The 72089-nt window shown below is 40.6% G+C and overlaps 1 protein-coding gene across 4 annotated transcripts; it reads left to right on the top strand.

Moving 5' to 3' along the window:
- Positions 1 to 22042: 22042 nt before the first annotated feature.
- LOC148038014 (putative tRNA 2'-phosphotransferase) lies at positions 22043 to 58685 on the top strand. Of its 4 annotated transcripts, none has more exons than XM_087667923.1 (8): positions 22043 to 22807; positions 49682 to 49829; positions 50120 to 50209; positions 50317 to 50371; positions 57809 to 57931; positions 58017 to 58073; positions 58192 to 58323; positions 58494 to 58685. In XM_087667923.1, the coding sequence occupies exons 1-7, from the start codon at positions 22137 to 22139 to the stop codon at positions 58320 to 58322; spliced, it is 1275 nt and encodes a 424-aa protein (XP_087524049.1). In that variant the 5' UTR covers positions 22043 to 22136; the 3' UTR covers position 58323; positions 58494 to 58685. The 4 variants fall into 4 exon arrangements, with proteins under 4 accessions (XP_087524049.1, XP_087524048.1, XP_087524046.1 ...); XM_087667922.1 differs by having other exon boundaries at positions 58192 to 58333; XM_087667920.1 differs by having other exon boundaries at positions 58192 to 58685.
- The last annotated feature ends 13404 nt before the right edge of the window (positions 58686 to 72089 follow it).

The raw sequence follows: 72089 nt of genomic DNA, 5'->3' as shown, positions 1-72089 counted from the left end.
AGTGTCAGAGAGTAGATTGGAGAGAGAGAAAGAAGAGAGATAAGACTGCATAAGAGAGAAGAGAGTAGAGAAGAGAGAGAAATAGAGTGACAAGGAGAGAGAAAGAAAGGAAAGAGAAAGAAGTCATTGAAGCTGTGAACAAGGAGAGAGGAGAAGGACAGTAATTGTATTAATGTGTGAAAAGATAATAGGAAAAATTACATGTCCTCTCCCTTTATACCAATGTCAGACTGACATGGCAATACACACTAAATCACTATCCTTTCCAGCTTCTTACAATCCATCCCATCTCGAAGGTTTTTGCCCTAAAAAATAAACTATAAAGATTGGAAAAGGATGGATAGAACAAAGTACTACTTTGGTACAAGGGCTACAAAAATAGGAAGAACACTAATTTGTACTAAGTAATGGATGGGATCGGAAGTGAAAAAGTGAATAGACCATATGGAAATCCATTTGAAATGAGAAAACTGAAAACTAAACCACCATAACTCCAAGAAAAGACACCTACAAACAATAGGCAGCTTGCTATCTACTACAGAACCTGCTGTAGTAAAATTGAGATACCTTATGATGGGCACGTCCAAATCAAGTATGCTATGAGTCAAAAGAAATCTCATCGGACATACTTGCAGCCCATATAGGTATTCCTCTTCTGTAATCAAATAAGAATTGAAACTGAGCCAAAACAGTAAGCTATCTAGAAACTGTCTGCAGTAGAACAAGAGATAAAATGACTAGTTTTGAGCCAAATAAACATCTAAAATATGAAGATTTTGAACCCCAATATGGATGTTGGCCTAATAAAAGTGAAAAATTATGCTCAAAACTTCTCAGATCAAAAGGTATACCATCATAATAATGATCAAGAGGAGAAGATTTGTCATCAAACTCATAATCTTGACCACCCAGGTCGAATGGGTAGGAAGAAAGATCCCCATAATCATCACCATAAACATATCCATCATCTAGCATATTATCACCATCATGAATCTCATGTACATCCTCATTATCAGCATACCAATCATCAAAGTCATTATCCAAGTTTTCATAACCATGATCATATGCATCTAACTCCTCTTCTAGTTGATGTAGTCCCTGATTGAGTGTGAACTGATGCATATCCTCAACTAATCCATCATAAGCATGATCAAGAACTGTAAAATATTGATTTTCAACATGCACATATTCCTCCTAGAATGATCCAAAAGGCTAATCACTTATCAAGTAATCTTCATATACATTGGCTTCAACTACACCATCAACTTGCTGATCAACTTGGTCATCTTCATATGGTTGACCTTCATAATCTTCATCTTGGTCATTAACCTCTTCATGTTCTTCCTCTTTCCCATCATAAAACCCATTATCCACTTTAGCATCATCATTACCTTCAAGAGACAAAGAATTCAGCATTGCAGTTGGTTGATTCCCATTGATTTGTTGTCCAAGATCTATGGAATAATCCTCTTCATCCTGGCTTTGTACAAAGTATACTTGCTGTCCAGGTGTAGGAGCCTTCGCTTAACTGCCAAGACCCACAGACCGCTTATTGTTTCAAGTGTTCCAAGCGAGCTCTAATGGCTATCTCTCACCTAGCCGACGCGCCATCGATCCTATGAGTGTAGTGAGCTTACCTTGATGCCGATACGAGTTGCCTCCTCTCTCACACACCCCAGTAGCTCCACGATCCTAGATGCGAGCTCAAGCATCCTCAAGCCTCCTCTATATCCAAGCTCCATCCTCCATAGCCACACGCGCAAGAAAAGAGAAGAGAAGAGAAGAAGAGAAGAGGAGATGGTGAAGAGCTTTACCCTCTTGATCCCTCACTCTCACACACTCACCCCCTCACACTCTCACACTCCCTCTCTCAAGAGAACACACAAGCAAGAAGATGAGGAGAAGAGAAGAAGAAGAAGACTCTTGTTGCCACACACCAAAAGAATGAGCTCTCATTCACTTTTTGAACTTTATATATACAAACCCTAAAATCCCATGGGCATCCATCCCTTTTTTACATCACCGGCCCTTGTGGCAATGTCTTTTTTCCATTTCCCTCCTCTAGCCTTATGCCTCTAGCCTACACCCGTCTAGTGTTTTACAATTGGCACAGAGGGAGCCTGGCGCTCTTTTACAAGAGTTTTATGAGTTTTTTGAGGTGCCCTTCATTTAAAATTGCACTTTTTGCCCCAGCTCAGCTTTGGAGGTCGCGTGTCTTTGCTCTTTTTCCATGTTTTTTCTGCTTTTTCCTTCCTTTTTCCTCCATCTCAACTTGGGGTTAACATTACCCCCTCCTAGACGAGTGCCAGTCCCATGGCACTTCTGTGTTGTTGTAGGTTGGCAGTCAATTCGCCAAGCGATGCAATGGTGAGGGCCACTTGGAGACTTAGGTGCTTGTAGGAGCTGTAAAATTTTTGTCGGAGGAGCCAAATGGGTATTGCATGGTTGACGGGGCCTCCGAAGTTGGTGGTTTGTTGCTTTTTCTGATGTTTGAAAGGAGAAGGTGTGGTGTTGTTCCTAAGGGGAGTGCCTATCTCATCGTGTTAGTGCATTCTGCTCGTGCTAGTGGAATGGGGAGGTGGGTCTAACCGCAAGCGAGCCTAGGTGATGTCCCACACTTGAGGACCCCATTTGTGCCAAGGGAGGTGCAGTGCAAGTGGCTTAGGGTGAGAGGTCTAGGCGAGTGTTACCTCCCTAGGTATGTCCTGCCCTTGATGTGCCCTAAGCGTGAAGTGGAGGAGCAAAAAGGGCTAGGGGGTTGGGAGTGGAGCCGGCCGACCGAAGCCACCGGATACGCCTAACTTAAGAATCCCTAGGTGCAGTGATCGTGCTTTATGTGGTGGTAAGTGCTTCTACAAGTGGGTGATGTTGTCTAGTTAGTGTTTTTATTGCTATTGTCTTCTCCACTTTTTTTTTTTGTTACAGTAGTGGAATGAATGACAGCCATGCCTAATCCTCTTCATCTGAATGAGGGGGGGAAGGAGGGTGGATGGATTTGTGCAAAAATTGGTGGCTTTGCATGTACCCTTTCAGGTTCTTGCGGAAGTGGAGAGCAATGTAATGAAACTCTTTTCTAAACATTTGTATTGCCTACACCTTGTTTGTCACTGCATGAGCTAAAGGCCTTGCAAGCATTCAAGAGGGCACATACATCCTTAAGTGCACTTTTCTAGAGGGAGAGATAGCACCAAGGAGGGGTGTTAAATTTATGGTGCTAGAGGCTATGCTACAAATGCATGTAAGGCGCCATATCCCATAAACGAAGAGGAAAGAGTATGTTCAAGTTAGAAAGCTATAAAACAATGTACTTGCAACCTTCAAATCAATCGATTTTGTTTCATGCCAATATGATTTCCTATTTGTTCCTCTTCTTTCTCCCATAATATATTCTTCTCTTCTTGCTCAACCATGTTTTCCAACATAGCAAACAATTATACCATATAAGGATGGGATCCTACCACTGTTTTTCCACATAAATGCAAGTACTAATCGAGTGATGATGGTTTGACTCCATCTCAGATCTATATTATTACATACATTCTACATACAATTATTAAAAGACATAGTGTCTTGGGGGTTAAAGGCCACATGTGCCTAGCTACCTATATTTACCTTATACTTAATGCATGTACACCTATATATTATAGGTGGTGACCACCCATCACTGTCATCTTTATTCCTTATCCTTTACTATGATAGAATAATAAAGGGAAGGTAGGTTAGACATTATGATTGTTGGAGTTCCCACATACCGGTCTTGCTCTCTTGAGTTCAAACCTCCATAGCTCTTGCCCTTTGCTTCTACTTGTGCTCTTCTCTCTCACTCCTACTCACCCTTTCAACTGGTATAAGAGCAACCATTGAGGAGCTTCAACTATTCCACTTCAACCCAAGAAAGAGAACTTTAGCCTAGCTTCCATGGTAATCATATCTTCAATCATCTGAGATAAACATCTGCTCCCCACCTTCTCCATCTTATTTCTCAACTCTTTGAGGACATTTTATCAATGCCAAGTGACCAAGAGGGTTAGGAGTAGTAGGAAAATCCCTCAATAAGTACCCCATAATTTTCTTTACATTTTTAGAGGGGTTATCTTGATTTCCCTTAGGCATTTGGTTCTAGCACTTCTGCTCCTTGCTCAGCAATTGGGTACTTCTCCTGGTACTTTTGGCTCTATCTTGGGCATTATTCAAGGAAGAGATCATCAACCATTAACTTGCTTGGTGTTAGCTTGTCAACAAGGGAAATATTCAAGATGTGAACTTGACAATTGGAAATCCAAGACATAATTCATCAACATAAAACATGAGAACTTGCCAACTCATCAACAAATAGCTTGTCTACTTGTCACATGTCTCTTGACAAATTGTCAAGTATCAACTTACCAACCCATACCAACCCATTAGTTCTCAACTTGAGACCCACTGAACTTGTAAATATGGCAAACCATTGATACATAAACCTATCACATGTCAATACTCAAGCTCATCAATCCATCTACATAAGACTATCTATCCATCAAAATAAGAAATTGCCAAACCTTCATTTGCAAGAACTCATTGATACCCAAACACATCTTGTCAATCCATCAATTGGTCAAGCCTTGAAACGTGTGATTATTTAAACACATAGCCTCGTTTGTCTACTCATTGGCCACATATATCTACTCATTGACATATGAGCCACTATCCAATTTTTACTTGATAGTTTGTCAACTTGCCAATATATCAACCTACCGATTGAGGCATAGCTTGGCCATTGTTGACTTGTAGCTAAACTTGTCAATGAAGAAACTCATCAACTAATCAAACTTAGAGATGCAAATTTTTAACTTATCAAAATTTGTCAATATATCGACTCTTTACTTGTTCCACTTGTCAATATATAGAGGAAAGACTCATTTTGATTTGGAAATTGCATTGTCAACCTTACTTGTGACATATTACAAAAATTTGTGTGAAAATCTTGTTAGAAAACATTGTGTATGTAGATTAAAGACGAATAGTGAGTTGATTGCTCCTTTTAAAATGATAAATTGTTTTAAAAATAAAGCATGCAATTTGTTTGAGCACAAGTGTATTATTGAGAAAACTAGAATTGCACTGTTCACATTGCTTGGAAAAGTGCCAAAGCCTATTTGAACACAAGACATGGTTAGGGTCAAATGATCAATTAGTAAATAGAAATCCTGTAATAGGGCAAAAAAAATGAGAAAAAGCCTCAACAAAACCAAAACTTGGGGACTCTAAGATCAACAACCACCTAGGCTCAAGAGATATGCTACCAAGAATGTAAATAACTAGCATCTTAGGGGAACAAAACGATGGACAAGAAAGCATTATTGAGAGATATGCCTAAGGAATTGAGGATAGCACTAGAAAACTTTTGAGCTATTGCCAACAATAAGGATGGTAGCAAAGTGTTGTGATGATAGGTTTAGAAGACCAATATAGTAGCTTGGTCAGACAAAGCAAAGACACACTAGATAATTTTTTGGGTTTGATGTTAGCTTCTTAGCGTGAGAAAGAAAGCATGCAACAAGAGATGGACGATACATGAACTAGTTGCCAAGAAGATACAAAAATATAGAGCAAGGGATGACCCTTATAGCTTCATAGAGTAATTTGAGTAGGTGAGTGAGGCTCACAACCTCATTTTTCCAAATGATAAGAAGGCTCGATTCTTCGGACTTTGCTAAGGGACAAAGGAAGAATGTTGTTTATAGAGCTAGATGTAAACCAGAAGACACACTTTTCCAACCTCAAGAACTTGTTCATCATGTGATTTATAGAAGACAGGAATGGGGAAAACCTCAATGTATGGCTCATGAACTTGTAGCAACAAGAGGAGGTGAGTATACATAAATACATTTGCAAAGTGCGAAGCTTGTACAAATGAATCCAAATTGTTGAGAAGCTAAATTGTAAGGATGTCTCAAAATCAGTCAAGGGAATCAAGGATAAACACATTTATGAAACCATTGCTAGTAATTTGACAATAGATAGGTTTGCCCTTAATGCTGTCTTGGATGAGGCCATGTGCATTGATGACCCACATCAAGAAAGAAATCAATACAAAAAGGATAGGTTCAAAAAAGATGTTTTTGTGTCAAGAGATAGCATGGATCTTAGTGTAGCACAAGATCTCCTCAGGCATTCAAGCAACACCAAGCCAAACTAGCGAGGCTCACCGATTCTCTAAAACAACAACTATCATATCAACAAAACATTCAATGCATGCATTTTGGAGGTGACCATGTTTTGTTTGATTATTCTAGGCCTCCTCGAGTCTGTACAAATTGTGGATATGTTGGGCATGTTGCAGTCTATTTGCACCCCTAGAGCCTTATGCAAACTTTTTTCAATAATAGCCCATACCCATAGTAGAATAGGATGGAATACTATCTTAGGCCTCCATAGCTAGCCTTGCCAGCTTCCATCAAACAAAAACTAGCCCCACAAAGAGTTAAAATTAATCCCTCATGCATATCTTGACCCCTAGCTCCTAGAGTTGCTTATACTTCAAGCGATGCTCCCGGCCACTACATAGAGGAGCTGATTGAAGAAGATGAATATTTGAACCCATATGTAACGTACGATAAGGATGGCAACGCAATCCTTATGGACTGCCTACACATACTAGTCATGGTGCTAGAGGAAGAGCTCCAACTCAATTCAAAAACCCCATTAAATGTTGGAACTACAAATAGGCAAGACACCTATTATGGAGATGTCCACAAAAAACCAAACCTCCAAAGATGGTCAAATTGATCAATGATGCCTTGAATGCGGGATAACACACATGTACCCTGACTTTCCTAGGAGGAAAGACAACACAAGTAAGGCAACTATCCCATCAGTACCCACGCTCATTGAAGTTGAGATGATCCATGATGAGGACACCATACTGATACCTATTAGTGCCATCATGTTTCAGCCCCAAATCTATGCTGAATGCATAATAGGACTAAACTGCCTCATACATGAATAGAGTAAAATGTATCAACAGTGTAGAAAATACCTAATACCTCATTCAACAATTGGTAGGAAACACAAAAATAATGACATAGAGACATAGAGTAAAGTGTATTAGGTAGTGTAGAAAATACCCAATACCTCATTTAGCAAATAGTAGGAAACTCAGAAATAATGACATAGAGACATAGAACTACACTCTACAACACTCATAATGGCAAATCAGAGATAGAAATCAGAGTATATGTTGGAAATAAGATAGAACTAGGGATATGAATCATGGTGCCCATTGTCATATTGTACTGCTTGAGAAAGAAACTCTGTCAAGTGCATGGAGAAATCAATGCACTTAACAATATCATGTGTGAACATGAAAATAGGCATGCCCAACGTCATATGGAGCTATTATCAAGAGTGGAGCAAATGGTATTATCTACTAGTCAAATGAAGTCTTCCATTGAGAAGTTAGTGGATTCAACTACCCAAAAAAAGGCTTCCATTGACAAGTTAGTAGAATCTAATGCTCAAATAATGGCTCAATTCTCCCAATGGATGAAAATGCAAATGGGATCCAAAGAAGCAAAGGAGAAAGCTTATTCAAACAACGAACCCTCAGTCCCACTTTAGCCACCTAACCAAAATGGTCAAGGTCAACGAAGGGTATCCAAAATAACAAATATGAAGTAGGTGAGACTTCACAAAGACATGATGACTGTTTGGGCAGTTTGAATGGTGCCAATTCCCAAGCTGTTGGGCTAAATACCCAACTTCCTAGAGGTCCTCTACCAACAACGGTCATATTGGTTCTCAGCCGCCTATTGGGAGAGTTCCATCTCATTTTGGCGGTTCAATGCTTAATACTCATGATTAGTCTATTTTGAACAACAATCCTTTCATGAAAGAGAGCTAAAAGATAAGATCATCTTGGCCAAGTTCAATGGTCAATCATCTTCACCATTTGATCTAGAGGAATGGATTCTTCAAGGCTCTCTTGGGGTATATTATCCAGCACAGAATCTCTGATTTGCTGTGCATACTCATCATGGGCCTTATTTTTGCCTTTATGCCTTGCCATAGTAGTGTAGTCCTACAGTACCCCCTATCAGAAAATTGGCTATAACTTGAGCTAGGAAGCTCTGATTCCCAAAATTTTTAATTCAAATCGAAGGAAAAAAATTATCTCTTTAAGATGAGCTATAGCACATCATAACAGATTTAAGAAAGAAAATTTTGCAATTTAATCTCCGAGTCTAAATTGTCCAGGCTTGCACCCTGTTTCAACCTATAAATACCATGTTTCCACTTGTAAGGGTAAATTTGTGGTTCTAAATGGCTACCAAACCTTCTAGGAGGCTGAATAGGATATGTGGGCATCCTATAGTACTTGCCCCTATACTTTAGTAATGAAGTTGGTACTTGTAAGGACATGTAAATACCCTGCAGTGTCCTATAAAGTCCCCGTTTTACCTTGTTTTTCTCTTGAAGATACTTGAGTTTTTGAAGGCACTTCAATCTTCAATTCTCCACTCGTTGTACATGTGTAAGGGATAAAATGCCAGGATAGGCTACCTACACAGGCTCAAAATCATCGGGAGGTGGGCAAAGTTTCCCTCGGGTTGGTTGGTTGCACCCCTTCGGGATCTTCAACAGTGAGGGAGGGTCACCTCTCTTTTGTCCCACTATCTCCCTCCGCATCCACCTTTTTCCTCAGTGGGTATATCAACATGGCAATAGCATACTACTCTAATCAATCAGCATGAGATGCATTTCTGAAATATCCATTCAGCCCTTTTTCATGAAATGCAATAGGATGGAAATTTAGAAAAATTGGATAGGAAGAGGGTCTTACCAATGCAATTCAGTGACTCACTGATTAGTACTTACCCTTTTACAATATTTCAAGCTTGGGTAAAAGAAATCAGCAAATCAATGGATTAGAGTGATCAATCTTATCAATCAGTAGGCTTAATCAATCAGATTATATGTAATGTTGGAAATTTAAGCTTGAAGCCTCTAATTCACTAATTAGAATCAATATGTATCAACCAAACATTGCACTACATAAATGGATTAATTCAAGAAATGGTTGACTGAGATTTGATGAAAATTCTTCAATTCTTTAATCTCTCAATCAAGTGGATTAAGCTCAGCAACTGGATGAATAAGAGAGATTAAGAATTGAAGAAGAGTACCTTTGACATTGTTGATGATGACTTGATTAATCCCCAAATGCTTAATGAAGCCTCTGGTGGTCCAATGTTGCTAAAATAATCTTCAAGGCTTGTGTATTTAATGCTTGGGAGCAACCTTGAAGCTTCATGTACTTAAGATTGAAGCATTAAACCCGTTTCTCCCAAATTTTGACTCCATGGAAGCTCTTGAGCTTCAATCTTTGACCATTTGTGCTCAATCCTTGCAATTTCTTCAAGAATCCTTACTAAAATGATCCCACAAGCTGAAATGATGAAGAATCTTCAAGAAATTGAAGAGAAATTGAAGCTTGAGCTAAAGCTTTCATGGCTACCCATTGACTACATAGTTAGGGTCTACAAGAAGGCTGAATATTGAAAAGTGGAGTACAATCTTTGAAGTTTGCTGAAGGATTTCACTTGTCAATGGTCTAAAGAAGCGCTAGAGGTTGAAGAATCAGCATGAGCTGTAGGAGGTAGGCTAGAATGCACTACATTTTTTGGGACTGTTTCTGGCTCCATGATTGAATTCTCATGTGGCAAATAGATTGTCATCATGAAGAAGCAAGGAAGTCAGGGCAGGTGTTGCTTGGTCAAGAGGAGCATGGATTTGAGAGTTAGGAAGAGATATTGATGGTAGACTCCATGAAACCTCCAAATTGCATGAAAATTTGATGGTGACTTGCTATTTTAGCCTTCAACGGCCATATTTGCCCTTGAATGTCTCTAGATATAGTCACTTGCTAATTGTAGATGACTTGCAAACCTCTCCTAGTCACTGTCTATATCAAGTACCTATAGTACTTGTCTAAAATTGGTTTTTATGGTGAAAAATTGGACTGAAATAGAAGGAAAAATGGATCAAAGACCAATGCTATGATACCACTTGTCAAGAAGTGAACTAGAGAGAGAGAAAGAGGAGAGAGAAGAGTGCAGAAGAGAGAGATGAAGAAGTGCAGAAGTGAGAGAGAGTGACGAGCAGAGAGAAAGACTAGAATAGGAGAGAGAAAGATAGAAAAGAGGAAGAAGCCATTGAAGCTGAGAGCAAGGTAAGGAGAAGAAGGACAGTAATGTATTAATGTGTCAAAAGATGGGAAAATTTGCATGTCCCCTCCTTTTATACCAATGTCTATGTGACATGGCATCAATATTATTTACACACTAAATCCTTATTTTTCCCAACTTCTTACAGGTTAACCAATCCAACTAAATACATATCCATCATGAACTTATGCATTCCTGCCATGATAGAACATGCTTCTCCAAAATTATTAGGCACATAAGTTGCCAATGGTGTTTTCCCTTCTACATGCATAACATTCTGCTATTGCATCAGATCCTATGTATTGCAATGGTCTCCATGTTTGCCAAGTTTAGAATTATAGACTATAACAAGATCTCCTTCCTTAAATATCTTCCTTTTGATATGCCTATTGATCCAAGCTTGCCATCTTGAATGCACTACCGCTGATTGACAGGTAGTGAGCACTTATCCTATCCTCATCAAGTTGTATTAACTTTTCCAATCTATCTTGCACCGAATCCTCATGAGGTAATCAATGAGTTACTGCCACTCTTAAGCTAAACACTAAAAAATCCACTAGGACAACTGCTTTCATGCCATAAACCAACTTAAATGGAGTAAGTCCCGTGGTTACTTTGTAAGTAGTTCTAAAAGACCACAATGCTAAATCTAATTTAATATCCCAATCTTTCTGGTTATCACTTACTATATTCTTTAGAATTCTAAGTAAAATCTTATTAGAACTCTTTTATTGTCCATTATCCTGAGGATGATCGGGTGTTGTTAAGAATCATATGCCTAGAAGTTAACACTTGAATAACTTCATTCAAAAAATTATTACCACGATCACTTACCAACTTTATAGGGCAACCAAACCTAGTCACTATGTTAGAATAAAGAAACCGAGCAACACTTTGTTGTTGTGTTATCCCATAAGGGGACTCATCATCTCCTAGGCATTCTTAGATAGCCACTTGCAAAGAAGACAGTTCCAACTCTATAGGGAAAATAGCTTTTGCAGCCTTACAAAAGGTTCTATATGACCAAAGGGCCTCTGTAAGTCAATCATCCCAAACATGGTGATGTGCAACAATCGTCCTCATCAAGATCGAGCAAAGGATGCCATTGGTAACTTCGACTTGGCTATTGGCTTTGGGGTAGTAAGGTGTGGACTTGCGATGGCGGATCTTAAACGACTTTGTCTATTCTTCCATAATCTTATTGAGAAAGTGAGTATATTTATCACTTACTAGCTCTAAAGGACTACCAAAGTGAGTGATGATATTCTCGTACATAAATAGGGCCACACTATTGCTATCATCCCGCTTCAAAGCTTTGGCTTTACATCACTTCATCACATAATCGGTACAAACCAAAATATATCCGTTCTACTTCCATCTGGTTGGTGGATTGATAGGGCCAATGAAGTTAGTGCCCCACTTCTCAAATGGCTTTAGGGAAAGGATTAGCTATAGTGGCATAGCGTTAGTTTTGGTAGGCTTTCCCATCCCCGCTGACAAGCATCATAATGTTTACAGTAGTCATAGGCATCTTTGTGGAGGGTCGACCACTAATATTCTATAAATTGGTAAAATGCATTGTGATAGCTAGAGCCTTCCTAGCTGTTGCTTCTCCTACAGTGTTCGTCACACATGGTTCGTCATAGCATAATTTTAGAACTATCCCGATCTCATCTCCTACAATACATCTTCTCAGTATTTCATATTTTCCTTTCTTGTACAGTGCGTAACCTAATAAGGTGTAAGGAGTTGATTTCAATAGAAGCTTCTTCTTCTCACAGCTGGAGATGCGAGGAGGATACTATTGAGTGGACAAGAGATTGGCTATGTCTGCATACCATGGGGTTACAGTCTCAACTAAAATAGGAAAGTAGCAGGGAGGTCTATAGCATCCTGCTCCTCTTTGTTACTCTGAGGGATTTGTGGTAGATGATCAGCCACCAGGACATGGGAGTGACCCGGTTTGGTAACCACTTCAAAGTCGATCTCCTTAAAAAAAAGGAGCCACCTCATCATTCTTCCCTTCATAACTACTTTGTTCATCAGGAAGGAAAGTGCCTCATGGTCCACATAAAATTTGAAGTGTGTCGACAACAGGTAGTGTTAGAACTTTTCCAAGACAAACACCATTATGAGGCATTCTAACTCCATCATTGTGTAGTTTCTTTCTCAATCACTGACCTTACGGCTTGCGTAGTAGATAGGTTGGTCTAATTTTGAGGATCATTTCTGACATAAGACTGCACCTAACCCTTTGACAGATGCATCAGTGTGCACATAGAATTCCTTCATCCAATCAAGAGGTTGCAAGATGGGTGCTTCAATCAGACACTGCTTCAGAGTGTTGAATATTTCGTCACAATCAGCGGTCCAAATGAACTCTACATCTTTCCTCTGGAGCTTACATAGGGAGACTGCCTTTGTTGCAAAGTGTGCAATGGACCGTCTGTAATAGCCCACATGGCCAAGAAATCCCCTCAATTGTTTGAGGTTGGTTGGTGCAGTTAGAGCTACAATCTTCTCAATCTAGGGAGGGTTGGTTGCTATCCCTTGTGTAGAGACAATGTGGCCTAGAAGAGCTCTTGAAGAGACTCTGAAGCCACATTTTTCAGGGTTGAGAGAAATCCCATACTCTCAACATCTGTCAAAGCACTACTCCTCCAGGTGTCCCCAATGCTCACGGATTAGGCTATAGACACAAAATTCATCAAGGTGTACCTCAATGAAATGATGCAAATAGTTTTGGAATATGGCCATCATCACTTGTTGAAAGATAGCAAGAGCGTTACATAGCCCAAACAACATCACTTTGTAAGAATAGGTCCCCCATTTTGTGTTGAAGGTCGTCTTAGATTGATCCTCTTCTACTATCTACAGTTAGTTGTACCCTCTGAATCCATCCAAGAGGAAATAGAGCTCATGTCTAGCCACTATGTCCAACAATTGGTCTGTGAGAGGAATAGGAAAATGATCATTCTTTATCTTGGAATTCAGCTTTTCGAAAGTTCAGACATATTCGCAGTTTTCAATTCTTCTTGAGTACTACCACAATGGGTGAGATCCATTTACCTTTGGCCACTAGATAGATAAACTCAACTTCAAGGAGCTTCAAAAATTCTACTTTTACTAGGGCCGAATAATTCGAATTCATGCACCTCTGTCATTGCCTCACAAGTTTGGCATCAGGCTCGAGGTTGATGTGATGCTGACATACTATGAGATCAATCTCCTTTATATTTTTATACAACCATGCAAACACATCCAAGTTCTTATTCAATAGGTCATGCACAACCAGCAACTCCTCTTCGGGGAGACTGGTACCCACCTTTAAGTGATATTCAATACCATCTATATCCACGAGATTTAATTTCTTTTCACCTTCCACTTCAGGGATGAAAGTCCCACGGTCTGCTCCTGGTACAGATTCGACTCCTTCAAGGGAGTAGCCTCCTCTTCTAATTCTTTGAGATGTAGTACAAAGGGTACCATTATCATTCCATCCAACATCATGGGATCTTCAGCTCTATAGCCTCTGGAACTTCCTCCTCATTTGTATCCTCTTCAAGCTACTGGATAGATTCTTCCAATTCGCTTTCATAATCGTCTTCTGCACTATCATCATCCTCCTCTTTAGACTTTGACTCTGCCTTTGTAGGGGCTCTATAAGAGAAGAACAAATTCTCAATGTCGTCTTGTGCCTCTATCTCTGGCTCTACTCCTGTGTCTATCTCTACCTCTGCTTTTGTCTCTAACTCTGCTATGGCCATGTAATAGGGAGAGTAGTACATCCATGCCTCTATGTCACTGTCAGAGGTGATTTCGGAAGTTATTCCTAGTTTAGGCAGTAGTAACTATTCACCCATTGACAAGGACTTCACTTCTTTTGAGAGGTGACTTATAGTGCCTACTCTCAAGGACTGTGCCCCTGTTTTCTTAGTAAAGCTTTGTTTAACAACTTCTTTGTCTATTGATGTGCCATCTATTACTTCATTGGAGGAGTCTGTTAAGAGTTCAATGGAGGTGGATCCATTACCTTTTTGCGAACCATACAATTTCAGCACCACTTTGTTGGGTCCCCTACCTAGGGTTAGGGTTCCTTTGAACCAATTTGTCCGTGCTCTTGCTTCAGAAAGCCATGGTCTTCCTAGTAGCAAAGGATATGAGGTTCCACAAGATTTAGGTTTCACTACCAGATAGGTCATCTAAATAGTCTCACAGGATTTAGGTTTCACTACCAGATAGGTCATCTAAATAGTCTCTTCCTACCAGGGTTGTCTTCACATATGGGAGAATGTCTAAAGGCTTAATTCTACTTTGGTTTGCGAGTCTAATAAGCCATTGTGTAGGTTGCATACCTTGTAAGCCTAGATCCCACAGGATTTAGGTTTCACTACCAGATAGGTCATCTAAATAGTCTCTTCCTACCAGGGTTGTCTTCACATATGGGAGAATGTCTAAAGGCTTAATTCTACTTTGGTTTGCGAGTCTAATAAGCCATTGTGTAGGTTGCATACCTTGTAAGCCTAGATCCTTCATTGTCACATTTGTCATTATGTTCATTGAGATGAACCTCCATCAATTAATGCATTCATTATAAAACATCCTTCAATCCAAATGCCAATCTCTAGAGTAATAGGATCTAGGAAGGCGTTAGCCACATCCACTTCTTTCACTGGCTCTAGGACTTTATTAGACTTAGTGCGGCAACTGTTGGAGCAATCCTTAGGCCACGTCTTCTTGTCATTATGCTTTTAAATTTCTTTCGACAACTGGGGGACAACATCAACAACTGTTAGAATGTTAGGTTTGGCTTGAAGGTGCTTAGGTCTTTGACCAAGTCATACTCTTTGATAGGATCTATGAGCTTCTCTAATTGGCTAGGGAATGGGGCAACACCCACTTTTATCTTTACTTTTTCTTTTAGTAGTGGGCAACATCTATCCTTCTTCTATCACTAAGGGTACTTCTACGTCCTTTATCTGTTGGACCTCTAGTCTTGTCTCTATAACTGTTTGTGTATCCTTTTGTAGTATTGGATTGCTCTGTACTGTATCGTTCTGTTTTATACTATTCTATTTCTCTTTTGAAAGATTGAACTTTAACGTTTTGACAAAGGGAACATTCTCTTTTGGAACTATGGGTTCTCTTTTCTTGGCATGCATTATTACAGTAACTTCCAATTCCACCAAGTTGGAGGCATATTCTTGGGTCTTTTGTTGGTTATCAAAATGGTAGTAACTTTCACAAGAGCCGGACTAGAGGGATAGTCTTTTGCAATGTGGCCTTCTCCTTTCCATCAATTGCATAAGGATTTGTAGTCCATGGACCTTCAAGGGTTTGGACAAATTGGTGAGATATGTTTGTTTTCTCCACATCTGTAACACTCCAATTCTGATCTCTGGCCACCGCGTTCGCCAGGTTGTCGTCCTCTGTAACTTTGAGAGAGAAACCTCCTTGGGCCAAAATTAGAATCGAACTCTCTAGGCTTTGGTTCAATATCTTGGGTTGTCATTTTGGATTTCAACAAGTTAAACCTTGCTTCTTCATCCTTCTTCCTTCTTTCATGCATCTTCTTCAGAGAGCAAATATCCTCTGTATGGTTCTTCCTTAAATAGTACTACGAATAGAAGGCTCCAAGGATAGTTGATTTTTGGGTACATTCAATGGCTAAATATCGTTCTTGATGGCACTTTCCGCACCATATATGAGATTGCATCACATCTCTTCCACCTCCTACTACAAGACGACTGGATATATTGGTGATATTCACCTTCAGTGTCTGCAGTTGTTCTATAATTGCATCCATTGACTCTTTCTTGATGTTGGCGATTGAATTAGACAGATAGTCCTTCGAATTTTCTCCTCCTAGAGTACTTGCAATAGGGTTTTGCAAAGTCTCCATAATCACTGCATAAACTAGTTGGGTTGATCTAGAGGGTTCTCTACTCTGATTCTTATTCACAACTCTTGTTAGTGGTTGTTGGTTTCACTTGGTAATAGTTGTTGTTAAGTTGCTATTGGTGAAACTATTTGAGGCCACTATTGTTGTGGTTGAACCATCATTTGAGGCACAGTTGTGTGTGGCCACTGTGGATTCGATGCACTATATTGCGGTACTATTTGTATCTAAGGGTAGGAGTAGGGAACAATCCCTGTTGGGACTACATCTACAACTTGCAGGTTGACTAGTCTTCTCAATTCCATAAGCTTACAAACTTTTGGTTGTAGGCCTCTAAGAAAAACTCCCTTCTAGATGCATTCATCCAAGTGATGGTTGGTCCATCTCTTCAATATGGATTCCATTCTAGAGACATATGCTTCCACCCATTCATTAGAGGACTAACTTAATTTTATGAACTCCTCTCACATCAGCTCTTCAAAACCTTCACGCCTAAATTTAGTGAGGAAGGTCAACTTCAAGTCGTCCCATGTACCAAAAGCTCATGCTGCTTGTCTCTTATACCACTAAAATGCCGCACCTTTGAAAGTGGTGGGGAATATCGCCAACTAATGCTTGGGTTTCTAGCATTGTTGGCTACACACGCTACCATGAACTCAACTACACGAAGATCATGGTCTTCATTGTACTCTCCCTTAAAGATGGGAAATGGGACTATATTCGCTGGCCTATCATCAATATTTCTAGAAGGGATATGACTAGGAAGGGGACCTTGCTGCTAGTTTGTCTCAGCTTTGATTTTTGCATTCTCTCTTCTCACGTACCTCTAGACTCATATTACCTCTTAATCGCATCATTCATCAGGGAGTTAGCTCCACACAGTTTATCTGTACTCAACAAAACAGAATTAGAAGGACTTCAATCTTTGAAGGACTCTCTTGCCAACATTTATTCTACGTCCTTATTTTCAACGTCTCTAAATTCAACTTTCTTTCCACTACAAAGGGGAAGATATTCTCATCTAAAGGTATCGAAACTTATTCTTCTGAGGAGGATTGCCATAGTGACATTGTCTTGATAATACCAACTTTGGAGGGTTTCAATAATAGCATAGGTTGTAAAGAACACTCTATCTACCAGCTTCCAATGGGTTGCCGATTGGACAAATGGAAGCTTGTAAGTGCACCAAGCATCCCACGTATCTTGTTGTTGTGCATCCATGAACAAATTCCAACTCTTTTCTTTGTTGTTCTTGTAAACTTCAACTGACCACGACTCCTGAAGCTTCTTCACAATCTCCCATTTGATGATATTTGAAAATTCTTCAATAAAGGCCAAATCTCCCATGGATGGTCATTCTCTCTATTTCTGCTTTGCTTTTCAGTTTTGTGGGAAACAATTGGCTATTGTGATACAACTTTCTGTAGCTTCAAAAGATAGTGGAATCAATCTGTTATATAGAGCTTGCATTAAGATAGTGACATGATTTTGCCATTGAGAGATGCACTTCTTGTAGAAAGTGGCTTTGGCAATGAAGATCTCCAATTCTTCAATAGTAGCAGGGAACCTTCTATCTTCCATTACTTTTCTTCCTTTTCAACACTGCCACTTCTTCCATTTTTAGTCTCTGTTGGTGCCTATTGATGGCAGTTTTTCCTAGCTACATGCCAAAACATGGAGCCCCAAGAGGAACACTAAGAAGAATGGCGAATCTACTGCAAGAAAATCTATCTTGTATCATCAACAAGCATGTTCTTCATAGTTTAATCATCCACAAGAAGAAAAACAATATCAATCTTCTCATATCTTTGTGCAACATCATATAGCAATTCTCCCACAGATTTATCACAACAAAGCTTCAACACATTCTTCATATTCTTCATTGAAACCATCAAAATAACCACAATGCCACAAAAGAAAGATCAACTTTGAATAGAAATCATCCATAGTACTCATCTTTTATTATCTTCATAGTCTCTCTCATGTGGATACAATGTTTCTCATAGAAAATTGGCTATCTCTCATACTCTATCTCTCTCACATATGCTCTCCTCTCAATAGTACATTGGGATAATGAAGAATAATCATTCATAATCCTTCTTTGGTCGTGGATACCCCTCCTAAGAGGTATGTCTAATATAAAGGGTCACTAGAGCCACTATAGTGTCCCTTCATAACTCAACATTGTCACTGTCACTTCAGTCTTTACTTGAGTCTTTAGCAACCACTTCTTCCACTTCTTTGAGCTATTTTGAACTTGTATTCATCTCTTCCCAAGACTAGAAAACTCTCCCAAGCTACATACTCATCCCATAGAACACTTATACAGACATACAAAGAATCTACAAAAGCTCAATAGAAGGTCTATAGTACCATACATAAGGTCAACAGAAAGCATTCAACTCAACTAAAACCATTCAAAACCATAAGAAATCATTGAATAAACTTCAAAACATTCTTAAACTCCATCAATCATCATTCCAACGTCTCATACAGAAAGAAATCAAATCAAAATAGAGGCTAAACAGAACCAATCAGAACCTATTAGGCACTCAACAGAACCTTTCAGCACATCATATCTCCATTAAAAAAACATCATGAGCTTCTCAAACCTATTCAACCTTATCCAAAACTCTCTCAAACACTTCCAAACCAATCAATCATCATTCAAATCATACAAAAATCACCTAGAAATCCAACAAAAAAACGCCCAAAAACACAATCATATCAACCCTCAACAACCTCTCGACCTAGTTAGTGGAAGTCATCATACCAGTCTTCTTCTCTACATCGACATCGGCATTGTGCTGATCTCATAGATATCGTAAGAATACCTCTTATGGCAAGTCTCACATGTCTTATAGGAATGGTTCCAGAGAGACAACCAATACAATCCTTGCAACACATGTATTCTCATAAATTCTCTACTCATAAGAAAGTCCTCAAATGCTACATATGTGGTAGTACTAGTCATTTGGCAAATAAGTTTCCACAGAAAGGGAAAGAATCAAAAAAGAAAGACAACAAACCAAAAGTGGCAAATCTACACCATCATCTATCTGATGATACTTCAACTTCTTTTATGAGTCAGATACTTCTTCCTCTGAAGTCTACACCTCTGCAGATGCATCTACATACTCCTTTGAAGATTCCTATATAGATTTCGAGTATTCAAACTCAACCATGAACTCAGCCTCCTCTTCAGCTAGTATAGACACTCTTAGTAATTGGCATGACTTTGTGTCTACTGATGATGAATTGACTTTCGATGTATCGATTTATGGTGCTAGTGCCAGGAAAGTTTCTGATGATCTAGATGATTCGGTCACCCATGTACAACCTTTCAATGCACACTCTATTCCTTCTCATTTCTCTTCCAAGGGTAAAGAGAACTATTTTTCTTCTTCTTCCTATTCTAAACAATCCTCTCATCATAAGCACAAAGGGAAATAGAGAAAGGAATCATCTTAAGATGAGTCACCTAAAGTACAGTCTTCTTCAATAGAAACAGAAACTTCTTCCTCCAATAAAAAGAAGCAAAAAGAAAATATCAAAGACGAATTATTCTCCAATCCCCATGATTTCCCTCGCCATGGGACTCTCAGCATAAAAAATCTAAAAAAAGCTAATATCTTTGTTTATCACAAATTGGAAAAGATACATAATCCGAGAAATGTTCAACAATTTGTGGATGAGCTGACAGACCATTGCTGACACTGCTACTGGAGAAATGAATAACATGATTAATGCCTTTCAAGCTATGCAAATTGAGCTACATTCTTTGTGTAAATGCTTCAAACACACACTCAGATCATAGAAACAGATTGCCCAAGCAACACCAGACATTTTGAAGGAATTGTCTACATCACTACCCTCTTCACCACCATGACCAGATTCTTCTCCAAAGCCGATTAATCCAATCCGTGCTACCTCTTCAAAACACACCTTAAATATTCTCGAAGGGGGTGGACCTATTCCAACTGTTTATGTAAAACTCTGGTTTGCTGGTAAATTTAAGTTCTTCTTAGACGCTCTTATAAATATTGGTTCTAGTCTAACTATAGCTCCATATGAATTGTTTGCTCCTGATCTCATTCAGGAAAGTAGCCCTATCACTGTGGAACTCTCTAATAATAAAAGGCTTATCCTCACTAAGATTGTCAAAGCTTTTTTGTATTTAGGAGAGATCAAACTACCTATAGAAATCCAACCCATGCGACAAATGCACTATGATCTCTTCATAGGTACTGACATTCTATAGTATCTTACTCATAATTTTTGGCAAAATCATATAGTGTTTTCCTACCAAGGCCGCAAAACACAAGTCCCTCTATTAGAGAAAATTGGCCATGGTATCTATTCTATATCTCAATCCTCACCCTCCAAGAAAATCCAACAAACTGAATCTTGGCTACAACAGGAGCTAAAGAAACACAATGAAGAAATCCAACATATCATTGCTAAACTCAAAACTTTATGCATGATGATTCTCTTATGTTTTTAGAAAAGACGACAACATTTTGTTGTTGGACTACCACTCAAGGATAATGCTATCCCCTCTAAAGCTGTTCATAAAGGGATGAAAGAAGATGATCTACTACTATGTAAGGCAAAAATAATAGACCTTCTACAAAAGAAACTCATTAAGCCAACTACCTCTAAATGGCCTTGCCAAGCTTTTTATGTCAATAAGCACTAGAGCAGAAGCGGGTTAAGAAAATATTAGTGACTAACTACAAACCCCTCGACAAATATCTTTTTGGCCATGGTCATCCGATCCCTCTTAAGGATGTTCTCATCAAACGGATCAAAAAGGAAAAAATCTTTAGTAAGTTTGATCTTAAATCTGGCTTTCGGTAACTTCCCATCAAACCTGAAGATCGGCATAAACAACATTCTATGTCCCTCAAGGCCATTACCAATGGATAGTACTCCCTTTCGAGATTAAAATTACTCCAACATATTTTCAAGGGTGGACAGACTCAGTGTTCACAAGGTTTCCTTTCTGCTTAGTTTATATTGATGACATTCAGGTCTTTTCGAAGACAATTAAGGAACACCTTAATCGTCTTAATCACCTTACTCAATTCATGTTAGTGGAAGAAGATGGGAACACCCTAATCACCTTACTCAATTCATGTTAGCAGTGGAAGAAGATGGGATGTTTTTATCCCCAACAAAATCCATTTTATTTGTTATGTAGGTTGAGTTCTTAGGTTTAAAAATTCATCATGGGATGGTGAAATTACAGAATCATGTCTTGAAAAATATTCTAAACTTCCCTATGAATTGCCTAATGTTAAGATGCTTCAACAACTTTTAGGTTGTTTAAATTGGATTGATTCTTCCACACCTAACTTGGCCTTATATACCCAATATCTCTATCCTCTACTTCCGAAAAATGGATTCCACTGGAAGCCTCTACACACCACAGCCCTCCAACAAATCAAAACTTTGATCCAAAATTTGCCACCTCTTCATCTCCCCACAGGATACCCCCACTGGTCATGTATACAAATGCCTGTGATATAGGTTGGGGTGCGGTTCTTTGTGAAGATCTTTCACACTCATCTAAACCATCCACTAAACCCAATGATTTGCAAATTTGTTGATACGCTTCTGGTATTTTCTCCTCCAAAAATGCAAGTACTCCGTTGACTTCCTTGGAGTTGATAGACATGGCACATATTCATTTGCTGTTGACACACTAATTTCAAATTTTCTTGCTTCATGTTTACTTCTCTTTCCTCACCACACTTAGGCTCTATTATGTTCTGTGAATCTATGCGTGGCTTTAACACGTGAACTTGCCGCAGTAGGATGCACAAGTCCATCGTGCCCTAGCTCTTATGGGCACCCTACCGACCTGGCGTCCTAGGGGCGCATTGGACAGCACAGCACAATATTAGTTGTCATTACTATGTTTAGCGTAGAATCCAAGGGAAGTAACCTCTCTCTCTCTCTCTCTCTCTCTCTCTATATGCGCTTCTTGTGATGCACGTTCTTCGGGAACTCTATTCTCTCTCTCTATGTGCGTCCTTGTGATGCACGTTCTTAGGGAAGTCTACTGCATTGGAGGCAAGCCCCACTTCTGGAAGACCCTCTCAAACCCTATCCATCGCACCAGCTCCAGCTTCCTACCTTTCCTCATCAGCAGCAAAGCAGCCATGGCGGGGCGGGGCCGTCCAAGCGGAACAGATACACAGGCAAGTTGTCTTAGTGGCGTTCAAACAAGACGTGATTTTGGACGCGGAGTGGCTGTCAGGGGATCCTTTGGCGGGCAAAATCGGGCAAAATCGGCCATGAATGATGATGATGATAGCTCCATTTTACCAGGTTTTCCCAGTCTATCAACCTCGCCGAGTGGTGTTGCGTTATCACCAGAAAGAGGCGCTTCAATCCCTGAGAGAGATGGTCATCATCATGGATATGATCCTGAGAGCAGGATGCGCTCTGGCGAATCCTCAACAGGAATTGGCAGGCTGCCTTCAGAGCGGCGTCCTTTGTCAAATGCTCAAAGCTCCCACCGCCAGTACCATGCAGCAGTTGGAGAAGAAGAACACTGGGAGCCTAGGCTGCATAAAGAGAAAGTCAAAATTGTCAGACGTAAACAGGATTTCCACAATGGCAGCAGAGGCTTGCAAGGAGGTGCTTCTGAGACTACAAAGGAGGATCGGATTTATTTTCTTGGTAGACTTTTGTACGTGTCAAGTCACCTCTTTATGCCCTATTGAAAGTATGGAGTACTCATTCCACATGCCTACTTTAGTCACATTCTATATTTCCCCATTTGGCATCCTAGTCTCATCTGAAGGCAACCTTATTTTCTCACATTCTATGGTTTTTCTAATTGGCATCCTAGTCTCATCTGCATTGCGAAACAATGCCAATATTATTAGAAACAAAAGATAATGTCGAAGAAATCCCCTTAGAATCAATTCTACGTCTCACTAACATACTGCTGCTGTCCCTACCTAGATTCTAACGTTGAGATCTTTAGGGCCATCGTGGTAGGATTCAAAAAATATACAAATCCCAAACTCTTGCATAATAGTCCTCAATCATTGTGGAACTTGGAAGGATGACTATTGACTAGGCCACTAGCCTTTGGTTTCATGTGAACACATGCATTGTGTGGCACTGTTTCACTCTTCATTAGCTTATCCATCGTTTGGGCTTTGGCCATCATCAATTGTGGCATTGTGCTCTCCCAACTGACATCTATCCATATCGGGGTCGTCACAGGATCCCGTATGGTGCCACACCCACCACCAAAAGGAGAACATGGAAGAAAAGAAGATCTTAAAGAGCATCTAGAGCAACGCAAAAGACATAGAGAAGATAGTAGCAATGAAGACTCAAAAGATAGGGATTTCCTTGACAAAGTCCTTTAGCAGTCCAAGAAGGAATTTGATAGGTTGGAAAATCTCACAAGAAAAGAATGTGAGGAGTATCAAGTAGCCATAAGAGCATCTATTGTCATATCCTTGCCAACATTAAGTGTCTAAACTCTAGATCCTAAAGCCGATAACCTTAAGAAATTGTAGCCAACAAAGATGTGACGCTTAGTCTAGCATCCAATTTTCCTCTCGTCTCCCTTGAGAATGTGCAAAGAGGCATTACATTCAAAGGTCTACAATGAGCATATGAGTTTTACACCCAAAATAAGCCTTATAGGGATGCGAGAGTGTGCAGTAGAAGAGGAATATGGAGAGAAGAGAAAGAACAAAGATAAAGTGCAAAAGAATAGAAAGAACACTGATATAAAGTTGTAGATAATTGTCAGAATGGTGTGGAGCAACGAAAGCAAAGGGACAAAGTTTATAGATGAAATCAACCTTCCTTTCGTAGATGGGTGGTAATTCTCCGATTACAACTTACTTACAATAACAATAGTTATTACAAAACCGAGAAATGCAAATTAACTCACAATTGGATAATGGACATCCTTTTGGCTCCGAAATTGTTGTCCCTTTCAATATTTGTTTAACTTGATTGAAGAAGAAGTTGATATAGAATGGGATTTTTCCAATCTCTTTCGGCATTTCAACTCCCCTTGCTGTCCAAAATGACTAGCAAGTCTTCAATCTAATTTACCTCTTGATTCAAGCAGTCAATTGGCCCTCACCCGCTTTGATGGAGATGGAAAGTTCCCAAAATTCCTTGATTTGTTGGTCCCTTCACTTGAATTTGACCGTAAACAGCTACAACCCTGTTGAATCCAAGTCTTGGAGTTTCCAATTTCTAGCACGCTTCCTGAGGCTACTGCTTAACCCTAATTTTTGTTTTGCAGATTAGGATTTACAGTAGAGAAATCTGAGATTTCTCAGTCTTTGATAATCTCAATGCTGTAATCTTCGGAGCAAGGCTATAGAAAGGTTGGGAGATGAGGGAGAATGTTGAGGAGAGAGAAAAGTTAAACTTTCTTCGTGAAGAATTGAAGAAAATTAGTCATTTACTGCTGCTACCCTATCTCAATAGCTTGTAGATGCTATTGTCTGCTGTTGATTAGTCTTTTCTTGCCTCTGGCTGCCTCAGAAGGTCTTCAATGGCTACAGATTAGACCAATAGTATCTCCACCCTCTCTCTTATAAGCTGAAGGGACTAAAATGTCTATTTCCAGTCTTTAAAGACGTTTTTCAGTCTTGCATGGGAATTTTTGACAAACTGCTATTTCTAAGATGAAGTAAGTATACATAGCTTACAAGTGATAGCCTTTTCAAATGGTTTTTTCAGCATTATCTATAAATAAATATTAATTTTCAATCTTTAAATATTGAAAATTAATCTAATAATTATTTCGGTGCCTAGAAAAATAATTTGACTGGCCAATAATTAAATTGGCTAGGCAACTTTCATTCTCGAGTGTCTCTGCGTCATCTTTGACCATCAGATTGGCATTAGGTACCATTAAACACTACTTCTCTAGTGTCACTAACTTACATTTATGGCCAAATGAATGACCTAGGCTAACAAGTGGCACCAGATACCACTAAGTATCTTTACAACATAACTTATAGCAACTTTTGCCTTTGACATCTTGTGATTTCCTTGGGTCCAGGCTCGTAAATTTACTCTAACCCGAGTTATAGCATAACTTATAGCAACTTTTGCCTTTCACATCTTGTGATTTCCTTGGGTCCTAGGCTAGTAAATTTACTCTAATCCCAGTTATATCTCACATATGCAACACTTAACCATGTGATTAAAAATTAATCCACATGTTGAGTGAGGTTTTCAAAATACGTGTCCTCGTACAGTAGAAGTTTTGTAAACATAAAGAATAGATAAGAACAAGAGCATAATGATTTTAAAGAGAATAGACTCAAAAAATGCAATCTATATACCAAGGCTCAAGAGTATGTAACAAGGTACATACTGTGGACAACCAGCAAAGTACTGTAGTCTCCCTCTCTCTAGTGGGTAGTAGAGTCTGCTTATATGAGTGAATAAAAGTTGAGGAGAGACAATCTATAAATAGGCAAAAAGAATACAACAAAACTAGTAGGTTGGTTAGATGCATTGAATGCGATAAACTCAGCTTGAATGCATTAAATGGGGCTATATGCATAATTGAAATGCCTTCTTCTAGTGAGCTCTATCACCTAGAAAATGTACAGTGCTAATACCCTCTCTCAAATCATGGGTAATTAATACAATAAAATATGCAATGATTTAGGATGCATCATGGTACATACAACAATAACAATGAGATAGAACTATGGATACCAATCAACGGGGGATCAAGTCATCACCAAGGTGTCTCGGATAGACATTGATGTCGAGGTTGATTGTAGTAAATGTTGACCATAGAGAGTAGAAATGGTTGAATCCTCCATATGCTTCTTAGTGAAGCTTTAGCATAGTTTCACCAATAGATGCAAAGTGGATGGAAGAGAATGAGTTGGTAGATCATTCTTAGTTGTTGCAACTTTATCGAGATGCCTTTCAGCTAGAGCCGACTTTGGTTTAGGCTCAGTCAGGTTTAGCAGAGTAGGGGTCCGGAGCATTGCCTGATGCTCAAAGGGGAGGTAGCACTTCCATTCCACCAGTTGTGGATAGTTCTCGTATATAGTGGATCTTAGATGTATTTAGCATGCATCAAGGTACTGTGTTGCCAGTATATCTGCTGCAAGGTCACTACTCAGTGTACTAGTCACTGTGAGATGTATGCAGATGAATACGAGTTTCACTCGGGCACTGAAACTATACTTTTTGCATTAGTTTATGATCAGTTTGGCATGAGTTTTCTCTCCAGTTTGAGAAAAAATTCAGATCAGTTTCAGCTCAGTTTTTTATCAGTTTGAGAACCGTTTATGGTCGCTTTTGGGATTAGTTTTGCATCAGTTTTGGCATCAATTGTTGATTATTTTTTGCAATCAGTTTGTGATCAGTTTGAGTCACATTTGTAGCAGTTTGCGATCACTTATCAGATTAAAAAATGATCAGTTTATGATTAGATTATGCTTAGTTTTCAATGGTTTACAGTTGGTTCCATGGACAACAGCCTGCTAGTAAATGCCATTGACAAGTTCAGCTATGGTTTATGTTGAGAATATGCTTTACTATGGTTGTAAAATCAGAACAGTTGAGAAATATGAGTTATGGATGCATCCAACGGGTTTCTAGCAACAATTCTCAACTAATTTTCAGTTTTATGTTATGTATATATTGGTTGGAAATTTTCAGTAGGTTTGGGGCATATGACAGTGGCAAACGTTGTGGCTGTGATGCCTTATGGAGATTCTAGTGCAGCATGCTTTTTCTTTGCCACAATGTAGTGTAATCAAGGATGATTGCATAGATTTCAAGGGGGTGGTCTGTTACGAGGATGTGAAATTTTATTGCTTTTCTTAGCATTTGATTAAAAGTTAATGAAATGTGCTAATGCCACTTGCACATGTGAGGTGCAAGTTAATTATTTCAGTGTAGGACCCAAGACCTTGAGATACTAGTAGTCTTATTGGTGGTCCTAAGCTGTAGGTGATAGCTTCTATGGCTGTTTGAGAAGGACAACAATAGCTTTTTAGCGTGTCTTGTGACGATGAAACTTTGAAATTTCTCTCTCTACAACATTCTCTCTCATTCCCTAGCCATCTCTCAAGTTATCTCAACATTTTTCAGTAGTTTGAGCCATCAGAGAAAGAGATTTCAGTCAATCTTTGCTATAAACCCTAATTTACAACAAAAATTAGGATTTGATAGCCACCTCGGGATATGTGCGTAGAATTGAGGGCCTAGGACTTAAATTCCAGTGGCTGAAATTGAGAAATTTTAGGGATACTCAAGAGACAAGTCAGCTAGCCAATATTAGATTTGGGGTTGATTTGTCCTTCAAGGAGTAGGTGAAGGCTAATCCCTAAGCAAACCAAGGGGCAAATTGGTTTGGAGGCTTGTTGGTTAGTTTTAACAGCAAGAGACACTTGGATTTGTGGAGGTGTAACCAATCTTTTGTATATCAATTGCTACCAAGACATATTGACTCAATGATTCAAATTAATTTGATGCTCACGCAAATTGGTTTGGAGGCTTGTTGGTTAGTTTTAATAGCAAGAGGTACTTGGATTAGCGGAGGTATAACCAACCTTTTTCATCCGTAGCCATGATGCTGTTTGATTCCAGTGGCCCATGATCATGATGTTGGATAGGATGTATAGTTTCTACATGAGACTCTTCGGTGGGAAGAGTTGGTTTCTATAGTCTTGGACCAAGAGGAGCAATTGAAAGGTACCAATGCTTCGAAATCTGAGGCCTTGGTTAGTCAATCTTCTCAAAAGAAGGGAAATTACCAAAAGAAGAAGAAGGAGGACAAATCTAAGAAGAACAAAGAAAATGAGTCTACTTGTTACATTTGTGGCAAAACTAGTCACTAGAAGAAGGATTGCCCTGACAAGGAGAAGAAGGAGAAGGAGAAGAAGGAGAAATCTTGAAAGGATTCTGAAGCGGTGGCTGCTCACTCATCAACTGCTTTTCTTCACTTGGAAATGGTTTAGGATTCGACCTTGACGGCTTCTGATGCTGTGTTGACGGCCCCATACACTCGGGAGTGGATCGTTGACAGTGGTGCCTCTCGGCACATGACTTCTTCTTCGTCCATTTCTATACATTGACGAGGAAATATGCATCTTATTCTAGATGGATGAGGTAGTGCCCATTCATTTGAGGTACTTTATGTACCGGCCTTGGGATACCATCTACTTTGGGTGCACAAGATTTGTGCCTACGGCCTTTTGGTCGAATTTGATGAGGATTCTTTTCAAATTCTTGATCGTGGATCGAGACAGTTTCTTTCTTTAAGTTACAAGGAGAACGGAGTCTACAAATTGCGATCTTCTTCTACCTTGACTTCTCTTCTTCTTACCTCACAAACTTAGTTCAAGCTTTGGCATGCGCGGTTTGGCCACCTCAATTATGATTACCTTCGGAAGGCGTCAAAGGGACATCTTGTTCGAGGTTTGCTGGATATTGTGGTGAGCTAGTAGCCTTGTGTATCCTGCATCCGTGGGAAGTAGAATTATGATGTTGTTCCCAGCAAGGCTTCGAGGCGGTCTTTAGCATCCTTGAAGCTTGTTTCTACCGATCTTTGTGGACCGATGAGGACGGAGTCCCTTCGAGGGAGCTTGTATTTCATGCTAATTGTGGATGATTACAAGATGACATGGGCTTATATCTTGAACCTGAAGTCGGAGGCTTTCTCCAACTTCAAGGGTTGGTTGCTCTTTGAGGAGAACCGATCGGGCCAGAAGCTGAAGACCTTACAATCGAATAAGGGCGGAGAATTTGGTTCTAATGAGTTTGCTCGTTTTTGTGCAGATCGTGGTATTCACCAAGAGTTTGCCAATACAAATACCCCTCAGGAGAATGGCATCTTGGAGTGGAAGAATTGCAGTGTGATCGAGATGGCTTGTATCATGATGGAGCATTGTCAGACTCCTTAGTGTCTATGGGTTGAGGTTGTGGCTACCGCAGTTCACATCGTTAATCGTTCCTCTACTTCTGTTGTTGTTGGCATGACTCCATATGAGGTGTACTTTGGGTCTAAGCCAGATGTTTTTTATTTCAAGTTTTTTGGGTGTGATGCCTATGTTCACATCCCAAAGACACAACGTGACAAATTTGAAGCGGCTTCCAAAAGATAGGTGTTTGTGGGCTATAGTTCGCAGTCTCAAGGCTACCGATTGTATGATCCTGTTAAATGGGATGTCTTTACGAGCCGTGATGTTCAGTTCGTGGAAGTTTCAGCCTCAGAAGGGGGTGAGAAACACCCTGGTCTTGGAGATCTTGGTGATAGCTGGGCGTCTACGAGATCGCTTCTTTTGCACTTGTGCTCCTTGAGGATTCTTCTTCGGATGAGGAACCTAGTTCTCAGCCACCGGATTCACCCATTGCTCCCCTACCGTCGGTGGACCTTCTAGAAACTTCAGTAGATGGAGAGCGACAAGGCGAGATCCGACCTCCTCGTTGGGCTCGTGACACTCTTTGTGATGCAGGGATTGAGGGGGTCCTTGAGGAGTGGCAGTCATAGGATGGCCTGTGGCGTTCTTGGAGGAATCAAACAGATCACAGTGAGCTTGTTTACACTAATTATTATTTTGATGACTCGTGTCATGCAGGATCAGGAGCCCACTTCTGTGAAGGAGGCTTTACAGCATGATCATTGGCGGAAAGCGATGGAGCAAGAGTTGGAGTCGATTGAGTGGAATGGCACTTGGTTTCTTGTGCTGAAGCCTCCTTATAAGAAGATCATTGGAGTCAAATGGGTCTTTAAGACCAAGTACCGCAGTGATGGCACATTGGACAAGCACAAGGCCTGCCTTGTTGCTAAAGGTTTTGCACAGTGCCAGGCATTGATTTCCATGATACTTTTGCCCCTACAGCTCGGATGTCCACCATTCGTGTCGTTCTTGCCTTGGCTAGTCATAGGAGATGGCCGGTCTTTTAGCTAGATGTGAAGCATGTCTTCTTGAGTGTGGAGTTGAAGGACGAGATCTATATTGAGCAGCCGCTTGACTTTGGTTCTTTTGATGGTAAGGTGTACAGGTTGTGGAAGGCTCTTTATGGCCTTAAGCAGGCTACCCGTGCTTGGAATGAGAAGATTGACTTGTTTGTCTAGGAGAAATCAAGGTATTGGCGTTCCAAATCGACCCCTAGGTATATGTACACATCTTAGGTGGAGGTTGTGTGTTGTTTGTCCTTTATGTGGACTCCTTGATTGTGATCGGTTACCTTACTCAGATGGTCTCGCAGACGAAGACAACACTGCATGAGAAGTTTGAGATGACGGATATGGGACTTATTCATTTCTTTCTAGGTCATGAAATCTATCAGACTCCGAGGGGGATCTTTATTTCCCAATAGCGGTATGTACAGGAGCTCTTGGCTACGTGTGAGATGGAGGGATGCAAGTCTCTTATGACTCCAATGGACCTGACTTGGAAGGCTACAGCTCATTTTGATTCTCCTTTGGCGGATGCTATCCAATATAGGCAGTTGGTTGGTTCCTTGATTTGGCTTCTTAATATCCGTATTGACTTATGTTATGCTATAGGTGTGCTGGCCGGGTTCATGAGTAAACCCAAGATGGTGCATTGGTAGGCTGCTTAGAGGATTTTGCGGTTCCTATAGGGGACTCTTGATCTTGTGATCTATTATCCTGTTACTGGTACAGGTGCTACGGATTTGGTACTTACAGGTTGGAGTGATTCAGATTGGGTTGGTGATGTGGATCATCGGAGTGTTAAGCTAAAACACGCTTTTCAGCTGATTAGCATTCTTAAACAGCCCCAAAACACACTTAATTAATGAAAAACCCTAAAAAGGGGAGCGGTCCGAGAATGTTTTAGTGGTCCCCAAAAACCCTAATTCTTTGGGCCACCTTCAACATCTATAAATAGACAGGCTGTCCCCATTCAGCCTGATTCCTGTCTGTGCAGTTTTCACACCCTTGAGTGCAGATTTCAGCCATCAGTCCACACACGTGGCTGTCCAGCCCCAGAGACAGCTGCCACACCTTTTGCTGTTAATTTGCTCCTCTAGTGTGTAAGCGACAACTGGCAGCCCATCTCCATCATTAGGTGACAACTTTCCTCCACACCAGGCGATAGCTGCCAGCCCTCTTCGTCATCTGTCTAGCTTGCGTTTGGTGCTCCAGGTCCTCCTGACACCTGTGTTTGCTGCGTCCTCTCCATCCTACACTTCGAGTGGTGGTCACAAACTTGGGATCCATCTCCGGTGGACGTAACTCTCTGACACATTGCTCTACCCTTGAGTATTTGTACACTCAAAACTCAAATATAGAAACTCAAACACAAAGAGAAGAAGGAGAGAAGAACACAACTCTGAAGTGAATGAATAATGCAAATGAATGTAAGAGGTCCATAATGGTTACCCTCTCGTTGATGGAGGTGGAGTATTGGGCAACGTCTTCTACTACATGCGAGACAATGTGGCTTCGCAGGCTTTTGGAGGAGCGTGGCTGCCGCGTTGACAGGTCCTATTGTTCAACAATGTGACAATGAGAGTTGCATTGCCTTGGCCAGGAATCCTGTGTTTCATGCTCGGACGAAGCATATTGAGATCCAATACCATTTCATTCGGGAGAAGATTTTGGATGAGACCATTTCCCTGGTCTATTGCAAGACAGAGGACAATCTTGTTGACTTGTTTACTAAGGCACTAACCCAGGCTTTACTTCGACAGCACTCCAGATCCCTTAGCCTCGTGCCATGTCCAAGATTTGAGAGGGGGTGTTAGAGCTGGTTAGTTGATCAACTTTGGACGAGTAGCAGGTACAATAGCTAGTTTGCAAGCGACAGGTGCAAGAGGCGTGCCACGTGGCAACTGACGTGGTGCAGTCAGTCAGACAACAGTTGGCTGCATTTAATGCATGTGACTTGCATTATTTGTTGTGTTTTTTCTGGCCTATTTATAGGCCTTGATTTCAGCAGTCTTCCTTAGTTGGTTTTCACAGATTTCAGGTTGCAGACCGTGGAGACTGCTCTCGGGGATGACAAAGATTGAGATCTTCGAGGTGGAACATATGTAGATATTCTCTCTGCACCCGTGTATATTTCTGCATCCTTATATAGCAATCTTCATTGTAGATTTTCTGCATTTCACTCACTCTCTCTCTCTCTCTCTCTTTTCTCTTTGTTCACTCTGTCTTGGTCATTTGCTTCTGCATTGCTTCACTCTGACATTACTCTTGCGAGAGGGCCATGTAGTCAGAGTATGACTCATTGCAGAAAAAACATACATGGGATTTGGTTTCTTTGTCCAATGGGAAGATTTCTTGTGGACTTGATCGTGTAGCCTTGCCTAACACAAGAACTGACACTCGAACTCATAGAAGGTCGGCAATTGCAGCAACAAGATAATGTGTTGAATGAAATGGAAATATTTTTTAGGCAACTTATTTAAAAAGAACATAACTTGATTGTCATTTGACTCCGGAGAGTCAGTAGTGGCAAATTTAGTAATTGCTGATATTCGGCGAACTTGACTTTCAGATCATCTTCTTTTTTAATAGAAAACTCTTGAAGCTCAAAATCAAGATTGATACGTCGAGTGCAATCTCGTGCTGCATAGTGGTCAATGAGATGACTCCAACGCTAAGATGCAAGGGGAAAATGCTGTAATTGAGAGTGGAACTTAGGAAACCCTTGTATTAACTCAACATCGGCCATGACATTGTGGGCTTTACATTGATGGATGTGATTTGGGTGAGCTAATCGAGGGCTTGGCATAGGCTCTAGACCAACGACTTTGAGATTCAAGCACTTGTTGCATGAAGTTTGACCAAGTGGTGAAATTTGACCTGTTAAAACGAGTCTTATCGGTGAAGGCATTCTTAATCGTTGCAATAGGAGTGGTAGTGCTAGGAGATGGATAAGGTGTGTAATGGGGATAGGGTAGGGGAGTGGAGTTTACTTGGGAATTAATCCCAGAGTGCCCACCATGTACACAAGAAGTGTGTATAGTGGATCTGAATGTGGGAATGGATTGACTAGGCATGGGCATGGTGACCGCATGAGTAGCCCATGGAGGAGGAATAGAGACGTGGGAGCAAAGGATGGAAATGCTTGCATAGGAGTGACCCATGGAGTGTGTGATGGTGCACCATAAACAGAGGATGGAAATCCATGTGTCTTAAGAGGCTAGGGGAAGTGAGGACCCATCACCCGTCCCAGGATAGAAGTGCTCACTTGTAGATTATGAGGTGAGTGTTTAGGGGAAGTGAGGACCGATCATTGCCATCCCAGGACGAAAGTGCTCGCTTGTAGGTATGTGGAAGGCACAGTGTTAAAGGGTGGCATACCTTCTAATGATGTACCACGGTGGAAAGTGGTAGTGAAGTGAGAGTAGATGAAATATGTTTGAAGAAAGAGAAAGTGCTAGGAGTAGAGATGGAGGATCCAACTCCTGGTGTGCTAGATATGGAAGTGGAGTGCAATTCCATGTTTTGGAATGAAGAAGAGAGGAAATCTAGATGTGGATAAGAGTTGGGTGGGACGGGAGGGATTTGAGCAGAGTGGTTTCTATGCTCAAATGAAACAGAAGATGTAGATATACTTGATAAAGAATGTTTGCTTTGAGAGCCCCCTCTATCAAAGTTTACATATTGAAAAGCATCTGGATCCGCCGTCACACCAAAAGGAGAAACATGAGAGGGTTTTGATTCATATGACTCAAAGGGGTTGTACGAACTTGACATTGAGCCTGGCTGAGATAGAGAAGATGAAACCAACCTTCCGTCTTGGATAGGGTGGTAAATAACCTAATTAAGCACTTAATTACAGCAATTAACAAATTCACAAAATTGAAATGCACACTTTGCCATACAATCTTGGACATTGAACAGCTTGTTGATGTTAGAGATTGTCATTCCCTGGACAGCCAGGAGTGTTACAGTGTGTAGAGCAGCAGACACGCAGGTTCATCGCTGCCAGGGCAGATGCCATGTAGCAGTCTGCAGTCGGATAGGTGCAGTCGGCCAGTACAGTCGGACAGTTCTGCACCAGTCGGGGCTGCATTTAATGCAGCCGACCTGGTCATTATTTGGCATTTCTTTTCTACTATATATAGCAGCTCTCCAGCACATTGTTATACACTTGTATCTGACAGGTTTCAGCCTGCTGGTGACGGAGACAGCACTCGGGACTGACGGAGATCGAGGTCCTCAAGGTGGAGACATACACAGATATTCTCTTTGCACCCGTGTATAATTCTGCATCCTTATACAACATTCTTCACTGCAGATTTTCTGTGTTTCACTGTCTCTTTCTCTCTCTCTCTCTCTCTCTCTCTCTCCCCTCTCTGTTCACTCTTTGTCACGGTCATTCGCTTCCGCATTGCTTCACTCTGACATGGTATCAGAGCATTGAAGGACTGACCTAGGGTGGACCTATCTGAAGAGGAGTTTTCAGTGTGACACAAGGCTGCGTTTTCAGCGTTCAAGTGCGAATAGGTGGGCTGGGCATCAGAACAAGGCTGAGGCGAGCGTGGGTGTGCGAGAAAAGAGAAGATTTGCTGAAGCTGCTTTTGTTTTTCTGCTGTTAGAGAAGGAAGAAGGCTGTGTTTTTGGCCTTCAAGTGCAAATTATCGCCTCCGGTGGCTGAACAAGGTTCGGGATGTGAAGATAAGAGTCCTAGTAGGCTGCGTTTTCACAGTCAGAGGGGGTTTCTTTTGTGTTTGTGCAGGCATTGCAGGTGAAGATGTCTACAGAGATTGATGTGGAGTTCGAGGCGATCATGGACCGGAAGGTGCCTGCCTTACTGGCTCTTCCATCAGATCAAAAGCTCGATGGCGACAATTATCGCATATGGCGTGTGATGATGTTGGCCATATTGGAGTCTTATGATTTGGCGGAGCTTGTGATGGAGGAGATCAACCGGCCCTCGGTGAGAGATGAGTCCAAACTCTCTTCAAACGCTCGTGCAGAGTTGACCAAGGCCCAGTCTCATTGGGACAAGCTGAATGCCAGGATTCGTTCTTTTCTTTTTGTCTTGAACAACAGCCGTGATAGCCCATATAGAGCACTTGACGGTGGCTTAGGAGATATGATTGGAGCTTGACCAGATGTATAACCGGATGACCCTTATGAAGAGGGTTTCTTTGGAGGTGCAGATGTGGACCCTGTCCATGAATAAGTCTTTTTCGCTTTGAGAACACATCAACAAGCTTCGGCAGCTTCAGATGCAGGTTCAAAATGTAGGGAAGCCCATTTCCTCTGAAGACATGGCGATCACTTTATTGTCTCGGTTGCCGCCATGATTCGGTACTTTTTATTCTGCTCTTATTGCTTCAAGGCGGGAGTCGACTCTTCGGTGGGAAGAGTTAGTTCCTATGGTCTTGGACCAAGAGGAATAGTTGAAGGGACATAATGCTTTCAAATCGGAGGCATTGATTGGTCAAGCCTCTCAGAAAGAAGGGGGAGTACCAAAAGAAGAAGAAGGAGGACAAAGAGAAAGAATCGACATGCCATATTTGTGGTAAGACCGGCCATTGGAAGAAGGATTGCTCTGACAAGGACAAGAAGGACACCAAGAAGAAGGACACGAAGGATTCTCGAGCGGTGACTGCATCCTTATTAGCTGCTTTTCTACACTTAGCGGTCATTGAGGACTCTACACCGAAGACTTTTGATGCTGCAATGACAGCTCCCCAGGCTTGGGAGTGGATCGTGGACAGTGGTGCCTCATGGCACATGACTCCTTAGACAGTTGGTGTTGCCCATTTGCGACCCTCGTGTAGGCAGATTTTCATAGGAGACAGCTCTTCTGTGTCTATTTCTGCACGGGGTGAGATATAGCTGATTCCAGATGGACGTGGTGGTATCCACACTTCCGAGGTGTTGCATGTGCCAGGTTTAGGGTATCATTTGCTTTCGGTACATAAGATTTGTTCTCTTGGTCTCTTGGTGGAGTTTGATAGTGATGCTGTTCACATTCTTGATCGTGGATCGAGGAAGGTTCTCTCTTCAGGGTATGAGGAGAATGACATCTACAAATTGAAGTCCTTTTCCGGTCTTACCTCTCTTCTTCTTACCTCTCAGACACAGTCCGAGAGCTATGGCATGCCCGGTTTGGCCATTTGAACTATGAGTATTTTGGAAGCGTTGCGAGGATTGCTTATTCGAGGCTTGCTGGACATAGTGGTGAGCTAGCAGCCATGTGTCTCCTGCATTCGTGGGAAGCAGCATAGGGATGCGATTCTCCACATAGCTTTGAGGCGGTCTACTTCACCTATGGAGCTTGTATCTATGGATCTTTGTGGCCCGATGAGGAATGAGTTCTTGAAGGGGAGCTTGTACTTCATGTTGATCGTAGATGACTATAGGAGGATGACATGGGTATATTTCTTGATGTTAAAGTCGAAGGCTTTCTTCCACTTCAAGGATTGGCTACTCTTCGAGGAGAACTGATCGGACCGGAGATTGAAGACCTTGCGATCAGACAAGGGTGGTGAATTTGTTTCTAATGAGTTTACTCGTTTTTGTGCAGATAGAGGCATTCACCAGGAGTTTGCTAATACCAGCACTCCTCAAGAGAATGACATTTTGGAGCGGAAGAACCGAAGTGTGATCGAGATGGCACACGCACCATGATGGAGCACCGACAATCACCTCAATTTCTGTGGACCGTGGTAGTGGCTACTGTAGTCTATATCCTAAATTGATCCCCCACTTCGGCCGTTGACAGGATGACACCTTTTGAGGCTTACTTTGGGACTAAGCCTGATGTCTCTTATTTCAGGATCTTTGGGTGTGACGCCTATGTGCACATCCGTGACGGAGACAGTACTCGGGACTGACGGAGATCGAGGTCCTCAAGGTGGAGACATATGCAGATATTCTCTCTGCACCCGTGTATAATTCTGCATCCTTATGCAACATTCTTCACTGCAGATTTTCTGCATTTCACAGTCTCTCTCTCTCTTTCTTCCCTCTCTGTTCACTCTTTGTCATAGTCATTCGCTTCCGCATTGCTTCACTCTGATAGTTGATCCCAAAGCTAGCGCTCCTCGCGGTATTTCTTGAACTTTTATTACAAATGGATGGAGTACAACTGAGATTCTCTGACCTCCTCTGCTAATCCAAGTGCCTCTTGCTGTCAAAACTGACTAGCGAGCCTCCAAACCAATTTGCGCCTTGGTTTGCTTGGGGATTGATCTTCGCCTTGCTCGTTGAAAGACAAATTCAGCCCAAATCTGATATTGATTGGCTGGCCTCTTGAATCTCCATGAAATTACTTGATTTCAGCTTGTGAAATTCCTCGATTTCAGTTGCTGTAATTCAAGTCCTAGGCCCTCAATTCTAAGCATGCATCTTAAGATAGCTGTGAAAACCCTAATTTCTGCTGTAAATTAGGGCAGAGATTAATTGAAATATCTTCCTTTGATGTCTTAAACTGTTGGAAAATACTGAGATAACTTGAGAGATGATTGAGGGATGAGAGAGAATGGTATAGAGAGAGAAATTTCAGAGTTTCATCACGAGAAATGTTGAAAAGCTACTGTTGCCTTGTTCAAATAGCCATGGAGGTTGTCACCTATAGCTTAAGGCCACTAAAAAGACTATTTCCTCCATTTGTATGCTGTCATTTGTACCAGAAGGACATTGGACTGTTGTCTTCAGTGCCTGGAGAGCTTCGAACTGCTGTCACATGCTTTAAGATCGATCATTGGTGACTGTAAATCACATGAGCAACCTCTCCTTGCTCTCTAACAACCTCATTCTCTCTCACAATGGTTGGAATAGACTTCCACCAGCCCCTAAAAAGTTTTTCCCACTTGCATGGGCAAGTTTTAGCCAAGTGGCAACCTTCTAATCCCATTTTCTAGCAATATCCAGCTTATTAAATTAATTTTCAAAATATTAATTCTAAAAATTAATTTAATAATCATTCTAGTACTCAAAAATTTAGTTTCACCAGTCAATAATTAAATTGGCTAGGCTAATTTGTCTTCCAAGTACCCTTGAGTAGTTATTAGCCCTTAGATCGGCATTAATTAATTAATTAATGCCTAGTCTCTAATGTCACCACCCCGACATTAGTAGCCAATAAATTGGTCTAGGTCAAAATTTGACACTGGGTACTACCTAGTACCTGTTAGGCATAACTTATTACAACTTTTGCATTTGGCACCAATTGATATCTCGAGGTCTTGGGTTCTACATTGTGAAATAATTAACTTGTATCTCACATGTGCAAGTGACATTAGGACATTTGATTAACTTTTAATCGAATGCTAAGCAGAGCAATAAAATTTCACGTCCCCGTGACAGACCATCCACTTGAAATTTTTGCAATCGTCCTTAATTGTGTTGCATTGTGCCAAAGGAAAAGCATACTGAGCTGGAATTTTCATAAGGCATCGCAATCACAACATTGGCCACTATTGTCCAACCATGCCCTATGCCTCAAACCTACTGAAAATTTCTAGCCAGCATATACATAACATAAAATTAAAAATTAGTCCAAAATTGTTGCTAGAAACTTATTGGATGCATCCATAACTCATGTTTCTCAACTGCTCTGATTATCAACCCATAGAAAAGCATTAATTCAGTATAAACCATGGCTGAAATTGTCAATGGTTTAATAACTATTCTAGTGCTCAAAAAATTAATTTCACTAGCCAATAATTAAATTGGCTAGGCCACTTTGTCTTTCAAGTATCCCTAAGTAGTTATTAGCCTTTAGACAAATTAATTAATGCCTAGTCTCTAATGTCACCACCGACATTAGTAGCTAATAAATTGGTCTATGTCATAATCTAACATTGGATATCACCTACTACCTACTTAACTTGTACCTCACATGTGCAATTGACATTAGCACATTTGAGTAACTTCTAATCAAATGCTAAGCTTGCGTGTGAACGCACCCTTAGCACTTGTACTTACACATATATATCTATCTAAAAACCTAAAGGTACTCTCGTCATTGTACCTAAAAAATGTGCTCACTCTCTACTCTGCTCTATCTCACTCTCTTTGTCTCTCGCTGCGCGTAACAATTGTCTGTCTCGATCTTCGTGTCTAACCCGTCACTACAAACTGGTATTAGAGCCACCAGGTTCTGCATGCTTCTCAAGGCGTCAAGCGTGAGCTAGGCGAGGATGAAGTTGCAGGTATTGCAGGTGAGCAAGAAGTGTCACAGGCAGGCTCGACAGGAGGATGTTGAGATTCAGCAATCACACTCACTAAACAGCCTCTTTGTATGGAGCTTCAAGGCTAAGGACATGCAGGCTAACCTATCCCATATGCACAGTGGTGCCTATTGCAGTTTCCTACTTTCGTATAAAGCATTGTACTTGTGTAACAAACAGTGTCTTTGTCTTCTCCATCATGAGTCCACACTTCTCCTTCCATCCACCATAACTCACTGCCATGCTCTAGATCCCGCATTTCTCACATGGTATCAGAGCGCAGCTGAGCATGGCTTAGCATGTTTCAGGTCCTTTCTCTGCTCTCTCAGTTTCTCACAATCTCTATCCAGCTCAGCTCAAGTGTTTGACTTCATCTCCAACTCCATTTTCACTCTCTACCCCTTGGCAGCCATAGCCAACCTGCAACCTACCTCTGTTGGAGGAGCTGGATCTCCACTTACAGGGCATATCTTCACTTGCTTTCTTTTGAGAAATTGTCCCTCACTTCAAGGCACTTCATCCCAGCACCTCAATCCATAACATTGGTGACTTGTAACTCCAGCATTACGAAAATTCGTCGTCGCTGTCCAGACTGCGCTGCTGCTGATTCGTACGTCATATTCCGCCTGCACACGTCGCGATGCTGACGAAGATCATAGGGCTTTGATAGGCCTTGGAAAGAGCTACATTTCCATAAAAAAAGTTTTGGAAATGATTAACCATAGCTCCTGCAATCTGCAAAAAACCAGGCCCCTATCTGAAACCCTAAACTGACAGCCATAGCCAGTTTCATCAAAGCTAAAAAATCTCATCATTTTTTTCTCTCCTGCCACCTGGAGAAACCCACTGCCACCCTGATCTACTGTTCCAACACCAAATCAAGGAGGGGAAGGACCTGAGAAGATTGAAGAACGACCGAACGATCCCGAACAAGAAGAATCAAGCTCAACATCAACACTGACATAGTGTGTTTTCACACTGTCATTAACTGTGTCTCTTGACACATTGCAATCTGCTCTTCTACTAATAAAATCTCAGAATTCTGGTGTTGATTTGCTGCTGATCTTGCAACCTCAACATGGGAAAAGACTCTCCAAATGCTCGATTCAAAGGAGTTGGGTTTCACACTTGGCAAACCCGCATCAAGCTTATCCTGATGAAGAAGGGTCTTTGGGCCATCACAAATGGCAAAGAGAAGAAACCTCGAGATGCGGACCTTGCAGTTACTTGGCAGAAGAATGATGACAAGGCACAAGCCATCATCAAATTGGAATTGGACGACAGCTACATCCATCATGTGGATGCCTGTGACATGTCCCATGACACTTGGGATAAATTGGATACCCTATTTGGTGCACGGTCAAAGTCGTCTAAGTATGGTCTATTAATTGAATTTTTCCGACTTGATATGAAGCCTCATTCATCCCTGGCATCCCATCTGAACTACATGGAAAGCCTGCTTACTCAACTTGCAGGAATAAAGCTAAAAATGGATGAAGATGTTTGTATTGGTGTCTTGTTAAAAAGTTTGCCGCTTGCTTATGATAATGTATCAACCACTCTAACAAATATGCCTGATGCTCAACTTGTTGACATTAAAGCCTCTCTGCTAGAGGAAGAAAAGAAATTTAAAAGCAAAGAAGAGCCTAGCACTTCAAAGGATGAACAAATGTTATATGTAAACAACAGATACAAAGGTAAAAAGGAACAGCTCTTCTATGACTTCTGCAAAAGGACCGGACATACTGAGAAGTTCTGTTTTGCTAGGAAGAGGTCCCAAAAGGCCTATCTTGCAGCTGTGAAAGAAGAAGAAGACCATGGACCAAAAGATGAAGAAGAAGATGAAGATGAAGACCACCAGGATCGGAAGGACAAGACTCATCAGTCTTTCTACTCTCATTACTCTGATAGATTGTTTTAAAAGCCTTGTATTTCCTTGCCCTAATGCTTCCTGCCATAAGCTTTGTAAACTCCTTATGTAACTTGGCATTACAATCCTTGTACACTTTGTGAGGCCCCTGTTACAGCCTCTGGATGTCCATCATGTTTTGGTGCCCACACTTAGTCTTTTCTGCGACAGCCTCTGGTGTCTACCATGTTTGTGGTGTGCCCACACTTTGCAGGTGGTTCTCATTACAGCCTCTACACACTTTGTGCCTTTCTAGTTGTGATTGAGGAGGGGTGTTGAGATTCAGCAATCACACTCACTAAACAGCCTCTTTGTATGGAGTTTCAGGGCTAAGGACATACAGGCTAACCTATCCCATATGCACAGTGGTGCCTACTGCAGTTTCCTACTTTCCTATAAAGCATTGTACTTGCTTCCTTTTCTTAATGCAATGATAGTACTCTTTTCTTTTCAGTGAAGTGTTAGTGTCATTGACCACATACACAAGATTGTGTTTATGAGTCCAAGTCTCAATCTTGGAACCTAATTCACTTGTGTAACAAACAGTGTCTTTGTCTTCTCCATCATGAGTCCACACTTCTCCTTCCATCCACCATAACTCACTGCCATGCTGTAGATCCCGCATTTCTCACAGAGGAGTTGCAGGTGTTGTAGGGCATGGGACAGGTCGATAGACGGGTCAGGTAGCTGACGCGCTGCCAGGTGGGCAGGTACAATGGTTGTGTGCAGGGAGCCACCAGGACCAAACAGGCTGACGACTGGCGTTGTTCGCGACGGGCCTAGCGGGCGCACGTGGGGGGAACCAAGTAGTAGTTGACACGGCATCGGACGGTGATGGCCACGTCGTCGGCAAACAGGCCACACGACAGGCTGGCAGATCAACGAACCTCACGTTGGGCGTTTAATTTTAAAAATTTTTTCCCCAAATCTTTTCTTTTACCCCCTTTTCCTTTGTCGGCATTCACATGTGGAAGCACAGTTTCTAGATGTGTGCAAATCTGGCCTGGAAAAATTGGGGCTTTTCCCAGATTTGGGGACTTTAATGCAGAACTGGACAATCTGTCTCAGAAATTGCAGGAATTTGTGACATTTTGTCCTTGACATTTGGGGCTTTTCATGTACATGCGCAAATTGGGCTGAAATTTACCCAATTTCTCGACATTGATGCACATTGGACCCCGTGCAATTTGGGGCTTTTGCAGTTTGGGCAAAATTTGTGCAGCATTTGGGAATTTTATGTACATGCAGGTTGAATTCCATGCGATTTGGACATCAACACTTGGTAAAATTTGGGGGTTTTGCTGAAATTGCTCTATTTTGGCAAAATTGGACTCTTCTATGCATGACAAAGAAAATGCAGATGTGTCGTTGATGCTTTGAGCACAAAATTTTGGGGCTTTTGACTGTTCATGTCAAATTTTATGCCCGTGGATACATGTACAACAGAAATTGCAGCTGAAATTTTGGGATTTCTCATGTAATGTGATGCATATGCCCTTGGAACAGCTGTAATCAGTTGTGGAATGCTGTAGCACATGGTTTGGTGCTTCTGAAAATTTATTTACAGATCTGAATTCTGTGCTTGTGCGTGGTCATTTATTGCTGATTGGTACTTGTTTGTACCTTGGTCACTTGGGTGACAGTTTTGGGCTTGCATTTGCTGTTTTTTGGTCACATTTGGTCTGAAAATCATGGCTGGCAGCAATGACAGTAGTAATTTGATGCACATAAAGAAGCTTGCAGGCGCATATAACTTCGTAGTTTGGCAAAAGCAGTGCTACAATATCCTGTTGCAAAAGAAGCAGGCAAAGCCGATCAAAACCAAAGGGGCAAAGCCTGCGGACATGGAATAGGATGATCAGGATGAGTTAAATAAGCTTGCACGCTCAACCATAGAGTTATCGATTTCTGATGCCTCGCTGTTAATAAATTGAAGGTTTGGATTCTGCATATGCTATATGGACTAGACTGGAAGAACTGTATGCACAAAAGAGTGCTGCAAGCAAAGTGTATTGGTTGAAAAAGCTTATGGATTTGTGTATGAAAGAGGGTACAACAATGTCTACTCACTTGAGTGAGTTTATTTCCATTTTCAGCTAGCTGGTTGCCTTGAAGTTCATGATTGATGAGGAATTTGAGGCTACTTTCTTGCTTTGCACTCTACCAGAGAGCTGGGATACATTCAGGACTGCTATGAACAATTCTAATGTGATCCTTTTGTATGCTGATGTAGAGAGTGCTCTACTAATGGAAGAGATGAATCGACAAAACAATGCATTCAGTAAGTCTTCTAGTGCTTTGCATACTAGGGGCAGATCACAGCAAAAGGGCAAATATGATAGCAAGGGACAGTAAATTACGTGGCAAAGATGTTGAATGTCATCATTGTGGCAAGAAGGGTCACTTTAAACGTGATTGCTACAAATGGAAGAAAGAGAAAGGAAAAGGCAAGAAGACATATGATAGCAAGAAAGAGAAGAATGACAGTTAGTCACTCATGACAGTGATAGTGGGAGTGATGCATTCTTTGTCTCTTCACATTTTGGTGCACATGCTTTACTTGCAGATACAGATGATGATATGCATATCTGGATTCTCGATTCAGGTGCTTTCTTTCATGTCACCCCTCATCGTGAGTGGTTCTCCGCCTATACAGGGGGTCAACATGGTGTTATCCATCTTGGGGACAACTATGCATGTGAGATTGCAGGTATTGACAGTGTGCAGTTACAGTTTCAGCATGGTTCTGTCTTTACACTTGAGCATGTACGGCATGTACCTCAGCTCAAGAAGAGCTTGATTAGCACAGGGCAGCTAGATGATGATGGTTTTCATACCATCTTTGGTGATGGAAAATGGAAAATTTGTAAGGAATTAAGAGTGATTGCCAGAGGTTGCAAGAGTAATACTTTGTATCCACTTCATGTATCTAGTGTGTGTGACCATGTTGTTGCTTTGACCGAGCAGCCAAGCGTTTCTTTGTGGCATGGCCGGTTGGGACACATGAGTTAAACATGAATGAAAGTACTTTCTCGTTTGGGTTACTTGCCTTGTCTTCGTTATGCTGATTTTGAGCACTGTGATCATTGTATTTATGGTAAACATGCACAAACGTCTCACAAAAAGTCTCTTTCTTTGAAATCTTCTCCTCTAGAGTTAGTACATTCGGATGTATGTCAAATGCCAGGATTATCTTTAGGAAGAAAGAAATATTTTGTCACCTTTGTCGATGATGCTACACAGAAAGTATGGGTTTACCCTATTTGTAGCAAGGATGAAGTGCTTGACAAGTTTAAAAAATTCTTGGTATTGGCTGAAAATCAGACAGATAAGACACTTAAATGTCTTTGATCTCCTAGGAAATCCAGTGGATGCTGGGCTGCTATGATTCTCCATGTGTAGGTGTCGTAGCTTGCAACCTCCCTATTAGAAGTTTCTTCCAAGGCTCCTTGATTGGAAGCAAACCCCTAACAATGAGCTTAGACAATAAGGCCTTTCTCTAGCTGTTTTGGTCTATGATCCCCAAGGATAAAGAGGGAGCTCATTGCCCCTCATAATCTGCCCCAAAATGAAGTTGCAGAGTGTATGAATCGGAGCATACAGGATAAGGTCCGTCCGATGCTGTCTCATACTGCATTACCCCATGGTTTTTGAGCAGAGGCTGTTATGACAGCTGTTCACTTAATTAATCGGTCACCTAACAGGTCTTTGGGGGGGGGGGGGGGTGGAGTTCCCCAAGAAGCGTGGTCGGGCAAGCCACCTTCATATGCTCATTTGAAAGTGTTTGGTTGCGAGGCTTTTGTGCACATTCGTAAAGAAAAACACAGCAAACTTGAGCCAAAGTCTTGTAAATGCATTGTCCTAGGATATGGTGACAAGGGTGAAATGGGGTATAAATTGTGGGATCCCGAGAAAAGAAAAGTAGTACGCAGCAATGACGTTATCTTCGGGGAAGATCGCATGCACAAACAGCCCGAAAAGACTGAGGAGGTCCGTAGGGTTGTATTCCGGGAAGAAATACCTTTTGGACAGCAAAATGTGCCCGTTGTACAGCAGCAAATACCTGCTGTAAATGAACCTGTAAATGCAGGAAATGATCAGCCAGCTATTGCCCATGAAAATGAGCCATTACATGTGCAGGAATAGCCATGACAGCAAGCTGTTAATGCTAATTTTCAGGCTGAAATGCTAGGACAGCATGCTGAAAATAGAAATTTGCAGGAACAACCAGCAAACAATGACCATTGGGTTAGGAGATCGTCTAGGGCTACTAGACAACCTGACAGATTTGTTCATGGTGTAAACAATGTGGCTGATTATGTCATGTTGATAGATTGTGGTGAACCGTTTTGCTTCAAGGAAGCAATGGACAGACAGGACAGCAAGAAATGGTATAAAGCCATGTTGTCAGAGATGGAATCTCTTGAAAAAAATGGCACTTGGGACTTGGTGCAGTTGCCTAAAGGGCAGAAAACCCTTCCATGCAAATGGGTTTACAAGATGAAGGTCACTTTTGGTTCCTCATCAAAGTACAAAGCAAGATTGGCTGCAAAGGGTACAAGCAAGAGCATGGAATTGACTTTGATGACATTTTCTCTCCTGTAATCAAGATGACTACATTGAGAACCATTTCGGGCTTGGTTGCAGTTGAGGATATGGAACTCATACAGATGGATGTCAAGAGATTGCGTTATTACATGGTGATTTGCATGAAGACATAAATATGCAACAGCCTGAAAGGTCCGTTGAACAAGGGAAAGAAAAAATGGTATGTAAACTCAAAAGGAGTTTGTATGGGCTGAAACAAGCACCAAGAGAATGGTACGATAAGTTTGATACATTCATGCAGTCCCAAGGCTTTCATAGAAGTCAAGTGGATCACAACTTATACACCAAGAACGCAGTAGATGGCAGCTTGATTATCTTGGTTTTGTATGTTGATGACATGTTGATTGCTGGCAGGGATACTCATGCCTTGGATTCATTGAAGCAAAGTTTTCATGGTAGCTTTGACATGAAGGATCTTGGTGATACAAATCACATTCTTGACATGTGAATACTCAGAGATAGATCAAAAGGCTTACTCTATCTATCTTAGCAGGAGTATATCTCCAAAGTTTTGCAGTGTTTCGATATGGAGAGGGGGAAAATAATTGGGGTTGCATTGCCTCCATATGTGCAACTTAGTGCAGAGAACAACCCTACATTTGATGATGAGAAGGTTGAAATGACCAAGATACCATATTCTTCAGCTGTTGGCAGTTTGATGTATGCTATGGTTCCTACACGTCCTGACATTGCCTTTGCAGTGGGAGTGGTTAGTAGATACATGGCAACCCTTGGCAAGAAGCATTGGGATGCAGTGAAAGGTATTATGAGATACCTCAAAGGCACAAAGGAGTTGTGCATCTGCTTTGGAAAGTAGAAGGCATCTGTTGTTGCCTTTATGGATGCAGACTATACTGGTCATGCGGACCGTAGGAAGTCCACTTCTGGGTATGTGTTTACTTTCACAGGAGGAGCAGTCTCTTGGATCTCTAGGCTACAAAAGTGTGTTGCATTGTCTACTACAGAGGCAGAGTATGTGGCTGCCACTGAGACATGCAAGGAGGCTTTATGGCTTTCACGTCTAGTGGGAGAGCTTGGCATCTTAGAGTTACCTGTTCTTCATTGTGATAGTCAGAGCGCTATCATGCTAGCACGGAATCTTGTCTTTCATGCAAAGACAAAGCACATACAGGTGAAGTACCACTTCATTAGAGATGTACTTGACAGCAAGAGCATTGAGCTTGTCAAAGTGCATACAGATGATAACCCTGCAGACCTTCTCACAAAGGGTCTTCCAGCAGAGCGGTTTGCTCATTGCCGGCAGATGATGGGAGTTGGATAGATATATGTATTTCGGCTTTGTACATACCTAGATTTAGCTGATTCTTTTCTCCTCTTAAGGCACATTGCCTTTAGGTGGGAGGTGCCTCGTGCCTTTTAAATGTACTCAGGTGTGAACACACCCTTAGCACTTGTACTTACACATATATATCTATCTAAAAACCTAAAGGTACTCTCATCATTGTACCTAAAAAACATGCTCACTCTCTACTTTGCCCTATCTCACTCTCTTTGTCTCTTGCTGCGCGTAACGACTGTCCATCTCAATCTCCGTGCTTGACCCGTCACTACAGTTAGTTGTCCCGAATGTGGTATGTCCTCCATGATCGGAGAGGTGGCCAATCTCACCAACTAGTATGCATGTGGTAGCAAAGTTGCTGGGAGGGATGTAAATGCGACTATATGTGATGCGCAAGTACTCCTCAAACTCCTCCTCTATCATGTGACTATGATTTGAAATAGGAGAAAACAAAGAAGGTGAAGCTAAAGGTGGAGTGTCGTCTTCCTCTCAGAGTGCATAATGTCTTTGTGTAGGGCCTCCAGTGATGGAAAAACCTGATAAGATAACATGGGGTCCCAAGAAGGAGGTGTTTGAGACATTGTGATTCGGTTACGAGTTGTTTATGTGCCTTGCACAAAAGCAAGCCTCCACAAAATCTGCAGGATACTCTTTACAAGAGCACTAACTTTGATACCATGTGAAGAAACTGCTACTAGGGTTTGCACCGAGGAAATACAGTGTGTACACCCATGACAAAAACACAAAGACACAGATAGTGATGTGCAAAATTCGAACCCTAAACACAAAACTCAAAACTCAACACTCAAAACACAAAGACACAAACATAAATAGAGGGAGAAGGAGAACTGTGAAGTGAATGAATCAATGCAGTGAATGAACGTAAGAGTGTACAGAATGCTTCAGGGCAAAGTGGTGAGTGTTGGAGAGTGATGTACATCGGAGATGGGTCCCGAGTGTTGTAATCACCAATCGGAGATGAGAGAGTGTTGTATAAAGGGTAGCAAGCTGGTCACCAAAACACAACAATCAAAGGCTGAAATTTGGTAAACGCAGTAGTGTACCATCCGAGAAGGTTGAAAACTGATTACCCAAGGTAGAGAATTGTCAGGCGACGATAGGAGAAGTGTTTGCTGATGTAGATGGTACGCTGGACAGCAAAAATGTAGGTATTGCAGCAATCACTTGGAGGGAGAGATGGCAACAACCCAATGGCCTAGCACTAGATCCTGGATACAAAGGTGATTAGGTGCTGTGATGACATAGTAGATGGAGACCTCCAATCAGTAGGGCAATTGCTGGAAATAGGCCGCTTAGGGCTGGATCATGATGGGCTGCAGTTGGTGATGGCTAGACAACAGATGGTAGGTGGCTATGGCTGAAATCTGTGCGGTAGAGTGAGAAACCTGCACAAAAGGATGGGCTGAATGGCGGGCAGTCTGTCTATTAATAGATGTGGATGGACCTTCCCAAATTAGGGTTTACACAGAAACACTCTCGAACCGCTCCCTGTTTTAGGGTTTTTCATTAATTAAGCATGTTTTGGGGCTATTTAAGAGGCTAATCAGCATGTTTTAGCTCAACAAGCCAGGTGGATGGCCTACTTCAATTTATATCAGTTCAATGATGTGCAATGCATTGGGCAGATATGAATCATGCTTTAGGGAAAGGTGTATGCTTGGTTGGTGAGACTTGGGCAGAGTTCCAATCCATTTTTTGCAAGTGTTTTGTCATCAATGATCGGATTGAGAACTTGCACAAACTGTTTGAGATCGATATGGGAAAGAGGTCCTTGGATGCAAACTTGTAGGAGTTCAAGGACCTTTGCCACGAGATGAAGGCCTTGGAAGGCCAGCAAGTACTTCTCTACAGCCAAAGAAAGCGTGTGTAGCAGCACCTTCACATCGGTCAACTCCGGACTTAGGGAAGAAGAAGGCAGGCAAATACAAGTTGACTTGTGGTGAGGATTGTGCTAGTCATTGTTTGCATGCCATTAGACTGTACTTATGTGGAGACTAGGGACGTCCACAAATTAAAAAGGCAAAGATGAGCTCCAAAGCTTTTGTAAATACCATGGAGGCTCCATGTATGCTTTTTGAATTTTCAGCAAAAGACTGTTTGTTAATGCAAGTTGTTGACGGGGTTGTCTTGTAAACAAAGCCATATTTGGCCTGCATGACCTTAAGGTCAGTGGTTTAATCAATGGCCAACCTATAATGGTGTTGTTTGACAACCACTCAACCCACAATTCTCTTTCTTCTTGATTGGTGCAACTTCGACTCCGGGCAGCATTTGTTGACTCTCCATATCGTGTCCATTATGTAGAGGGTTAGGATGTGGATTGTTGAGTGTTTGGTGGCACGGCTAGATCTTTCGATTCAGCGATACCAGGAGACCTTTAACTTCCAACTTATGACCCTTGACCACATGGATGCCCTTCTAGTTACTATTACATTTGTCAAATCATGAACTATAAACAGCCTACAACTCCATAGCTTGATAAAATATGTGTTGTTTGGTTACTATTTGATGGTTGTTAGTTTTCCTTTTGTGCTTTTGACTCTATATGTGACCACGTTGTCTTCATGAATTGTTTTTGGTTGCAGAACAAGCATTTTGCGACACAGAGCATCAGAATTAAATATTCCTATTCGTAATGATGGCTATGTTGCCGTTAAGGATTTGCTAAATCTTCATGTCAAGATTAGAACTGGCTTGCCTCTGAGTGTTTTTACGGTGGATGATGTTCTGAAGGTGCGATATAAATGGTTTCAATCGTGTCCACGTTCTTGTTAATCAGTTTTAACTTCTTCTTAAGAGATAATGATGTATGTTTTGTGGCAAAATGCAAAACATCAGGGTGTTTCCTTAAATGAACCTTGTACTGGTGCTGCCAATTTTATTCTCTAAAGATCATATTTTGTTAGAATAGACAGAAGTTATAGCAAGTAGCAGGTGCTCTTGTTGCATATGATTATTGGATCTGTTTAATTCTTGGCAAAAGTGTGGCTTACCACTGAGGCGAGCGCTTGTATGCCACTCAGGCAGTAGAGCGTGATAACAAACAGCGTTTTGGATTGATGACAGAAAATGACATCCTTTATATAAGGGCCAATCAAGGTCACAGCATGAAGGTGAACATGTTGTTCATTTGTTGCTAGCAAGTTTATTCATTTATGTTTTATGTCCTTATTATCTGCAATTCATTGTCTATTTTGAGCTGAAGTAATACTATCTTCAGATCATTGAATCCAGCAAGTTATTGAAGCGAGTGTTTTCCGCCAATGAGATCCCAGGTATGATACATGCCAATTTTGATTATGTGTGAATTTGTGAAGTCTGAAAAACCGCAGTTTTTTCTTTAGAATCTGCATTGCCTAAAATTTCAGGGTCTGGTTTTCTGAACATAGTTGTCTTTGTTACTTCAGATTTTTAGGATTGCTGATTCTCAAGTTATCCGTGTCTTAAAATGACAGAATAAAAAAGGTCTGAGTAATACAAGAAAAGGGTTGAGCTGATTGTGTTAATCAAAACCTCAAGCTGATGTTAAAAAGGAACGGCCTTAAACTTTTTCCTCTGGAGTCTTAGTATTCAATCATCTGTAATATGGCTTTGTGTTAGTCCTCTATGTATATCGGTCTCTGCTTAGATGGTGATTTTGTCACTTCTGATTTTTAGGATATTGATTCTCTAGTTATCTGTCTTAAAGTGACAGAATAAAAAATGTCTGCGGAATACAAGAAAAAGTGTTGAGCTGCTTAATGTTCTTAAACTGTTAACTGTGGAGTCTCAATCCATTTGAATGTTGGCACTGAAGTATGGATGTGCTGTACAGCTCTCAGAAAGTGTACTGTTTCCAGTCATCTTCCTGTTATGCTACCTTTCTGTACATGGCCAAAGTGTAGACCATCATAGAGCTGTGATACCTTCACAGTGGTGATTGGTTCAGGAAGCATGTGTGCTGATTCCTTGCAGGACTGATCCAAATTGCAACCACCCTTACCAGATTATCATTTTTCTACAGCTTGGGCACCTTCTTGAAGTTGGGACATTCAAATTTCATGAACAAGAATTTGATAACCATCCTCTGTTGATTTTTCTGGATCAGTAGAATTGGTGGGATGACAATTTACATCTTGAAGAGCATGCCTTGAGTACGATCTACCAAGAGGATCACATTGAGGTGGTTATGGGTGTCTGGTTAGCAACCTACTGTGTTCAGTATGTGGCTGATCAGACCATTCAATGCCCAGAGGAGATTTGCTAAGGCCTGATCATAGTTGCCAAGAAACCTGTTTCACTTTCACAAGGTCAGGAACTCGTTTCATACCTAGGCATTGCATAAACGTATGAAACACCTATTTTAAACTTTCACAAATGCCATACCCTAAATGTCTTCATTGTTTATCATGGATTTATTTAACACGTTGACATGGGTATTGGCACTGATTGTTGAAGTTTTGTTTTGTGTTGTTATCCATGATGATTGCATATATTGATGGCTTCTTTTACTACTGAAGTTGATGTTGGGCATGAATAGTGGACCACAATGCATGTAGTGTAGAATAATGAATAATGTCAATCTGTGTTCTCTACATCACATGGGTCATAGAGTATATGTATATAAAACTTTCACACTTTATTTCATCTCGAATGAAACCCATATCTAACATTTTACGAAACTCGTACGAAACCTATGAAACCTGTTTCAAGCCTTCCGTTTTAGAAACCCTTGGCAACCATGGGCCTGATCACTCATGTTTACAAGGATAGGCCTATGCTTTTCTCTAAAGTGGCTGAACATTTACTTCTAGAAGATTATAAGACCTATTGACGAAAAATATTCTCTAGGTGCCTTTTAGTGATCTCCCTGAAACTTGTATACTGATCTCTTTGATGATTATATTTTGAACACGTGTTGGAAGCTCAAGAGAGAGAGGAGCAGGATTCAGAGGAAGTGGTGTAGAATCATCACAAGAATGCACATATAAATTAGTGAATGTGTCTCACAATAGGCAAGCAAAGAGGAGGTAGGACCAAGGAATAGGTATTAGGAACTCAATTTTGATTTATGATGTACAACAGTTCCTCAAGTGAGCCATCAAGGTAATCTGATGGCAGGAAGGCCCCAAGAGAGTAAGTGCCTAGCCAAGAATGAGAGATGGAGCATGTGTAGGCTGCGTATAGTGTGTTTGATTGCCTAGCAAGAATGAGAGATGGAGTGGACTGCAGCTTTTTTATTAAGGTGTGAATAGACTAGGATCAGCACTTGGGGCAGGAATGATAACTAAAGGGCTAATTGGGCTTGGCTTTGAGAATTAGTTTACTGCAGCAAGGATTCCTTATATTTACAAAAAGTGGGTGCCTTTATTGTTGATGAAAGTTGTCTATGCAAGTCAAAAGAAAGTTGGAGGTGAGCAAGATTGGTGCAAGTGATGGCATAGGAAGAAGATTAACTTTCATAAAACTCTCTCAAAACTGACCCTATGTCACGCTCCAAAAATTGTACATCATCATCCATGATTTAGGAGGACTCCACACAAAAGCAAAGGACACGTTACTACCCCTCTTCCCACCTTGTTTAATATTTTGCAATATAGGTGATACGTCCCTAGAGATACGGATGTCTAGGGACATAACAACAAGGATGGAGCAAGTGGTTGGGCAATCTCTCTGTTTATAGGTGTGGATCCTTCTGAAAGTTTGGATGTTTGCTTATGGGATATAGAAACTTTGGTATAAACTGAGTTTTGGATGTGTTAAAAGAGCTAATAAAGATCTAACTAGTAATTCACCCTTTTTAGCTAAACACCCCCTCTTAGTCCCAAACTAGAACCGAGAAGGAACTGCAAGCATAGCCCAACCCATAATACCCCGAGAGCCGTTAGGGCCACCCTAGAGAGCTCAAGGCATGGGACAAAGGGTAATTATTGGCTGCCCAACAGCCCCCTAGGTCATGCAAAGGCGATGAAATTGCTTTGAACTATCTTTTTGTTTTGTTTTGTTTTTTCTTTTTCTGTTTGAAAAATTTGTGCCTATGGGGGAAAAGAGGGATGGACAAATCCAACATCACAAAGTAGAAAGACTATCCCAACCACACATTAGGTTATCAATGATGAGGAAAAGTGTAGAAGTATGTGTTGCATGTTGCCATAGGGTGGACTACCAGAGACTGCCATATGATATATTGCAAATATGGTGGATCCCTTGACCACACTGTGATGAAGGAAAAGGGTAGTATGCATAGATGCAAGGAGATTTTCATCTTTGGATGGGCACTTGGCAAAAGACAAGTTTTATATCGATTCTTTCGTTGCCAAATGGTCTATGCCTTCAGTCACAAGCTTTGCTAGAACATAAGACTCTAAGATGGGCTCCATCATTACCCCCCAAATGCTGTAATTTTCACCATCCAGTTTTTGATCCTTGAGAGGAGCCAGTAGGATGTTGTGGTCCATGATGGCCTAAAACTCCAAATATGCTTCGAAAGACATGGCCTTTAAATAGTTGTGCATGAATTGGGTAGCCCCCTCTGACTTTGAAAAGGCAGCTTGCTAGGGTTTCCTTTGCTTGTCTTGAACAAACTAACTGCGGGAGGCGATTAAAAATCGAATTTGCTGCAAAAGGCTGAAAATGCAGCCTTTCTCCTGCTTTGACAGCTTTTCTTGCACATAAAAAGAGCAAACAAGCCTCCTTTCCCATGCATCTCTGATTGTTCCAGCCTTGTGTTGGTGCGCAGCTCTCCTGCTCACACTTGAATGCTGAAAATACAGCCTTGGTGTCATACGCAATCTCCTCTTCAGATCAGCCCTGTAACATTGCCTTGATACCATTTCAGAGTGCTATGATGTGGAAGTGTATGACCAGACTGAACGAAAACACTGAACATAAAAAGAAGAGAGAGAGAGAAAGAGGTGGTAGAGTGCTGAAGACTGCAGAAAACTGAATGCTGAATGTAGAAGGCAGAAATATATACAAGGTCTGTGTGCATATAAGGCAGCTGGAACCTCTGAACCTACAAAAACAATGTGCTGAAGAAGCAGTTGGCCAGCAGGGTGGTCTGACTGCACCAGTTGGCTCCCTTGTAGTAGTCTGATTGGGCCTGCCTACTGCATCATGCCAATGTCGAAGGAGAGAGGAGCACCCATGCTGATGTGTGGAAGAAGGCATGAAAGGATCAGGCTGGTTTGGCCAAAATGTCTAAAAAATTATCAAATGATGGGATGAGCTCTAGTTGAATGGTGTGCCAAACTCCACCTACTCTCTGGTAAAATGATAGGCCACACATGTTTCACCTTTGGATTGATGATGGGGTTACCAGCAAGTGCTATTCCACCTCGGCTGTTGTAGAAGATCATAGTCAGTTTGGTACATGTAAACTGTAGCTTTGCCAGTAAGCTCCTCAAATGGATGGCCTCTATGGCACCATCATAGAGAGAAAATGCAGCCACCATGGGAACTCCGTGTGTGAAGATCTCTTGCCCAATTAGAGTTAGCGTGCCCTTGCAAAATAAAACCTTTACGAGAGTTCAACATTGCATAGTGAGAGCCTCTAGGGTGATGGACAGCTGAGATACAAAGTGTAGTCACCAAGGATGATGTCTAACAATTGGTAGCAGCTCTAGTAGCACTAAAATGTAGGGATGATATCCATGTGGCAGGCAGCGGTGTAGGCAGCTATAGGAGGATGAATACATAGATGCTAAAGAGTGTCTAGCAATTGGTCGACGTCACCGAGGGGTAGGCAGCATGAAAAGGAGGTCAGGCAGCAAGCTTTAGAGGTGGGCAGCTGCTTGATGGTGAGGATGCATATACAGCCTAGATTGACTGACACGTTTTGATGCAGGATGACACAAGGCAATAGACATTGGGTAGAGCATGGCATTACAAATGCTTTCCATTGTATCTTTTGGTGATGCCTTTGGGATACATGGCAACCAAGGAGGGTCTCCTATGGTACTAAACCTCTATGTGCTTCATGTGAGCATGAAAGAGAGGGTTCTTAGCCAAAGCTAGGGTACTTTGGTTACCCATGTGCAACTAACCAGGTTTAGTTTGTGGAAAGCCAATCTCTGCCAACAATTGGCAGAGTCAAACTACCTCCTGGGTAGAACAACAAAGGGAAGGACACTTAAACTCCATAGAAGATAATGTGACGGCAGGATGCTTCTTACTGCTCCATGAGATGGCTCCTAGTCCAAGGGAGAAAGCAGAACTTGTAGTGGAGTGTCGAGAGTTGACATCTCTAATCCAATTTGAGTTAATTCATCTATCAAGGGTGGGTCCCTCTCCATACGTGATCCTGTTGGATCTTGTCCTATATAAGTAGGGCTGAATATGCAAAGTGGCTCTTGAGTGAGCCTAAATAGTAGTCTTCATGAAAGAAGATAATAGTACCAATATACACCCATGACTTTCTATTGAAATCATCAATAAAAGTGACGAAGTACCGTGCATCCCCATGTGAATTAACAGGCATAGTGCACACATCAGAATGTATTAAGTCAAGAGCATTGGACTTCTTAACGACACCAGGGTAATAAGGAGACTTCACATGTTTTCCATATATGCAATCATTACAAAAGTCGAGACAAGAGCCTTTTACATCAAATCTCCTTGAAGAGGAGAGAATCGGAAGGCCTTTCTGGCTCATTTGGCCAAGTCTTTTGTGCCAAAGTTCCATCTGTGAATGAACTTCAGCCACAACCAAAAACTTGCCAAGTAATTCTTTACAATGTAAATAATACAAAGTCCCCTTTGTGCTACCTTTAACAATCAGCATAGAGCCTTTGTGGACCTTTCATGACCCACCACCAAAGGTAGTAAAATACCCTCTTGCATCAAGCTGCCCAACTGATAGTAGACTCTTCTTTATGCCAAGTACATATCTAACATCATGCAAAATCAGCTCTTGGCCATTTTCAAGGACCAAGTGAATAGTATCTACACTCTCTATAACAAAAAGATGTTTGGCCTAGTATCAATAAGCCAAGTCAAGGAGCTCACAAAGCACCTATATGAAGTGGCATTTGGAAGGGGATTTCCAAAAGAAACAAGTTTGTTGGGCTCTGGATCTACGGGGCATAAAACAAGCTTACACTAAGCCACATCAAACTCCGAAAGTAGCTTGGAGATGTACTTCTGCTGCAAGATGAAAATGCCATGTGTCATTTGATAAATCTTAGGACTGATGAAGAAGTGGAGAATTCTAAGATCCGTCATGTCCCTTGGGTGTCCGATCCACCTCCTGTCACTCCCTCCTTGTAATGATTAGGTCATTCACATAAAGGATGACTAAAACACACCCTTGACCCTCAACCTTTTAGTAAAGGTTGGGATCATGGTTTGATCGATGGAAGCCATTTTGTAGAAAGAATTGATCGGCAATGATCAACTTTCATCATCTACATCAGGTCGTTTTTGTATTTTCAATAGTTTTCTTCATCAGCCTCTGCTGCAATTGGTGGTTGCTGCAATTAGGATCCGTCTCTGGTGGACATTGCACATTGACATCTCCCTTAGCACGCTCCCCTAAGAGCCATAGGCTGTTGGAGCTCTGCCCTTGAGCATTTTGTACATTCTCTCATTCATTTAAGACATTCATTCATTCACTTCAGAGTTCTCTCTCTTCTCTGTTTGTGTTTGTGTGTTTTGCGTTTAGGGTTTGAGTTTTGCACGTCACTGTACGAGTCTTTGTTTTTCAATCATGGTTGTATTTTTTGTGTTTCCTCTGTGCAAACCCTAGCATATCTTCACATGGTATCAGAGCCAGTGCTCTTGTAAAGAGTACCCTGCAGATACTGTGGAGGCTTGGTTTTGTGTGAGGTACATGAATGGCATGTAACTGATTCATAATGTGTGAGACACCTTCTTCTCGGGTTCCCATGATGTCTTATCAGGCTTCTCCATCATAGGAGGCCCTAAGGAGGCATTATGGACTCCGCGAGGCAGACGACACCCCACCTTCACCTTCACCTTCTTTTTCTTCTCATGTTCTAGATTTTAGTCACTTCACGGAGGAGTTTGAAGAGTACTTACACATCACGCATAGTCGCACTTACATCCCCTCCTACCAGCCTTGCTACTCCATCTGGATGGGTTGGTGAGATTGATCACCTCTTTGATCATGGAGGATATACGACATTTGGGATATTATGCATTTGTAGTATGTACTTTGTTGGTGTTTTTCCCTTTTTGAATAATATAATTAGCCACACCTTTTATTGCAAAAAAAAAAAGAAGATGATGGGGATGATGATGAGGAAAGTTGTGAAAAGCTGGCACTGAAATTGTCAGAATGGGGATAAAAGTGCGATTGCACACTGAGTCCTGTTTTATAGAAAATTCTGAGCTAGTTGTCCTAGTGAGAAGTCTTGTGTGTCAGTTGAAATGTATTTAATTGCTTTTTGGGGCTAATTAAAGAGCCAGAAAAATGCCATTAAAAATATGATAATTTGAAAGGTATTTTAAGCGCCTTAATGCATTACTCATTCTATGAACTCTTGTGAGTTACCTGTTTGATTTTGAACAGAAAGATTAAAATTAGGAAATATCAATTCCGTTTTCAAACTTGTATTTGTTTTTAGATTTGTGATGTGTGCTGATAGAGAGATTAAAGTTCTGCTAGAAGTACAGGGAGAGGAATTCGTACATGTGGCTTCTTTGTAGATCGGATGGATTATCATTTTTTCAGGGTTTGACTTAACTTGATAGCTTACGGGTCCTATTGGCAGTTTGTGTGCATGGTACTTTTATGAAGAATCTTGAACCGATAATGAAGGAGGGCCTGAAGAAAATGGGAAGAAATCACATACACTTTGCCTCAGGGCTACCTAAGGAGGATGGTGTCATAAGTGGTATGCTCGAGTGAATTATCTATTTATTGGTCACCATTGATACTATGGTAACCACAAGCTCTGATAAGAGCAACATTTTCTGCAGGGATGAGAGCTCATTGTGAAGTTCTGATATATTTAAATGTTGAGCAAGCTTTGAAAGGTACAGATATGAAAGCTTTCATGTGCACAAGAACTTAGTGTTTCTTACATACCGGTAAGGGAAGCTGATGTGCTTTTTTTTCACCTCTCTGTTTTTTCCTTTTTTGTGAGTATTTCAGATGGGATGGAGATTTATATTTCTGAGAATGGGGTGATTCTTACGGAGGGCTTCGGTGGCATTGTGCCACCAAATTATTTTGCAAGAGTTGCAAGCTTCAAAAATGGGAAAGTTATACCTATTGGTCCTTGAGGCATAGCACTGTACATCTACCACTTTGTACATCTATACATGTGTTTATTTATGGGGTCAAAGGCTCAATACCCACAACTGGGTGGCTCTGCAATGCTTCACCTTTGACTGAAAGATGGGGGGTTATTCCCATGAGCTAATATTTGCCATTGAATCTTTCGACCTGTGCAGGTACAGTAAACTGGATGCAGTGAAGTTAAGATTCATAGACCTCAGAAATCAAAGGTGCTAAAACCTACACAAACAAGCATGTGTTTTTCTTTCGACTGAGGGATTCCATCAAATGTGCAACAAAATGGACTTTGCATAAGAGCCTTTTTGCAAAGGCCAATGATATATCCATATTGGACCAAAATTTTAGGCCATACGTCTCAACCTTTGTACGCCAACTATCCTGTTGCTTGCTCCTTGGTTTTTATTTCTTTCATGCTAATATGTAGGGATAACTGTAGTCTTGTTAATGGTGTTTGAGTTGAAGCTACTTTACCCTAGCAAACACCAGCAGAAATCTTTTACAAATGACGTTCTATCATTGACATTCTTTCTTATGTTATAGCACAATCCTCGTAAGAAAGACATGAATATGTAGTACAACAACAAAATTTCCACTCATCGTAGCCTTTCACAATAGTTAAGTTCAGTCATTGGGAAATATCTTATAATTCTCATGCATTTATTGCCATGAACTCATGAAACATTTGGTCATGACATTTTTATTGTCTGATACATTCATTCCTTATTGAGGAGGTCTTGTATGTCCTTTGATAATTTGTATCGGTATTAGCAAATCCATGGTAGGTCATGTTCTAGCCTCTATGCCAGTTTGAAAAGTATGCAGTCTGCTTTCTCTTTAATTGTTTCTAATCCAAGCCCCCCATTTGTCCGTGACAAGGAGAGGGATTCCCATGATATTGCATGCCAATTTTGGTTGCCTACTCCATTCTAGCCCAACTTGACTCAGAGAAAGTGTTTGCTCCAGCTACACATATTGCAGTTGGGTTAATAATGGTGGACTACCACAATCCTACCAGCTAGATTGAATGGCCATCTTTGAAACTTTGTAATCTTTGTCTCTAAATTGGATAGTAGCCAATCAAATCTCTACTTTATGACACCAATCCCCATAGGCCATCCCAAATACCTATAGATTTGGCTCGGCTTAATCTCCTTGAATCCATATTGCAGCAACTCATCTCGTGTTTCCACCATAGAAGTGTACATCTTAGTTTTCCTCATGCTTATCTCGGACCTTGATACGAAATAGAACAACTCACAGATATTGGGTAATGCTTCAATATTTTCTTTCCTAGCCTCGGCAATATTAGAGTTATTGTTGGGGCAAACATTTAGGTACAAAAGATCGAATTGTTTGGTAGTGGCAATCCCTTCATAGAACCTTGTTGGATTTTGAAGTCTATCATCCTAAGCATAAGGTATGTGATTACAATAAACAAAAGGAGGGCTAAAGGACAACCTTGTCTCATTGATCTCATAAGCTGAAAGAGTGTGAGGTCAGCATGCTCACATTCACTAATGTAGATGCATTGTTTATAGCCGTGAGATCATTTTGTAGAAACACAGGTCATTGCGCTTGGTTGAAAAGCCAGTGGCGCGAAGCTACCATGTGTAGGATTATGACTGAACGCCTCTAAGTTAGAATCCATGCTAGACGTGGTGCTCTCTACCTCCTCGGTTGTTACCCGACTGATAGTAGGGGCGCTCGTGTGTCCCCGAGAGCATGTATCGCGAGTCTCCCTCGAGGTGTCGAAAGTGGTCGCCTTGAGGACTCTGAATGGAAATTCCGAACGATCGGGGAGATGAATCCTTTGCAGACGACTTAAATATGTGGTCGGGTATTGTAAGTGGCAGAGTAGCCTTGCTGCTACGAACCACTGAGATTCAGCTCACCGTCGCACCGATTTGTCCCCCTTCCGCTCGGTAATAAAGGCTAATTCTTTAGTAGAGAAAAGTTGAGCAATTCATGACACTATCTTTGATGACACCCTTTTGATACATGGAGCTAGCAACATACTGAGGACTTCCTCATAGCTTGCAAGTTTGTCAACTTCTTGGCTTGCAATAGTAGATAGATGTTTGACAAATGCTTTGGATATGAAAAAGTCATTCTTATGAAGTACGCCTTTCCCATCTTGAATGGTGACTATGGTCTCTTTTTTCTTCTTAATTTGCAATGATTGAGGAAAGGTTGCATGGTTGAAACTCCCCTTCTATATCAAACATGACTTTTAGTTGCATCTTGATACCATCAATTTAGTATTTCTCTTGAGCTTCAAAGCAATCCTCAATATCTAGTAAGAGCCAAATAAGCATAGTATTATTAGACTTGACAACAATAGCATCAAGTAAAGTAGCATGATAGTAAAGAGGTAGAATCCATGAGAGCCCTAGTAGTAGTTTAGCTTTGCCTCTACCATAATGTTTTGAGCACTCTATAATAGAATTAATGCACCTAATAAGTCGATGAAAGGGTTGGTAGATAGCTCTACTAGTTCTAGACCAGCATTCTTGATCTTCTTGATATATTCATATTTCTTTAAGAAGGAAATGTTGAGTTTTTATGATTATGCCAAGTCTAGCACTTTTTATTTGCCCATAGTTGAATGTGGCACGTGTTGATGAGCTCATGTTTCATGTAGAGTGTAGAGTGAGCTTTAGGCCAACCTTCTTAAAAAATCATAGTGTTTGCAACATGCGATCTATCAGCATCATTGGTTGTCATATTGAAATCTCCAAATAGGAGTGCACACAACGCAGTTTGAAGATCCTCTTTGGTGAGCATTATAGTCCCTTCCTTCCTATGCTTGCTAGTAGCAACTATACATTTGTAACCATTAAACTCATTGTCATGCTAGTCACCTTCTTGTATTTTGATCTCTTCTAGTGTCAATATATCAAGTTCTCTTCTTTTAACCAATCACTTTCTTTCTTTCTTCCTTAGACTTAGAGTAGGTGCCTCGACTATTCCATTAAGTCACAGCCAATTTAGTGACACTCCTCATAGTAAAGATATCTACCATCATCCAAATCATCTTCCTTGTCAAAAATGACATAGACATTCTTGTTAAGGAGTGGAGTTCTCGCCATCTTTTTAAGGGACATTTTCTTACAGATTTTAGGGTGAACATCGTCCTTACCTAGTTTTCCATCATATATATTTGAAGGTGTTTTCTGATTAGGGTGAGCCTTGTCTTTGTGGTCCCATTTACCCCTAGCATTTTGAACACTAGAAGTGGATGGCTTCTCTGCACTCTTATTGTAGCTATGGCTTTTGGCTTCTCTGCTTCTTTGGGTGCATCAACACTAATAGTCTTTTCCTCCTCTTTTTGTTTACTTTGAGGCTCCACCTTTGAATCAACCTTGTCTACCTTTTGATGGTAGTCTTCAGGATAATGGTGAGTTTCATGGCATATGTAACAAGCGTTGGGGACTAAGGCAAACTTAACCTCAATACTAAGTTCCAACCCGTGGGGATCATATACTTCTAGAAAGTCGGGCATTTCCTTCCGCCTGCCCCAAAATATACATGTTTTTTTCTCAAACCTAATGATCCCATGAGAAGCTTTAGGTAGGTACACAAGCTTTCCCAAAGACATTGCCAATGTTCCAACTTAGCTATCCATCCAATCAGGAAGTTCGAGAAAGGAGATCCATATGGGGCATTTCCACAAGACAAGGTATCAACCAACAAAAATCTCGGGGACCATGGCACAACACATAGGCTTAGTTACACCTACAACCAACTGTTGAACCTAGGACCTAGTTGCATTTCAATTTTGAACCAAGGAGGGCAAAGAAAAAACCTCTTCCAACAAATCTATAGTGTTGCAATGTTGCATAGGTTAAGTATGTTGATAGAAACCAATGCCCAAGCTTAGCTTTAGAGGGTAGTTTACTGATGATGAAAAAAAAGACACCAACCGTAGAAAAATATGCAATCCTTGCTTGAGTTTATGTAATGAATAGGTGCTTTGAAAATCTTCTTACCATCATGGATTTGACTTGTGCATTTTTTAAAGAAGGCCTCAAGCTAGTTGCACACGTCCTTTTCAATCTCTTCCATGTTAATCAAGTCATTCTTTGCTATGACGAGGTAATCCAATTCCATGGGTTCACTAATCTTGCTCATCTTTTGCACATTTGACACCCGCGGAAGACCGCTTCCCATGTTTGTTACTCTACATGGGCAACAGGGGGCACATGATAGAGCATGATCGTCATGTGATAAATGCATTATTGATGGATTTAATGGTCTTTATTCCTATGACCTTTTAGCACATATCCCACTCCTCCCCTCATTTCCCTAGCTTTAAGACTTTTCATCAATTGCATTTTTTTCCAATTGTTGTGGAACTTGGGATGGATGGACTTAAGGGAGTTGATGATGATTGAGGTTGTCTTTGTAAGGTGACAATAATAATGGCTCTAGTTCCTTGTGTCATCAAGCATTTTTGGGCTTCCATCTTCTTTCATGATGAATATGTTGAGCCAAGCTAGGCACCATGGTGGAAGGTTGTAGAGTCAGTTCTTCGGTAGTTGATGATGTTGCTCCTCATTGTCAACGTCTTGTTCATGATAGTTCAAACTAATATTCTTGCTAAAGCTCATTAGATTTCTCTTCTTAGTATTTCTCCTTATTAGCTTCCTTTAAGTACTTTGATCCTCATTCTCTACACTCATGGTTAATCTAATATCAATTCTTGCTTGGTATATTTTCCCTTAATGACTTGTATAATATATTTTTATTTGAAAGATGTTCATTGTTGCCCTTCTTAGCATGCTTGCTCCTAATAGCTATTGATAAATTGTAAAGGGAAAGAAATACAATGGATAAAATAAAAAAATTAAATATATAAAGAGCATTAGAAACGAAAGTACCAAGTACTTTGTGTAATATAGCGAAAAATAAGAAAGATTTTTACTAAAAACTGAACTAGCAAGTGCTTTGTGTAGTATAGTGAAAAATAAGAAAGATTTGCACTAAAAACTGAACTAGCAACTACTTTGTGCAATATAGACAACAATAGGAAATATTTATAACAAAGTTTTAGGGGTTACTTAAACATGATCTCATGATAGTGTAGCTTGCTTTAAGCGATGCATGCCTTGACAAACCATCTAGGTTGAGCATGGAAAATGGGGTCCCATTCATGATCATTCTAAACCCATAATTTAGAGGGGCACAATTGAAACATCATTGACATACTTTGTTTCCATTCAAGTCCTTTTCAAAAATTTCTTTAGTCAAGGAAAATTTTAAGTCCACTTGTTGATGCAATGTTATAAGGTGGTATCTTGGCATTTTAGTTTCATCCATACTAGATCGACCCCAATTTTCATACGAGAATGGGATAGTGATTATGTGAAGATTGTGCATTAGCAATCACACCTTTCATATAGTTCATAAAAAGAAAGAAGACAATTGTCAAAGATTTTGCAAGCTTGATCTCGTCGCCAGACTCGATGGAACACTTATTATTTCAAGCATTTCATTTGTTTCGGTAATGGCTACATCTCACATAGTATAGATCTTTCGTACTCATTGATCTATCCATTCTTCTCCCAAACCACATGAAAGCAAAAATGAATGAATTGATAAGGGTGTAGTGAACTCACTGTCTTACCTTGTCCTTGACATCATGAAGCGAAAGCTCATTGGTGGCTCCATGACCCATGTGGTGGTACTCAATCCATCTCCTCTACTCCATAGCTCTAGATCCAATCCTTAAGTAGTTGATCCATGAGAGGAAACATGAAGAAGAAGAGAAGCAAGAACCCAGTCTCTCCTTAAATCTGCTTCTCACCCAAGAAGGGGAAGAAGAGAACATCACGTGCAATGAAGAAGCTTCACCTCTCAAGTCCGTCACCCTCTCCCTTACTCTCACACACTCACACTCACACTGTCTCACTCTCAAGATGGAGCACAAGTAGATAGGTTAGAAGCATGCTCTTAAGTTTGCACACTACAAGAATGCCATTCACTTTTTGGTTTTTATATACGGGGTTGTAAATTTTTGCTTCCACTCAAATTGGGCACCCATCTCTCCTATTTGGATCTTTGCTCCTTATTTCTACACACGGAATCAAATTACACTGATTATCACAAAAGCCAATGAAAGTTAGTGTCCGTTGAGCTACAAGTTTTTCTTGTCGGCAGAAAATATTACAATTCACACGGATACTACACCCGATTCTCAAAAAAATATTACAATTAATTGTATGATTATGGACATTGATAGAAAATTATTGCATACCTTATGCCTTTCGCTTGATTTGTTACTTCTCTTTGGGTATTTTGCCTTTGTCCACTTTTATTGGTTGCCTCTGCCATCTTGTTGTCATTTCATGTTATGGTTAACATTACCCCCCAAAGAGTGCCAGTCTCAAAACTCTTTGTCGGAGATAGTACATTCCAACTTGCTCCAGAGGCGAGAATGTCAAGGGAAATTGTGGGATCATTGTGAGGAGAGTAATGGCTTTCGTTGGAGCTCGATTTGGATGTTGACGTTATTAGAAGCTCTATGTGGAATTTAGAGGTGTTTTACACACTGAATATCCTTCAAGAAGTGATAATGGGGATTAGATGGATTCATGAGATTAGGATCTTTTGGTGGAAGACTGCGCAGAATCAAATGGACTGGTTGAAGGTAGTCACCATGGAGGATGTTGGCTTGAGGTAGAAATTACAAGCCACCAAACTCGCTTGTATTTACAAGGAAAAACTTTTCATGCTCTCTCCCAACCACACTTGAGCACCCAATCCTTGTATAGGTTATAATGCAATTACTATGTGAGTGTACATGCTTACATAGGCTGTTACATAGTCAGAAGAGAGTGTGGTGACTTTTATTTCTAGATCACCAATGAAATAGGACATCGGTTGATGGATGGTTGGGTAATTGGAAGTATTGTCATTTGCTGAGTGATACGAGAAGCAAGGGAATTACAAGCAAAATTGAGAGGTGATATGAGGTCCATGGGACTCACAATTGTGGATGTGATGATGGAGGTTCTCTAACAATGAATAGAGACCACAATGAGTAGGACTGTAGCATTGAAGAATTCCCAATTGACTTACTGATTATCATGCTTCCTATATTGTCACCGGAATAGTGAGAGATTGGAAAAGATTGGAAGAACTTGCATGAGTGACTCATGAAGATAGGTCTAATCATAAGCAAGCCAAGGCTTCCTAGGTATGTCTTGCCCTTGATGTCCCTTGAGTTTACATGGGAGAATAGGAAGTGGGCCCAGGGGGTTAGGGATGGAGTTGAGAGACTAAAACCAATGGGCATACCTAGCTTAATGACCCTAGGTATAGTGCCATGTTTATGTATGCATATTCCTTTTCTTTTCTTCTTTTATTTCTTTTAAAACACAAAGAAGTATGGAAGAACTTTCCATCCTCGATGAGGAGAATGCGATGGCAAGATGAACATACTTAAGAAGGCTCTTTAGGATGGATAATATAGTTGATGCCAAAGTAGTGATAGAGTGGTTTATGGGACTTGAGGCAAGATATCCTAGAGATTGAGACTTGGTTGATGTAATAGAGCTTTCACCATTAAGATTGAAGCTTATCTTCTTATTGTATTATGCCTTGTTTGTAGAAAGAGAGAATAGTTGAGAGAATGCCTATGGAGGCACATTGAATATGGAGAATGATCTTCACATATGTGGTCATTGAATTCTCATCCATTGAAGTGTTCTCCATAGTCCTTTGCTGCGTGGTGCTCCTTTTGGTTGTTCTTTAAAGGAATGATAGTCCTTGGTGGCAATGAACATTTGATCTACTATCTTAATCGCTTGAATTATTCTACATTCACTTGTTAAAAATATGAGAGTACATGCAACTCACATGCTTCAAACTCAATTGATAAGGCTCTAGAAGAAGAAGTACCACTTGTTAAATATGCTCAATGCCCTATCCTCGTAAGGTGTCACCAATGATCCATAGTGCTCTAAGTTGTAAGGCCCCCATTATGAGGAGAAGCCATGTGTAAGCCCTTGTATGTTAGATAGTCAGTAGCAACTTAAGGCACATTGCATTGAGTTGGAGAGTGTGGAAGTTCTCATGGATACTTATTTTGGTGTTTAGGGGCCATGAAGCACCCCTCGCTAAGGGGTCTCAAAGAGGCTAGTAGCCCCCTTGATGAGGATTCACAAGTAGTGCCCTCGGCTCGATGGTAAATAAAATATTCTTTGAAATATTACTTGGCTGACTAGGCAAGATTCATAAAGTGGTCAAACAAGCTGACTAGGCTACCTTCTTGGGCTATAAAAGGAATAACCTCTTAAGCCATGATTAATCTATCTTTCATCCAACCAAAGTTCTTCCAGCTCTCCTTAAGCTCCTCACCTATCACATCAATCTAGATTGCCATCTAAGCTTCACAGTGGAAGAACATGGGAGGACATATACATCCTTGTATCAATTTGTTTGGAATTAAAGAAGTTTATGTTCTTCTCATATTGCTATGGATTCTCTACTCATTGCTTAGATTGTGTCTACTGCATCGTGTAATTTTTATATGGTGTCAAAGCCCAGCGGGCTCTAAGGAGTGAATATTATGTGAGAGGAAAGGGATTAAATAGCAAAGAGAAGCAATGCTGTCTAGCACATTAGGTAGTGGTATTTTCATACTAACAATTCAAACACTAAGGATTCAATCACGAGCCTTCAACGAAAGCAAGTTAAGTGGTATAAACTACACTTTCTGGACGTTAAAAATTGCAACTATCCTTGATTCTTATGAGCTTTTAGAGATAGGCAGCTAGGGCCTACTTTCCTAGGATGACAACCCACCACCTACCCATTAGATTTGAGGATTATGATTCCTCGTAGATCTTCTATGGGCTTGATGGACATAGATGTGCTATGTACCTTGGTTATAAGCTATTCTGACAATGTTTCAACCTTGAATCACCATACAACCAAGGCATTAGAGGCTTGGAATGTGCTAAGGAGTCAGTAGAAACCAAGGAAGTATTTAGAACATGGAGAATCAACTAGCAGCAGAGTTGAAGTTGAGAAAACAGAAGTGTTCATTACTTAGATTAAGAATCTACATGACCAAATGGATGGCGATAGGATACAAAAGACTAGTGAGGAGCTACCTTGAAGGTGTCTTTAGTCATGGAGAAGGAGTTGCGACTTAAAGCCTAAGTAGGTGGCAACAATGGAGATGTTGCATTCTCTACCAATACAAAAAGCAAAGGTGGTTCCTAAGGGTGGTAAGAAAAATTTTCAAGGAGAATGCTTCTACTTGTAAGAAGAAAAGATATGCAATTGCAAATTGACATGCTAAGAAGGCGGATGAAAAGAATGGCACCTTGAGAACTAACGAGAAAGACAAAACCCCAATATAGATGAAGTAGAGTTAGAGTTATTTATAGTGACAATTGAGAAAGTATATTCTTTAGTGCAAGAAGTATCTACCGCTGAGTCATGGCTATTGGATAGTGACGTCTTTTGCCAACAAGAAAGGTCTTTACAGTTCTATGCAACCCTTGCAAGAATCTATCACTATGATTGTTAAAAATGATGCAAAATGACATTTTGATGGTACATGTATTATTTTCTTTATTGTTGCAATTGGTGAACTCAAAAACCTTTCAAATGTGTTGTAGAGTTTAAGAGAAATTTATTATCAATTGTTTCCATAATTGATCTTGGTCACATGAAGTGATGTTCACCAAGATAGGTGTAAAAATTGTTGATAATGCTAGCAAAGCTATCGGCGCAAAAGAGAAAGAAGGGACAATATGTATGAGCTAAGTGCTTTTAGAACTATTGCTGGTGTGGGCAAAAATGAACTTTAGCATGAAAGATTTGACCACAATAGATTTGTATTGTTAAAGGAGATGCATAAGCAAGGTATGGTTGCTCATCTACCTGCATCAAGTGAAATGAAGGAACCATGTGAAGCTTGTACGATGGGCAATGAACAAAGAAAGGAAATTCCATAAGAGAGTATGAATAGAGAAAGGACTCTTCTAGAGTTGGCAAATGTTGACTTGTGCAATAAAATTTCTACACAAGCTCTAGGGGGATCTTCTTATTTTATGTTGATCATCGATGACTATAATGGGAAGATGTGGATGTACTTCCTTCGTGATAAGGCTCAAGCTTTTGGTAAGTTTAAAGAATGGCTAAAACTTATTGAGAATGAAATAAAGTAAAGTGTGAAGAAGTTTAAAACAGATGACAGTGGTGAGTTCAAGTCAGAGTTTGAGGACTTTTATAAGAGCAAAGGGATTAAGCATCAATTGATGATGCATTATACCCCTTATTAGAATAGCATTTTTGAATGGTGAAATCACACCATTGTCAAAATCACAAGGTGCATACTTAAGAATAAGGAATTGCCAATTTATTTTGGGTGGAAGCTATTAATACAATAGTTTGCATTCTCAATTAGAGTTACACAAAGGCTCTCAAGGGAAAAACTCCTCATGAGGCCTATACTGGTAAGAAACCATTTTTCTTCTAAAAGGTTGATAGTAGCTTAGAAAAGTAAAAAGCCAGATTAGTTAGACATGGATTTTCATAAGCTGAAGGATTTGATTCTCAAGAATCATTTGCTACAACTATCAGAATGACCACTATTTGCACAGTACTTGCAATGGTCACTCATAAGAAGTGTACAATTTATGAAATGAATGTTAAATTAGAATTCTTGAATGGTGACCTCAAGGAGGAGGTGTATGTGGCTTAGCTATCGGGCTTTGAGAGACCCATTCTGAGAACAAAGTTTGTAAGCTAAAGAAGAAGGCATTGTATGGACAGAAATAAGCCCCTAGATCATGGCAACAACACATAGATAATATTTTTAAAGGCTTAAACTTCAGTAGATGTGCCTTAGGTGCTAACTTATATGTTTATAGAGATGACAAAAGGTCTACAGTGATTGTCTTATATGCGAACGACCTTCTTATTACAAGTGACTATGAAGATGTAATCCATCAAACTTGAAAGACTTTGAGCTTTGAGTTTGAAATGATAGAGTTGGGCTTGCTATACTATTGTTTGGGGATTGAGGTCTACTAGCAAAATCTTCACCTCTCAAAAGAAATATGTACAGGAGATCTTGAAAGCATTTGGCATGACCAAGTATAAGGAGATAGCTACACCTATGAAGGTGAATGTGAAGTTATCAATTGAGGAAACATTACCACTAGCAAAAATTGGAGGTACATGAGATTGGTTAGTAGTATCATCTATTTGTACAATGCCATGCTAGATATCAATTTTGCTATTAGTGTTTTGAGCATGTCTTCAAATAGACCACAAGAAAGTCATTGGAAGATGTAGGTGCTCAAATACTTAAAGGAAACTCTTAATTGTGGTATCACATACAGTTCTTCAAGTTCTCTTATGGAAAAACTATAACTTAGATTTGGCAAGTGATAATGATTTCAAAAAATAAAATTTTGAATATTATTTCTTTTTAGGTTTAGGAATCTTCTCATAGATTAATAAGAAGCAACCAACACGCAATTGTCTTCTATTATCAAAGCAAAGTACAAGGTAGCTTGTTTTGCTACATGTGAAGTGGTATGGTTAAGGAGGATCCTATGGCATATAGGAGTGTATAATAAAGATCCAATTGTGCTAAGATATATGCATCGCCATTGCTAATATTATTACGTACATGACTTGATCCAAGGATGGGATAGTAAAGCTTGTGTCCAATGGACGAGAATGGAGAAGATATCTTCACCAAAGCTTCTATGAAGGATTTGCTCTAAGTTCATCTTCAAAGAATTGGGATTGGGCCAAGGATATAGTTCACTTGCAATTGTACATTGAGGGGGAATATTAGATATGCTCGATGCCCCACCCTTGTAAGATGCTACCAATGAGCTATGGTGCTCTAAGTTATAAGACCCCCATTAGCAAAAGAAGCCATGTATGAGCCTAGACATTGGTTGAGTCCCGACTTGTATGTCAGAGGAGGTCTATGTGACTGAATGGCAAAAAGGTAACCTTTGTGGATTTAGCTTTTGGATTAGATAGAGTAGTTAAGTTGGTAGAAACTCAAGGTACACTACATTGAGTTGCAGGATGTGAGAATTCTCAAGGATCTCTATTTTGGGGTTTGAGCACCACAAAAACAATCTCTAGCTGGGGGCTCTCAAGGGGGCTAGTAGCCCCCTAGATGAGGATATGGGAGCAATGCCCCCAGCTTGACAATAAAGGGAATATTCCTTGAAACATTCATTGGCCCTAGGGAAAGTTCATAATGTGATTAGACTAACCGACCAAGCTATCTTCCTAGACTACAAAAGGAAGACCTCTCCCAAGCCATCATCAATCTATCTTTCACCCAGTTAGAGTTCTTTGTGCTACCCTTAAGCTCTTTGCCTATCATCTATCTAGATGGCCATTTAAGCTTCACAGTGGAAGCACATGGGTGGATAGAGCCATCTTTGTATCAATTTGTTTGAAAATATTGAAAACATGTTTAATTTATATACATATTTATAGTCTATGATTCTCTGTCATTCAAGATGTTAAAAGCCAATTGTAGAACTTATGATTATACTCTAGTGCAACACAAGCATTGAGAAGTTGTGAAACTTTACTAACAAGAATAAGTATTATGCAACATACTACATTATTCCTTGTCCTAGCCTACTATCAACATGTACCTACTCTTTTGTTAGAATTTTGTCAAGCAAGGGATATTCTAGGATGGGTCATGCTAAATCCATACCTTGAATAGCAGCCAACACTTGAAAGGAGGTAGGGGCTATGTACATTGGGTCTCTTCAAGATCACAGTATGGCCTCTTGCTCCTCTAAGATAGTCACTAGCTACCCTTTGATTTCAGCTAGTGAAGCTCAATTATTAAACCAAAGTTTCTCAAATCAGCTTCATCCCTCAAATGATTGTTTGAACTCCTCTATCTTGGACAAGTCATGCTAACAAGGCACTTCGTTGAATGTAACTATTAAGTGGCACTCTTCAACTTCCTCATCTGAGATGTGCCATAGAGGATTGTCTAGAAGCTTATCATAGTGCTTGCCAAGATATTATTGCTCCTTTGATGTTAGCATAAATGCATATTTCTCATGTTCTTTAGGCAACATGCTCATGGACATAGATGCAGGTGAGTAACTTCAATCTACCTTCCAATTTCATAAGATACTCTATGAAATTTCACTTTTCTAAGCGAGCTTCCTCTACTATCATTTCTTCTAAGTTTGGACCGTTGCTTTGGCCTTTAGCATGGTGAGAGGTTTAAGGAAAGATGGACAAGATTGAATGAGCACAAGATTGCTTGTGCTTTTGAGGTTATTATATTTATCTAGAGACTCCATGGCTACCATGTCTTGTTCATTGTCAAGTGTGATAAGTGTAGTCACAACTAATGATGGTGACTTTTCTATTTCCACACTTGATTGGACATCATGCTCTTCATTATCGGTGGATTGAGTTTCATATGCAATAGTTGAAAGCACCTATTTGCTGGCTTTTGGGAGAAACGGGAATGGGGATATCTATGGATTGTTTGTGTGTCATGGCTATCAACTTCTCACTCTTCTCTTTAGACTCCTCTTTTATGGCTTCTACAATTGTTTGCTATTGTTGTTGTTTCTTTTTCTTCATTTTCTTTTTTTTGGATAAGGAAGACATGGACTTTAGAGATTCTATGCATTCAATTGGTTTGGCAACTTTCCCCATTGGGATGCTTATTAGGGATCTCTTTCTCTTTCCTCTCCTCATGGGGCTTCCTTAGGTCA

This window comes from Lygodium microphyllum, chromosome 3 (genome assembly GCF_053477565.2).
Source record: "Lygodium microphyllum isolate KBCC chromosome 3, Lygodium_microphyllum_v1.1.10, whole genome shotgun sequence".
Taxonomy (NCBI): domain Eukaryota; kingdom Viridiplantae; phylum Streptophyta; class Polypodiopsida; order Schizaeales; family Lygodiaceae; genus Lygodium; species Lygodium microphyllum.
The sequence above is the reverse complement of the archived record's forward strand: the minus strand, read 5'-3'. Positions and strand labels throughout refer to the sequence as shown.

Bases quoted from the DNA above. Each gene is read 5' to 3' on its own strand.
- LOC148038014 (XM_087667923.1), top strand. From the start codon at position 22,137: ATGTGCGTCCTTGTGATGCACGTTCTTAGGGAAGTCTACTGCATTGGA. The intron at 50,372-57,808 runs GTATGATACATG...TCCTATTGGCAG, and splicing joins TTCCGCCAATGAGATCCCAG to TTTGTGTGCATGGTACTTTT. The intron at 57,932-58,016 runs GTATGCTCGAGT...CATTTTCTGCAG, and splicing joins GGAGGATGGTGTCATAAGTG to GGATGAGAGCTCATTGTGAA.